The sequence below is a fragment of the Amphibalanus amphitrite genome, unplaced genomic scaffold, assembly GCF_019059575.1.
Source record: "Amphibalanus amphitrite isolate SeventyFive unplaced genomic scaffold, NRLGWU_Aamphi_draft 002244F_arrow, whole genome shotgun sequence".
In the NCBI taxonomy this organism is placed as follows: domain Eukaryota; kingdom Metazoa; phylum Arthropoda; class Thecostraca; order Balanomorpha; family Balanidae; genus Amphibalanus; species Amphibalanus amphitrite.
Genome location: NW_024883732.1, coordinates 1 through 51,995, shown reverse-complemented (window position 1 = coordinate 51,995; position 51,995 = coordinate 1). Strand labels below are relative to the sequence as shown.

General features: G+C 53.4%; 4 protein-coding genes across 9 annotated transcripts; 2 read left to right on the top strand and 2 right to left on the bottom strand.

Moving 5' to 3' along the window:
- The first annotated feature begins 4,085 nt into the window (after positions 1-4,085).
- On the top strand, positions 4,086-16,443 carry LOC122376688 (calphotin-like). The gene is made up of 6 exons (XM_043356597.1): positions 4,086-4,287; positions 7,345-7,418; positions 9,737-12,011; positions 13,047-13,153; positions 14,856-14,968; positions 15,451-16,443. The coding sequence occupies exons 1-6, from the start codon at positions 4,086-4,088 to the stop codon at positions 15,524-15,526; spliced, it is 2,847 nt and encodes a 948-aa protein (XP_043212532.1). The 3' UTR covers positions 15,527-16,443.
- A 389-nt stretch (positions 16,444-16,832) lies between these two features.
- LOC122376691 (HIG1 domain family member 1C-like) lies at positions 16,833-27,541 on the bottom strand. Of its 2 annotated transcripts, none has more exons than XM_043356606.1 (3): positions 27,397-27,541; positions 17,943-18,062; positions 16,833-17,396 (listed from the first exon to the last, which is right to left on the bottom strand). In XM_043356606.1, the coding sequence occupies exons 2-3, from the start codon at positions 18,043-18,045 to the stop codon at positions 17,188-17,190; spliced, it is 312 nt and encodes a 103-aa protein (XP_043212541.1). In that variant the 5' UTR covers positions 18,046-18,062; positions 27,397-27,541; the 3' UTR covers positions 16,833-17,187. The 2 variants fall into 2 exon arrangements, with proteins under 2 accessions (XP_043212541.1, XP_043212542.1); XM_043356607.1 differs by lacking the exon at positions 27,397-27,541 and adding an exon at positions 23,356-23,424.
- A 420-nt stretch (positions 27,542-27,961) lies between these two features.
- On the top strand, positions 27,962-39,013 carry LOC122376690 (cleavage stimulation factor subunit 2-like). 4 transcript variants are annotated; one of them, XM_043356603.1, is made up of 11 exons: positions 27,962-27,983; positions 29,423-29,504; positions 29,964-30,042; positions 30,373-30,542; positions 31,994-32,139; positions 33,757-33,864; positions 35,121-35,313; positions 36,680-36,811; positions 37,215-37,332; positions 37,746-38,031; positions 38,415-39,013. In XM_043356603.1, the coding sequence occupies exons 2-11, from the start codon at positions 29,456-29,458 to the stop codon at positions 38,529-38,531; spliced, it is 1,398 nt and encodes a 465-aa protein (XP_043212538.1). In that variant the 5' UTR covers positions 27,962-27,983; positions 29,423-29,455; the 3' UTR covers positions 38,532-39,013. The 4 variants fall into 4 exon arrangements, with proteins under 4 accessions (XP_043212538.1, XP_043212536.1, XP_043212537.1 ...); XM_043356601.1 differs by lacking the exon at positions 27,962-27,983 and adding an exon at positions 28,000-28,018; XM_043356602.1 differs by lacking the exon at positions 27,962-27,983 and adding an exon at positions 28,023-28,123.
- A 266-nt stretch (positions 39,014-39,279) lies between these two features.
- On the bottom strand, positions 39,280-51,542 carry LOC122376689 (retinitis pigmentosa 1-like 1 protein). Of its 2 annotated transcripts, XM_043356600.1 has the most exons (13): positions 51,425-51,524; positions 50,480-50,614; positions 50,081-50,190; positions 47,940-48,022; positions 47,275-47,426; positions 46,835-46,972; positions 45,644-46,456; positions 45,394-45,503; positions 45,057-45,136; positions 44,591-44,760; positions 44,185-44,328; positions 41,111-43,839; positions 39,286-40,906 (listed from the first exon to the last, which is right to left on the bottom strand). In XM_043356600.1, exons 1-13 carry the CDS (start codon positions 51,516-51,518, stop codon positions 39,896-39,898), a joined length of 5,769 nt encoding a protein of 1,922 aa, XP_043212535.1. In that variant the 5' UTR covers positions 51,519-51,524; the 3' UTR covers positions 39,286-39,895. The 2 variants fall into 2 exon arrangements, with proteins under 2 accessions (XP_043212534.1, XP_043212535.1); XM_043356599.1 differs by having other exon boundaries at positions 39,280-43,839; positions 51,425-51,542.
- Between the last annotated feature and the right edge of the window lie 453 nt (positions 51,543-51,995).

Below are 51,995 nucleotides of genomic sequence, written 5' to 3'. Positions count from 1 at the left end.
ACAAAGGCGACATGACGGCGAAGCAGACACCCAGACGGGGACACGAGCGGTGATGGTAGCGGCAGGGGCTAAGACGGGACCCTGCAGTACCTCGCTGGCATGTTGCACTGGGAGCGGGGGCGGACTCCCGTCTCAGAAACGGTCCTGCCTCTGTATGTCGCCCTGCCGTCTCTGTAGCTCGATGCCATACACCCAAAAAGCTGGTGATGCTGGCTGATACGACCCCTGCATTAGTAGCTCTGTTTGCACCGTCCCTCTAAGTCTGCCTACTCCGCCAAGAGTTGCAGCATACTGCTTTCGTCACTCCGGTGTTAATAAGGCTGATGCACTGTCCGCCCCCGTGCTTGCTGCTGACAGGTAGTAAATGCATGCGCGAGCTGATGTATCTACACATTGAGGACGAGCGTACATATATGGGTACTAACAAACTGATGCTATATGTAGTCAGGATTTTGAATGACCTTTTCCTCGATAATTAATTGGAAAGTCAATAAAAAGTAAATATTATATTGTTTGGTAAAGTTTCGAACAACAGTTCATTCTCAAGCCACATGAAACAATTGACAATATATCAAGATGTTCCTCGCTAGAGCACTGCATACTATTTCTTCAAACTGATGCTATTTTGTTTCGTTCGAGGATCAAAGAGACTTGACTGGATGGGAATTTTTCGGGTCATAAGGCCAGTGTAGAAACCAGTACTTACATGTATGCCTTGAGCTGGCCGATCGAGATCTACAGAGCAGGTAATTGGAGCATTCACTAATGTCCATTAGCCTGTCTCCCTTAGGAACCGCTCGTCCAGCCCTGGCTCCCGTGGGCAGGAAGCCAGGTATCCGTTCGCTCAGCCTTATCTCCCTTGGGCAAGTGCCCACTCACTCAACCCCATCTCCCGTGGGCACTGGGTATCTCATCCAGCCCCTTCTCGGTCAGTGCCGTTTACCGTGAGTGCCTGCTCTACCACCCCCGTCTCTCATGGGTATCCTCTCCCGTGGGTATCCTTTCCTGTGGGTATGCTCTCTCGTGTGTGCCTCTCCACCAGCTGGGTCCGGTGTGCTGGCCACTCTCCTCTGTACTGCGCGGTTGGTTAGCGCCGACCTCCCCCGTACCGGTCAGACTCCATTAGCGCCACGGGGTGCCCCTGGACAGCGCTCCATTAGCGGAGACGGCCGGTGACGGTGGATGACGCTGCCGTGACCTGCCCCGGGCTGAGTCCGTGGTTCTATAGAGCCTATGGTCGAGCTAGTAAGAGATGTACATCGAGGCAGTCAGAGGGCTGTCTTGCTGTAGGTCGATGTGGCAACGTAAGACCTGATTTTGGACTGCAACGTATAGATGTCAGTCCAACGCCATTGGCTTTGGATGTGACAATAGCTTTCACAAGACAAGACCTGGCTTTAAACTTGCACGTGACTTGATGAGTTGAGCCTGACTCGTGACTCGGTTGACTCGGTAGCGGCGTGACTCGGCTCGTAGCGGATGACTCAGGCGGTTTTATGCCTGGTTAATCGACCGCAGCGGTTTGCCTCTGTCCACCGCACTGCGGTTGGCCTGGGCACCTGTATGTCCTATTCACCTGTCCAGTGATTGACGGTCCCTGGTCGACCGACGCGCCGGGCAGTCTGACCGGCCGACCTTCTGAGTGACCGTATCGGTTCGTGGTATCCACCCTGTGACCGCGCGCCGACCCATCACCTGTAGATATTTATGGACTGATTCCAACAGCTCTACTGCCTCCGCCCCTGCTGCTGCTGCTACGGCCGATCGGAGCCCTCTGCACTGTCAGTGTTTGTCCGCGCCGAGCTGACCGCTCCGTCCGTTTGCAGTGTTTTGTCGAGCGCCACTCGGCTTTCACCGGCAGCCGCAGCCGGCGCCGTTTAAAAAGTTAATTGCGCCCGATACGATCGGCGGTCTCGGGGGCGGTCGGGCAGCGCTGCAGTTGCACCGAGCGACCGCCGCCGGGGTGGCGAGACATCGACACGCCGTAAATAGGCCCGTAATGGCGGACCGGTCAGCGCCACCCGGCCGATCGGCGTGTCATCGCTGCTGCGGCCGCGCGGCCACCGCGCCGGGCTGCAGGGACTTCACGGCGATCATAGCATGTCGATTGTCGATTCGGGGTTATCCCGCTCTGTGTGACGGTCTCTCTCTCTCTCTCTCTCTCTCTCTCTCTCTCTCTCTCTCTCTCTCTCTCTCTCTCTCTCTCTCTCTCTCTCTCTCTCTCTCTCTCTTCTCTTTTTCTTTCTGTCTCTCTCTCTCTCTCTCTCTCTCTCTCTCTCTCTCTCTCTCTCTCTCTCTCTCTCTCTCTCTCTTTCTCTTTTTCTTTCTCTCTCTCTCTCTCTCTCTCTCTCTCTCTCTCTCTCTCTCTCTCTCTCTCTCTCTCTTTCTCTTTTTCTTTCTCTCTCTCTCTCTCTCTCTCTCTCTCTCTCTCTCTCTCTCTCTCTCTCTCTCTCTCTCTCTCTTTCTCTTTTTCTTTCTCTCTCTCTCTCTCTCTCTCTCTCTCTCTCTCTCTCTCTCTCTCTCTCTCTCTCTCTCTCTCTCTCTCTCTCTCTCTCTCTCTACTTTTGTAAATGTGCAGTGTGCACTCTCACTCACGATCGCCTCTTATTTGCCTACTCGTTCTCGTCTATATCTAGCTCGCCGGCAGTCGGTGTCTGATTGATGGGTCTTTTCGCCGTTATCGGCTTATGATCTCAAACTTCTTTGATGCTGCTGTCTCTTCTTGTGTTACGCGCTCTCGGAAATTGATGCATTTACTCTTATCTCATCCTTCCTTCCTTTCTTGTTCTGGCGGTTCTCCCCTCCGTCGCTGGTTCATCTCTTCTTTCATCTGCACTGTCTCCTTATCTCGGTTCCTTCCGTCGCTCTCGTCTCCCCTTCCCCGCCCGTTCTCCCCTTCTCTTTCCCAACTTCCACCGGCCGTCGTCAGTCACGCCTTGAGGCCGGCTGACAGCGGTGGCCGCAGCACGCCCCTCAGATCGTCCTCTGTGATGCCCTGCCGCCCCCGCCCCCGCCGCCGCCCCCGCCCCCGCCCCCGCCGTCAGCCGCCGCCGCGCCACTCGCCCTTGATTAAACACGGCCGGATCAATTGAGGTCGAGCGGCCGCCCGGCCTTTTATCCCCTCGATCGCGCGTAATCTGGTCAATTTGTTGTCGCCGGCAGCGGCGGCGGTCGTGTCTATTTGTGTTTGTCGGCGCGCCGCAGCGGTTGATGAGGTCGACTGCGCGCCGTTAGTGCCGTAAAGCGTGCGGCAAAAACAGCGCGCCTGCGCCGAGGCCGTCGTGCCGAGGCCGCTCTTGGCAGCATGTTTGAGCGCACGGCCTCCATAGCAACTCGGAGGCGGCGGACGAGCTTATATCGGGATACACGGGCCTGCACTATATGACATCTAATGGGCTGACGAGACTAACTAGAGCTTACGCTGAGTATCGGTTTACCAACCGGGAAGACGGCGATGGAGTGGAGACGATGATACCGCTTTTACGCTGCCAGAACGGCGCGGATTCATCTTTCATACGTCAACCACTCCCTGTCTTCTCATATGGCGATTGGTCTGCCCTTTTGTGGTCGGACATTTGGTCTGTCAATGATCGGCCATATGTTTTCCGTCATCAGTCAACCATCAGGCCGTGTTTAGACCGCGTCCTTATGCCGTTCGTATCACCGCCCAGGCCATCTGAAGTCTGTCGAGTCATTCTTTCCGCTGAGCGCCGGCATCACACAGATGCTGCGGCCACCGACTTATGCCCGGGCACGCGTCTGTTGTGTGATTTCCCGAGGAGTCCCGTTTGATACCCGTAGTCTGTGAATGGGCACACCTCTCCCGCGACAGATGGGTGTTTGTGTTTCCTTTCTCCGCATTCAGGCTGGGTGGATGATTTGCTCGGCGCGCCGCCGCACACTCAGCCTCTCCCGCCGCGCCACTTGGATGATGCCACTTTCTCTATGCAGATTGTGACGTCTCATCTGTCGGCTAATGGCCTGGAGCGTGTCAGCGACAGTGGCCGGCGCGGCGGCGGCCGGTGCGCGCCGGCCCGTGTCTCCGGCCCTTCAGAGGCCCTCTGCAGGCCGTCACTCGTATGCAGATGGCGGCCGCGGCGCGCGGCGGAGCGGAGCGGGTCGGCGGCACGGTGCGGCCCGGCCTCACCGGCCGCACACCGACTCTGCTCGGAGTGCGGCGTCTCGAGACGCGGGCGCGGCGATCGATGCGCCCCAGGATCGTCTCGATTAGCGGCGCGGCCGGGATGAATCTGGCGCGGCCGCCGGCAGCGACACGTCGCCACTCGTGTACGGACGATCAATGGGCCGACGACGCGCCTGACACCTGGCGGACGTCCCCGGAAGCTCGGCCGTCCGGTCAGCCTGGGCTCGCGGCGCTGCAGCCCGGACCATTTGGTGAACTGTCAGATAGAGTTGAACATTTATCTTGGGGGCTTTCCGGTTTCTCAGCAGGATAATAGGATTTTACTGCTGAACTCTGTCTTCGATCAATATTGCTCAGTAAACTGAATAGCGACCCCGGAGAAGGCGATTCGCCAGCAATAACACGATTTATTGCACCACAATGAATCCGATTTTTCGATTCATTTCCTATCCGGCGCCGCTGATGGGCTGTTTCCGTTTTTGCGCGGCGGGGTGCCGTACGGCTCTGGGCGGTCAGGGACCGTACAATTAGTGGTCGGTCGGGGCGGGGCGGCTAATGAGCTGAACGGAGACAGAGGGTAATGAGCCGCGACTGACCGCGCTGGCTGCGGGAGGGCCGCGCGACCCGACCGCCGCCCTCACAGCGGCCCTCGCAGCCGCCCCGCCTCCCGGCCTCAGTCTGAGCGGCTCTGCCCGGCTGGGTGTGAGGTCCCGCGGACCTTTGCTGATGACTGATGTCTATTTGCGTCTGAGTAAATTAGAAAATCGTTCGTAACATGTGCAGAATCCCTGTCGGACAGCTGTTGGTTCCTGCTGACGCCGTGCAGGCTGCCTCAACCGAAACATGTCTCCTGTTCTGTGTCTCCGCGGTTGGACTGCCTCCCGCTGCCCCTCCCGAATCCTTGTGCCGAGTCGTGAGGAGCGCCCTGCACAATCGTCATTGTTACCACGGTGATGGAGTCGGGACCGACTGCGGCTGCCAGCTCAGAGCGTCGGAATATCGCTCCGGAACGACCCTATCTGACAGGCCGGCCCAGCTGACGCCAGGCAATTTCGCAGTGTCATTCGCCGTGACGGCCTGTGGGCCCCGAGTTCTGCATGATGGGTTCATCGCGCCGACAGTACGGCCGAAATAACAGCGTGTTGCTCGGCGCCGGGCTGCTGTTTTTATCGGCCGATTTCTGGAGCAAGTAGCCGTGACAAAGGGAGTGCGTCCGTTGTCAGTGTTTTTGTCGACGCGGTGCCGCAGAAGTTTGTGGCACCCCTGTTCTGCAGCTTCTCTGTGGTCGCCGGGGCGGTCTCTGTAATGCCTGACAGCTTTTCGAGGCGCGCACGCTTCTGTCGCTTTTTCCACACGGCTTACATGTCTTTGATGCAGTTTTTGTGGCGGCCAGTTCCCTCCAAAAACCAATTGACGCTGTCGGGTTGGGCCCACGCCCCTGCCTCCCCCGTCCCGGTGGACTATGTTTTTATAATAGCTCGGCGGCACAGGGCTCGGCCCGGTCGCGGCCCCCGCCGCCGCGCTGTCATCGCTATGCCGCTCGGCTCGCCCCCAGTTAAACCCGTCCCTTCCCGCTGCAAATCGGCGCCGCTCGCCGCTCGACCTATCTGTAAAAGGGCCTCTTAACTGGTCGGACGAGTGAGCTTTGTTCGTCGGAAGCGGTCGTCGACTGCGCCGGCCGCCGTCACCGTCGGCTCCCGGCGCGCCGTGCAGCTCTCTTTGTCTGCTCGACGGAGTGGCCTGCCTGCAAATGAATCACACGTCGCGCCTTGCCGTGCTGACTTATGGCTGCGACGAGACGGCGGCGCGGCGCGGCGCGGCGGTGCAGGTGCCGCGTGGACAGTCGGGCGCATCGCACCCTTCACCCGGCCCCGGTGCGTGTGCTACGCAGCTCCGCAAAGGTGTTGGCGTGCGGTCGGCTCCCGCTGGGCTCGGAACAAACCGCGGCGGAGCGCTCGGCTGAGTGCGGGGAGCCCGCAGCGGCCGCTCTCGGCCGGTGAGATATGTTTGTTTTGTCACGGCCGCCGATTTCAGCAGCTCGGCCCGTGCACGCTGCACCTGGGGGCGGGCGGGAGCGCTGTTTCGGCGAGCTGTTACAGCCCGTCGGTCGATGTTTTGACGGATGTTATGTCGCGAGCGGCGCGCGCGAGGTCGCGAGCACTGAGCGACCTTCATGCTACGTGCTCACCGTCACCGTCGTGCGATGTGTTGGGCGTCTGTCACCGCCCCTCGCTATTACCGTACCTACCCTCACCTCCTGTCGACACTGATTCACGTCGAGCTCTACCCCGACGCCCTGATTCACTGGACAGTGCTGGAACTCTGTCCCAACACCCTGACTCACCCGTCTGTGTGAGAATCTGTCCCCTGACCGACGATTTGCCACTTGTCCCCTTCTGGAGCGCATACCGCTCGGGCGACCTGAATCACTCAGACTCTCACCAGTAATGATCGCCGGCAATGCTGACTCAGATCAGATCACCCTCAGGTGGGGAGACACCTGCTGTGAGTCACCCGCTCTGAATGTCCCCCTCTGATCCTTGTCACCCCGACATGACGTGCTACAAGCTGCTCTCACAGCCGGCCAACTTCCAGCAGCCGTGCCGCCGGTGACAGTTCTAGCAGCTCGGGCTGGCGGTTTTACCGCCGCCTTCCATTGCAGTTATATGTAGTTATGGATAGCCACTGAGGCTCCCTGGAGTATATCCAGTGGGCCGGCCATGCTCTGTCGTATCGTATATGTAGTGTGACATAGCGCCTAGCGGCTTGTTTACCGGGATGGTGTTCTAGCCACCCCACCCAAGTACCTACTCGTGTGAGACTCCGTCGGCGGGTCGCCTGATTTCGTGACGCATCAGTGCCACGGCCCCGCCTGACTCAGCTAAAACCACCACCAGAAGATGCATGCCGTGTCTGATTCGTGCGTGCAAGAACTAAGTGGATGTGGGTATATATGATGTTGCTGTATTCGAGGCGGTCGGTGATACACGATCTTGATAGGCGGTTTGCACTCGGTGGCTTGCACTGAGTTAGTGAACAGGCTGTTGAATAAGCCGGTGTTAGTATGCTAGTCATGTCAGCACTATTGTATGTAGAATGTGCGTTGTGTTGGTGGCCGCGCCGAACTGCGAGTTATCACGTTCGTCGTCGAACCGTTCAGCTGAATGACTCTGACCTCGTGTGTACCTTTTTGTTGGCAGACGTACCACCGACCTTCCAGGAGCAGCGATGCAATCCTCACAACAACCCCTTCTTCAAGGAACAAATGATGCAGGTAACTGGAACTGCAGGACTTATCGGAGGAGGGTTGTATTGTGACAGAGGGACTAACATTGCAGTGGAACGGCCTTTATGGAGAAGCTGTCGCTGGGTTGCCTAAGTGATACGTTATGCATGCTATGTGTTATGCATAATGCTGCTTTCGGGATGCGTTGCTGGAAGGCTTTATAAAATATCTCCGTGACCTGAAATAAGTAGATGGGTACCGAGATGATAGAGTTAGAGACTACTGGTTTACTGGGTGTGAGGGCGGGAGCCGAGCGGCGAGGGATGCTGCTCATTGCTCAACTGATGGGGATGGCCAGATTGACAGGAGGCGGGGCGGGCTGTGGCCTGAGCCGCGCGGGTGTCGGTTCAGTTACCTGGTTCCGCCCCTTCCGACGGCTCTGACACCAGTAATGAGGCGAACAGCGCCTACGCTGCACCCGCTGGTGCAGGCGGGCTTCCCCGAAATGTGACCCAACACCTCGCGCAGAGCCCCATTGGCTAACGATCCCACTCCCAGTCACCTGCACCCTGTCCCAGGTGTCAGCCGTGCACTGCCGCACAGCTGCGGTCGGTTTTTGTGGTCAGGTGATATCCTCCTGTCAATCTGTTCCTGGTGATAAGTGTGCACAGGGTGGTCAGATTTGTACTGAAATTGGCTGAACAAGCTGGTTAGATATCTCATTATCTGTCCGACACGCAATCATGCGGCTTTATCCTGGAGTTACTCGACCATGTTCGCCCATCCGCCGTGATGAGCTTTTCTGCCGCAATTGGCCACAGCTCCCATCAGACGCAGTGCTGTGGACAGTGGTCCTTTTCTGACCACTCAGTCGCGACCGGTCAGCCCTCCTCCAGAGAGTGAGTGGCCACCGGTCAGCCCTCGCCAGAGAGAGTGAGTGGCCAGCCACTCGGCGCTTCGATCGATCACCGGTCGCCACAAAGAGTGGCCGCCAGACGGACAAAGCGGCCGCTCACTCGCTCGCTCTCGCCCGCCGGCTGACCGGCGCACTTGGACGCCGCGCCACGCCGCCGGCTGCGTCGTTTTTGCCGCGGTGCGGCGTGCACGCGGCGCACGAGACGCGGCGCACGGTGTGGTGCTCACAACGCTTGGCCGAGCGAGGAGCCAGCTGGGCTCGGAGTGAGCTCCGAGTGAGCTCAGTCAGATGGTGAGCTACACCTGTCGGAGCTAGATAAAAACGGTTCCCTCGAGAGACATAGAACGGCTGAGCTTCTCGCACCGCCCGAACTCCGAGCTCCGACTTCGAGGGAGCTAAGGCAGAGCGAGCTAAGGGCCCAGCGAAGCAGCTCTGCACCCTACGGAGCATGGCCCAGAACGGAGCTGTGTCGCACGAAGCAGCTTGAGACACAGTCCGCCGGACGCGAGGCGCATTGATCGTGTCTGTCGCACGCCATGGGAGCACGGGGTCGACAGATGGGCGGTTTGAGGACGGTCGCGGTGACAGGTGGGCCAGTTGGGACGCTGACTCAGCGCGCCCTCCTCCGCTGTCGCCGCCGCCCAACGCCCACGGCCCGTCACTTGCCGGCCGCCGGTCGAGCGCGGAAATAGACTGGGAATGTCTGACAGCAGGTCAGGTGTCCGTGGCAGGCGGGCCGCCGCGCCGCGGCCCGGGTCCGGGTCTGGGTATGGGCGTCCCCACGCCCGTCACTGCCCTCGGCGCGACTCTGACATCCAATTGGAAAGTGTCAAACCAGTCTCGATTGCAATTGGAAAGCGCTCGGAGATTGGATTGTGACGTGGCCGGAAGCCGGTTGTCGGAGCGCCGTCCGGCGCTCTGTGTCGATCGGTGATAGACGGCTCGGTCGACGCGTCGGTCTCCGCCGGGCTGAGGTACGATTTCAGCCCAAGAGAACCCGCCCGACGCACCGCGTTTCGCTCGGCGGCGCGTCGCGGCTGCCTGGCATGCCAGCCCGCCCCAATCGCCTGCCGCTCGCACCGTGCGCAGCAATTGTCTGCTCCGCGGATGTTTGCGGGTGCGGCTCGACTGTATGTTTGTTTTTCTGTCGCACCAAGTGGCCCCGTTCATCACGGCTGTCGGGTGGCGGCGGCCGCCGGCGCGCGGAATGACAGAGCCTCCGTCGGCGGCCGGGCCGGCGCGGCTGCAGCCGACCCGGCACCGGCCGGATGCGCGCCGCAGCGGCCAGCGACAGATCACGTGTTTGTTGTGGGGATCAATGATGTTTTGAAAGCGGCGAGCTGGCAGCCGGGTGACGGGCGGCGCGCCCCGGCCCGCCGACATGATACCCTGTTTGTGTCCGCGCTGTCGGTGATGTCATGTCGGCCTGACAGTGGTGATCTGTTTGCAGGCGATGGAGCAGATGAACATGCAGCAGCAGCAGTTGCAACAACACCAACACATGCTGCAACATCAACAGCACCAACACCAGGAGCATCTTCATCAGCACCAGCACCATCCAGCTCAGCAGCATCACCCGATGCAGGCGCAGCACCACCAACACCAACACCATCAGCAGATGCTACAGCATCAGCAACAGCAGGCCAACTTCTTCATGGAGCGGGCGCAGGCGCCGCTGCTGGCCTCGGCGCCCGTGCCGTGGCAGCGCGGCGCGGCGCCCTGTCGCGCCTCGTGGGAGGAGGCGCGGCGGCGGCGACAGGCGGCGCGCGGCCGGCGGCGGCTCAGCCTGCCCGGCCGCTCGTCGCCCTGTCCGAACGTGGACGTCCGTCAGCTGGAGCGCCTCTCCCCGCCCGTGTGCTCGTCGGCCGCGCCGCCGGCCTCCGTGCACCAGGCCGGAGGACTAGCCATGCCGAGCTTCCTGGACGATCCCAGCGGCTACCTGGCGCAGCAGACGCAGCTGCTGAACGATACGATGCAGGAGGGACTCAGTCCGGTGCCGCCGCCGCCCCAGCAGCCGACATCGACGGCTCACCCGCAGATGTCGATATCGACAGCAGTGTCGTCAGCGATGTCAGCGTCGGCGGCGGTGACGACCATCACCACGTCTGCCGCGACGCACGCAGTGACGGAAACATCCACCGTACCCCTGAGCGTGAGGACAGCGGAGCCGGCTGCGGCGGCTGAGCCTCCCGCGCCGCCTCCTGCGCGGCAGACATCACCATCACCTCCGCCGCCGTCGCCGCCGCCTACTGAGACACCTGCGGCGTCCCCGCCAGCGGCCTCGCCAGAACCGGCGCCGTCACTGGTCGCGTCACCGCCGCCTCTGATGGCTCCTGAGGTTCCGGTCAGCGAGGCGGCTGTAGAAGAGCCCTCTCCCGCGCCAGCTCCAGTGCCAACCCCGCCGCCGGCCGCGACCAGTACGCCAGTGTCCCTCCCGGCGGCGGTGACGCTGGCGGCTCCCGTGGAGGCGCAGGCGACCACAGTGGCGATGGAGACAGCGCCGTCAGCGCCGATCTCGGTGCCGTCAGCGCCGATCTCCGCGCCGACCCTGGCGCCGGCGGCCTCCACGGCTGTGCTGTCCGGCTCGGCCCCGTCCTCCATCCCGCTGCCGCTGCAGCTGCCCGTCTCGGTCTGCATCCCGGTCTCGTCGTTCTCGATGACACCGGTCTCGGTTTCTATGTCGGTGGCCCTGCCGCTGGTACAGGGAGCCGTCACTAGTGTGCAGCACCCGAGCGCGGCCCGCAGTGCGCCCGGCCGGGTGGCAGCGTCGCGCGCGGCCGCCCCGCCGCCGGTGCGGACCTCGGTCACCGCCACACCGACTACCGTCATGGCGACCCCGCGCGCACCGTCCGCGACGCGGCCGTCGCCGGCGTGCCAGCCGCGGCGCGCCACGCCGCCGACGCTGGCTCCTGCGCCGCCGCCGCAGCAGTACCAGGTGCTGGGCCAGCCGGAGCTGCCGCTGGTGCAGTCGCTGCCGGCCGGACAGATCATTCTGCCGTCCGGCCAGGTGATCCTCACGCAGCCCATCCAGCCGATGCTGCAGTACGTGAACGCGTTCCCGATGCAGAGTCCGGTGCTGCTGCCTGGCGGCGGCCTGCTGCAGACGGTGGAGGAGCCGCGGCCCGTGGCGCCGCCGCCGCCGCCGCCCACCTCCGGCCGCCGACGGCGGCGGAAGCCACAGGAGCGCTCCGCCACGGTGGCCAGCATGCTGCGCGGCGCCGCGCCGCCGGCCGCCGCCGCGCCCGGCGTCATGAACGGCCTCCCGACGTTTGTGGTGGGCGCGGCCGGGAAGCCGCTGGTGCTGAGCTCGGGTCAGCCGGGTGTGAACTTCCTGCAGCCCCTTCTGCTGCCCGGCGCCGGCGGTCAGGTGTTCATCCAGAACATGTCGATGGGCGCGCCGCTGCTCTCTGCCGGCTCTGTATTCCCGGTGAGCGCAGCGCCGCAGGTGGCCGGTGGCCAACTCCTGCAGGTGGTATCGGTTCTCGGTGACGCGGCGGCCCCGGCGGCCCCGGCGGCGGCGGCCGCTCCGCTGGTGGCTGCGCCGCCGGCCGTGGTCCAGACTCCGGCCGACTCGAGCACGCCGGACGGCGCCGGTGGCTGGCCGGGTCGCGTCTCACCGCCGCAGGAAGCCGGCCTGGTCAGCTCCACCGTGGAACCGGCCGACTCTGACACAGAGCCTGAGGAGACGGGCCGCGCGGCGCTGAAGAGGAAGCGGCCTCATCCAGGTGCGTACGGGAAGGGCCGTGTGGGGAGGGTGTTTGTGTGCGGCCGGTGGGAGTGACGGCGAGTTGTTGATCTAGGCGTTTGCTTAATGGTTCCATTGTGGCTCCTGACGTGCGTTGAGAGCCGGCTACGTTACGCTTGAGTGCCTTGTGAGGTATCATTGATGGCTTAGCCCAACAGAATGACGGTTGTTTCCAACTCATTGTGGTTTTGTCGAGCCGCTATGATCATGCAAATATGCTTATGTTAGCCCATCTTCCCTTTTGTCTTGAGCTGCTGTTTTTCCCGCATAATCTTGTCCCCGAAATTTGCTTCTCATCGTCTTCTCTCCCTTTGTTTTTCCTGCATAAATTGCGCTCGTCAGATAGCATCGGTGAGCGGCCGGAACGAGCGGCTGCTACTTTGTTCGACAGTGCATTAAGCCTGACAGAGCGGACGTAAATAACCGGCGAAGAGCGGCGCGTTTCGCTGTCTGGCTTCTGTTAGTCGGAGTGGGGCGCTCGCCACCGATACCGCTGCCGCCCCCGTACAAATAGCTCAGCCAATGACGCAAATGGACGCGAAACCCGCTCGGGAATCCCGCGGTCGGCCGGCCGGCCGCTGATCGATGCATCTCGTATTCTGTTATTGTGTTCTGTCAGAGTGTTTATATTGAGTGCTGCACTCGGCATGCTGATGAACGATAAGCGCGACCATGAAAGTTACATATGGCCAGTTCTAGGGAGTGTACCCGGATGTTTTCCGCATACGGAGCCATTCTATCAGACCTTAACGGCCATTTAATATGTCATGTAATCGCATAGCAATGGTCATGTCATTTTTACTGTCACTGCTGATCACGGAACACGACATGTGTAGGACATTGATCACATTTAACATTCAGTTCGTGACCGCAGGCGACATTCCCGTGTACCCGAGTGCACTCGTTTGACCCCTGATGATCAGACCTCACGGCACGGGCAGCCGTACCGCTCGCCCTGTTCTCCGTACCGTACGCCCCGGCCATGTGTGACGTTTGTTCCCCGTACCCTCCGCAGACGAGCCGGCACAGACGCCGGGGTTCGCTGTCGGAGACCTGGTGTGGGGCTCCAACCAGGGGCTAGACTCGTGGCCCGGCCAGGTCATCCAGCGCACTGATGTGCAGGTAAGACTTCCACACTACGTCGTTCGAACTCGAACGCTTCCACGCCCCGCTGTGACGCTGCGCCACTACATTGACGCCGCTACGGCCGCTGCGGTAGCGAGCGTTTCTATTACCGAGTTGAATAAAACCACATTGATACACCGAACGAATGCAGTTCCTCTGAAAGCCGCAGCGCGCCGCCGACCCGGGCGGTTGTGGCTGCGGTGGCCCTATTTCGTATTCAGCCTGTCCGCGGATGTTTCCGGCGTTTTGCATCGCGCTGTCACCCCCGCCGTCTCCTCTCCCTCCCTCCCTCCCCCCCTCTCTCTCTCTCTCTCTCTCTCTCTCTCTCTCCCTCCCCCTCTCTCTCTCTCTCTCTCTCTCTCCCCCGCCGTTGAGCGGTCTCTGTCTCTGTCTCTGTCTCTGTCTCTGTCTCTGTCTCTCTTCTCTCTCTCTCTCTCTCTCTCTCTCTCTCTCTCTCTCTCTCTCTCTCTCTCTCTCTCTCTCTCTCTCTCTCTCTCTCTCTCTCTCTCTCTCCCTCTCCCCCGCTCCGCCGTTGAGCGGTCTCTGACGTCTGTGACGGGCCGGTGGTCCCACCGAGGACGTCAGACATTCACCCAGCGCGGTAACCGGGCCCTGCACGGGTCGGCCGGAATGCGGAGACAGCTCGGCTGAGTTCGACATACGGCCACCCTTATCAGATGGTGTTGTTATTCGGGAAGCGGTACCGAGCGACCCAACGCAGCGTGATGCGCTCAGGAAGAAACAGGCTCCAAGGCAGTAATTCAATGATGATACCATCGGAGATGCTGTGCGTGCTCGGGTCGACAATCGTGAGCGGCTCATAGCGCGGCACGTTTAAGGGCCATTTTTCTCGCGTGCTCATAATTCTCTGCTGTGTTATGACAGCGGTTCCCTGGTGCGCTGGTTTTCCACGCAATCAGAGGCGGTGGTTGAGCTCGGCGTCCCTCGCGTGTCGATGTGGAGCGCTGTATCACGCCAGTGGGTGGGATGTGGGCGGTGGGGAGCGGACGGTGTAGGAGACACGGGGTGGGGTTTGGGATGACGGTGCGGAAAATTGTGCCATCGTGAGTTTGGGCGACCTCGCGACTGTTGTGGGGGAGTGGGAGGCTGAGTGTGGCGTGGTCGCTGACGTGTTCGCATCCTGTTTATAACCATGGGTGACGGTGTTTCCCTTTGTGTGTCTGCATGTCCTCTTCTGTCACTGAGTCCCGTTATGCTCGTTCGTTCTGATGTTTGTGTCTCGCTCCGTGCCCATGATGATCGTTCTTTATTCACACATTCCGGGACGTATCCGTATTACGTTGGTCCCTCAGTGTGCCCACGTCCCTTTATGTGACCCGTGCCCGTCGATCTGTCCGTGCTCCGTATGTGTTTCTATGTCCCTCATGTTACCGTGTCCCTACATGCCCGCAGCAGTGTCCCGTGTGCCCTTGTTATCCCGTGTCCCCCTCTGTGTCCGTGTCCGCCTTTATGTGACCATGTTCCCGACCGTGCCCACTGCAGTGTCCCGCCGGTCCTGTACCGGCTCGTGTCCCGTGTTCCATGCTTGACCGTGTCACTTGTGCGCCCACAGCCGCGTCCCATTATTACATATGCCCGGCCCTCAGTGTGACTGGTGTGTCCCTTTTGTGACCACAGCCCCGTCCCATTATTACATGTGCCCCTCATTATGACCGGTGTGTCCCCTCTGCGCCCACAGCCGTGTCCCGCCGGCCACGTGTGGGTTCGCTGGTTCGGCGACCACACCATGAGTCTGCAAACGGTGGCGTCGCTGCGCAAATTTCACACCCACAACACGGCCAAACACAAAAAGTGAGCGAATCCCTCTCTACCTGAGCCGTCTCTGTTGTTACATCGGAGCTTGATAATGTGTCGATGGCTGACAGCCGGTGGTACGCTTCCAGAGACGAATATAGACCGTTATAATGCTGGGATTAATAAGTTAATGTAATTCCCGGGAGTTCTCTAATCGTTATGTGCCGTCAGTTGGAGCTCTTTTGTCGACCAACTTCCCAGAGTTCATTATGGTGCACTTCATCAGCATTAATCAAACACATTTCTGTTAGATGAAGCTGGAAATAGCTTTGCTAAGCATCTGTTGCTCGGCCGACCATCCATTTTGTCTGTGATTGCCGGCTTTGATTATGTCGCTGAGTTCGGCGTATTTGCTCAGAGAGCTGGCGTCGCCGAGCCGGTAGCCGAGCTGTGAGAGAGCGGGCTAAATTGCCGCTGGTGGCCGTCCGGCCGCTGCCGGCCGCTGTATTGATCTGGACCGGGCGCTGCTTTGTCGGCAGGTCACACGCGCTGAACGGCAGCTTCGAGGAGGCGCTCCAGGAGGCGCTGACGGCCGTCAACCGACAGCGCAACTAGTAGTTGGCGATCCCGTCAACAGATGGCAGCTAATGCAGTGACCCAAGCCGTACAAACCCGAGTCGACCGGCCACGGGACTCTCTAGTCGAAACATGGGATCTGATTATGATCAGAGCGCCTGATGGCCGATGTTGTTTTCCATACTCTTTAAGAGTTTATTATTTGACACAGCGTCTTAGTGGCGCTCGAACACTGTATCGTATTCGGCCTGAATAGGTGCTCGGCGCTCGCGACCGCTCTTCTGCGCGCTATCGAACGTTATGTGAGGCGCCCGGTGGAGGGCGACACGTGACCTCTTCCTTTTAGTGCTTTCAGCTGTTTTATTTGGTAGCCGTTTGATGGTGATATGTTGGTGCTGGCGTGCAGCGGCGCCCGAGACAGCCGCCGGCCAGTCAGCCCGAGTACAACGGTGTAGCCTGTGTTAGCCGGCGCGTCGCCGGCCGGCCGGCCGGCCCCAGTCTTGTTGTCGCCTGGAGGTGTTTAATGTCGGGAGCCAGCTCTCCTGTCAGTTCCACTCAAAGTGGCCTTATCATGTTGTTAAAGGTCTATAAGTGTGAGAGGCGCGGCGCGCGTGGCCCCGCCCAGGGGGCGCTGTATGGTTGTGGGGCGTGTTGGCCGGGCTGCTCCCCTCCCCCTCCCTCCCAGTACCCGCTCGGTCCGCCAGTCTCGCCGGCGGACCTTCACCAGTGTTCGGAATAACATGCTAAATCGATCAGAGAGCCGGCCCCGAGCCGGCTGGCGTCGCTTCGCACTAATTCTGTGTTGAACGTCCAACAAATAGTATTATGTATGTGTAGTCATTGTTGGAATGCGTGCATGCGTGTGCGCGTGGCGTTGTGTAGTGGGAGGGTGACGATTCAAGTGTTACGGAGCCGATACTCGCTAGTAGCAGTAATATACCTATCGCCCATTCAAATCCGCAGAGTTTGTCGATGAGTGAGTGTGAGCACTCGACAGACGTGAGATGTCTGGTTTCGTCAGACCGCAGGAGCCTAACCCAACAAAACAAAACAAATCGACCGATGTCCAAGCGCGACACGAGTCGTAAGGTAGTCATGTTTTTAGTGTTGGAGACGATTGATAACATTGACGAGGAGTAGCCCCTGCAGAAAACTGCCCTAGGCGGCCGCCCTCCCACTTGCCCATCATTCAGCTTAAGTTGCATGGCATGAGGCAGGCTTGTTTTGATTGGGCTCGCGCCTCGCATGCTAGTGAAATGCGGCAGCGAATGTCGTCCCTTCATGTAGTCAGTGGCTAACTGCGATTCACCTTTTACAGGTTGATCCTTAGTATAAGTACTTGTGATAGGCTCGAGTAAGACATTTATTTGCCAAGCACAACATGCATCATCTGACGTTAACACATGACCATCATTTGCCTCACTCTTAACTGGCGCACTTTGTCTGGATCTCGCCCATCTCGTACGCCATCCCACAATAAAACTCTGACAAAAGTATTTCCAAATGTTTGCTGAGTCTAAGACAACCTATGAACTCGGTCACAGCGGCGTTGCCAGCTGCAATATACCTATTGTAATGGCGTACTTGGTACAGCATGTTCGAGAAAGACATTCAAAATGCCTTGCGGGGTGGGGTGCCTCGCCACCAACACACACAGTCGCCCTAACATTAAATAGTCACCGGCCTAGGAAAGCGTGTCGTCAGTTCCCCGTCTGCTGCCACTCGGCAAGTTTGGGCTTCAGGTGATCCTTGTACATCTGGTAGCACACGCCGGCCGTGAGACAGGACACGACGAACCCCTGCGCTGCCACACGCATGTGGATGAGGTAGACGGACATCTTCATGTCCTTGGGTCTCCGCCGAAGGTTGTACAGGTTGTAGCCCACAATACCAGTGAGGCCCACCAGCCCTGGGGAACGGAGACCAGATTGTACTCAGATGAGGTTCGCGAAAATTTCCGTAACATGTTAGGACCATCTGCCGGCCAAAAGTGGATGTAGGTATTTATGTGCAGTTGGCCTTGCTTTCTAAGGTAAGAACCATTGACTACGAAATGTTGGCAGAGTTTGTCAATGTTCACAGATCCTCGATATATGCAATAAAGAATGTAAATCATATGCCAATAAAAAGTATGATCAAATCCATGAAAAACGATCGCAAAACAATATAACGACTTGTGAATTTTGTTGATTTAGCTAAGCAGAAAGCTACTATGCATGGTCTACAAAAAAGAACTGTCGTGATCGCGAAACTATGAGAGTCAACTAATACTATAATAGCAATTTGGAAGACATCCATACCTTCTGAAATACCGTTCGCCGATCGATCCATACATCAAATAACGTTTGATGCCCTGTATCTCTATGACTAGGCACACTCACTCTCAAGGGCTAATCAGGCACGAGTTGGGGAGATCAACAGCGTACAATTACCCCAAAGGAAGGATCACGCTCACCTGCAACCATGAATGGCGATTCTTTGATCTTCCTAGCCAGCTTCGATTCTGAACTGGCTTCCGAGTCAAACGACTCGCTGGGAATGGCCCTTTCTGAACTCATGGTAACGGAGGTGAAGACTGAAAATGGAAGACATCTGGTGATTATTCGGCCAACAATAGGCGACAGGCAGACATGGAGCAGCTTAAAATCAGCAATAGGAATGTGACAAAATGGTGCCCACTGTCCACGGCCCACGCATTGACTTGTGAGTCATAGGTTGATGAGATCTTTTGAGTTTGACTATTGTCAATTGTCGACGAGTGTTTGATTCTCGTAAGTCTCAAGTCCTGCCGCGCGTGCCCATTCAAGAGTGCAACAGCAGCCGGTAACCAGTCAGTTTGACAGGTCAAGGCCACCTGGAGCAGGTGGTCTCGTTGGTAAGTGGCCAAACCATATCCAAAGCAGGGGCTGCCGGCTGGATGGCTAGCACCAGCAGAGCAAGTGACTTTTATAAAAAATATGGTTGTTTGCAATGGCCAGTAGGGGAGAGTGGGGCAAAGCGGCCACCCGGGGCAAAGCGGCCACCCATCGTTTTAGCCCTTCATGACTGGCGTCAGTTCCAATTTATGGTTTCCAATTATACTTCTCTTCACGGTCGTTCGAATGAGCCAGACCGGGGTTTCAGGCCCATCACCATTGTTCTGTGAAACACGGAAAAGCATTTCTTGCCAGGTTACCAACTACGTTTACAATTTTTAAATGTTATGTTATTCCATAACCGTTTGGAATTTTTATAAGCGTTCTTGTCCATGCATTGCATGGTTATCGTACATGTATTCTACCAATTTTAATGTTTTTTACCCCACTAATAGCTAAGCTGGAATATTTTTGTCTCGGACGGTATGCGCGGGGCAAAGTGGCCGGGGCAAAGTGGCCACCCCCCAATTGGCCATAAGTTGCTTCCATCTGGATAAAAAACATAATTTTTATTCAAATGTGTCGTCATGCAATTATCTTGGCCAGTTTTCAGTTGCATGAGTTACCAAATAATGCAATTCAATGTTTATTTTCATGAAAATCCTTTCTTTGTTTACCTACGGGTGGAAGATGATAAAGTAAACAGCCATCCTCGCTTAACCTTGTCACCATCAAATACCGTAGTCGTACACAAGACAACTATTTTGTTTCTCATATCGGGACTTGAGAAGACGCCGGTGGCCGCTTTGCCCCTGGGTATGGGGCAAAGTGGCCAATATGCATAGGTTTAAAGTTTTGTCAATATCTTTCATATGTGAACGCCTTTGGAAATAAAACGCAGTTGAAATAAAAGGCAACTTAATAGGGATCACATTGGTATAGAAAGAATCTTTCCAAGTTTAAAAATCAAGCGTTGGCATCGTGAGAAGCGTTAGGGTGGCCGCTTTGCCCCACTCTCCCCTACCACCAGCTGGTAGCTCAGTTGGTGTGGGGCATTGGATGCCTGGCGATGAGACAGAAAGTCGAGGTTTAAGTTGAAGTCACTCAGGCTGCAGGCACACCCTGGCTCCAGCCTTCACATACAGCACTCATGACTGAGAGGGATGGCCGAGGCCAGTCTGCAAAGTATGGCAATTTTGACGAGATCTCGTCGGTGCGGGCTTGTTCGGCTGGTGTGGATTTGATGCGGTGGACCAGAACAGATAGATGAGGAGAATCGAAGAAAAACATTGTTGGAGCTTCGACGTGCAATTCAGTGTGCTCTCGCGCATAGGCGTCGCCAGACATTTTCGGTTGAGGGGGGGGGGGCAAAATCAAGTTTTGTGTTAAATCTTGCCTTTCCTCAGCCGTTATACTCACTCGTTTTACATACGAGTATCATTCGACGCGCAATGGTGCGAGGAATCCGATGGTGACAAAGTTTTCCTTCTAGCTATAGCATGCATTTTTTTACAAAAAAAAAATCAAAATTTTGAAATTTTTTTGGACAAAAACGACCATTAGAATTACAGGGGCTGCGATTGCCGACGCACTGCAGAGGGCCCCTGTGCAGACTCTCGTCGCTCATGATTATTACCCAGAAAAAGGTGAAAAACGCTCCATTTGAATCGGATCAACTCGCTAAAACCTTCATTCACGCATGCATGCCGAGGTTTTACGTGAAATGCATAGGGCTTATCCCAGCCGCCGATTGTAGCTAAGAATTGGGCATTCGACGGAGTTTGAGAGAGAATGTCGGAAGTGTGAATCGGAAGTACATCATTCATCCTTGCTGCAGTGAGAGGAAGTGTTTTGTTCGCTCGAGGATGAACAAAAAGTTTCTGGTTTTTCGAGTGAAGCAATCGCTGCAAACGCGACCAAATATATTTAACGGAACCAAAAGTTACGCACGGCATAGCGGCAAGGGATCCCTTAGAGATAGGCTTGCGACTTCCAGGCCATTTCAGGCCACTCAGGGTCAGTGTGGACTCTCAGAAGCCTGCTTAGGATCCCGGAGATCGGCGTGGGTCACCCCAAATATTTATGTGTATGTGGTGCTTTAGGGATTTCCGAGCCTAAGGTGGGCCCGGAAAGCCCTTTAGGGCACACGAGCTTTCAGAAACCAGTGTGGGCGGCGGGCGCTAAGAGGCTGGGCCCAGGGTGAGCCTGGAGCCCTCGAATAACAGTGTGAACCGTCGGGGTCTGTGTCGAATCCTTAAGGACCCTACGTAGGTAGGGACATAAGAAACATGTGTTGCGGCCCTCAGAGGGACACGTGAGTTGTGACCCCTCAGATGCCGGGTTGGGGTTAGTAGACTCTGTCGCCTCAAAAGTTCGGCTGAACTATCAGAGGCCAGTTGAGGTGTTCAGAAATTTTCGAAGGCATCCTCAAAGATTCGTGTGGCCCTTCAGAGGTCTACGTATGTATAAGGTCCTCAAAGATCCCTGTATGGGCCCTCTAGAGAACATGGACACCAGTGGGACTCTCAGAGGCCGGTTTGGGCCCTCCGAAAGCTTCCTTAGAGCTCAGTGGAGCTCCTTAGGAGCCTGTGTGAAAAGCAGGCTATTGAGCCCTGCGGCACTTGAACAGTACTTGTGCCTGTCGCAGACATTTGACGAGAGTTGAAAAAGGCCCCGAAGATTTCGTGTCACGCTTTGAACGAAAATTATGTGTCAGCACTCCAAAACTTATGAAAATCAGCTACAAAATGTAATAAAGAACCAACTAGGAACATGGAATGAATCATAGCATTGACATTTCCGAGTCTGGAGTCGGAGTCTTGAAGATTTTGGCGACTGCGACTCTGACTTTGGTTTAAACTGCACGCTCCAACAGAGTCTGACCTCACAGGCATTCTCAGAAAGGTACCCCCATTTTTTCCCGACTCCAAAATCTCATCGGATCTGTATCGATCTCAGGGGGTGCCCGGTCCGAGGTTGGGGGGGGGGGGGGGGCAAGCTGCCCCGCTTGCCCCCCCCCCCGTGGCGACGCTAATGCTCTCGCGTTTAAATGTTTAATTGAGTGTGCGCAGAGCGGACTATGCCAGCGCTGGTCGTCCCATAATCACGCCCCCAAGTTCGCACTGTTACAACACGAAACGCACCGCTCAGCTCTGCGAGGCGGTAGAGTGAGAGAGATGAGCACGGTCAATGGAAAGGATTCGAGATGTGCACGGCCGATGGTAAGGGCTAAATCCGACCCCCACCAAACACGATTTGGCAGCACTGTAAGGACGCCTGCTGGGCGTGAAGTTTTCCCTTCACCATAGGGTTTACACACAAACTGGTCAAAGTTTGAGCCAGGATATACTAGTCTAAAAATGCAAAAAACGAACAAATTTTGGCTTCAATAGATTCAGCATTTCATCGTGTGCCTCAAACCGTCCATCATTTGGCCTCAAAGGAGGTAAAAATTGTTCAAAATCGAAGTTGAAAAGATGCTTTCTGAGCCCATAATCTGGTAGCAATCACGTGACCTGCTATAAGCAGCTTATCGATAATTTACAAACATAATTATTAATATGCTGCTTTAAACAACATTAATAATACATTTTGAGCTTTCAGTACTTTAAATAAGGTCAAAACATCGCAAAACACAAAAGTTAATACAATAGTCACGTGGGTGTCAGGAAATGTCACAGGTGCGTCAAATTTGTGACTGGGGCTTTACTTTCAAACATCGGATCTACCTGTTTCTTATAGGTATCTTGGCTAAATCACCGCTCCATCGCTTCAAGAAATCAAATGCGAACGACTTATCATGTATGTTAGACAAACGACTTATCATGTATGTTAGACGCAGCTCATAAGTTGCATTGAAATAATCTGAGAATCTGAGGTTGTTGCATTCTGCAGCATTCATAAACGAGCTGCACATGGCTGATGGCAGGTCTCCGCCTTGGGAACCACCACTTTGCCGCGGCTAAGTAGTCAAATCCGCTGCGAATGACTTGTCGAAAGATACAGCTGAAAGACGCCGAAAGTGCATGCATGAGATGATTCCACATTTAGCCATTTATAATCATCTTTATTTTTACAACTAGGTATATGTTGTCAAATGTCAAGCCATCTAGCTAAATGGTGGTGTCGAGTTGTCGACACCATTGGGGCAACCATAGTACATCAAACAATCATCACCTTGGAAGAATCATCAGGGGCACATACTGGATATAGTTCTTGTATTGGCATGACATGCTTTTTGTCTGAGTTGTGTGGTGGATATATCTCGTTTCGTTTCCATACTACTGAGAGGGCAGGGTTGCGATTCATATTGATATCATTAATTGAGGTCAGTGCAGATGTAAACTGGTCATTTTTTTGTTCAGTACATTTTTTTTTTTTGCACTCCCATTCGGCTTTGATGCAAATTTTCTGGCCCTTTCTGAAGCATTGGTGCCAATTTTTAACTTCGGCTGGTGCGCCTTGTCACCTACGGGCCATACTTTGCAGTATGGGGCCGAGGTTGAGGTTGGTGGGAGCAGCCACGACCAAATTTGTAGTAAGTTGACTGCTGAGTGAGTCAGGCCTTAACCTGTGAGCTGCTGGGGGGGGGGGGGGGGATTAAAGGCCCAACCTTTTAGTTGAAATAAAGAAAATGAATTACTGTCAATAAATTTAGCTTAGGTTGAGGTTAGACAGCCAAATCAAATAAATTAACATGGCAACTGCCGGTGTATCTAACCGCTGGGGTACCTATTTTGCCATCCGCTACTTGCTGGAGGGGGAGCATGGCATAGCTGATAACTAGAGAACTAGTAAGCGAAGCAAGGTGTGCAAGACAGCAAACGAAAGAAGGCGACAAGATGCCTCTAAAGAGTACTTGAAAGTTGAATTTTGAGGTCACAAGTCGGGTCATGGTCAGTTTAAACACCTGAAAATGGGCTTTCCGTTGAATAGACTTCCGAAACATGCATGCATTTCAGTGTTGCACAATTCAACACTGCAATCCTGATCCTGCACGACACGACCACTCACTTAAATCACAATATGCAGAAAAAATAGGAGCAAAGAAAAGGATTGACAAGTTACGGACATGCCTAAGAGCTGGACTTTTTGCACGCGTTCCCCGCCAGGGGGCGCCACTGAGGAAGCACCCTCTGACGTCACGATAAAACTGCGCGCACTGTGCGCACGGCTCTGTAAGCAAGTAATATAGTGGTGGTTTCATGATGGAAATTGGAATAAGTATTTTGACGTTGTAAAATTTCAAGCCGTTTTTGTGAAATTAATTAGTAAATGCATTTCAAAAGTATTTATTTAAAGTGTGGAAGGAGAATAATTAGAAGAACATGCATATTTTTGTTCCAATAGCTTATTATGTGAGACATGATCGGTACTAACGGGTACTTCTAAGAAATAGTGAAGAAGTACCAAACAGCCTGCTCGGCTACGATCGTCAGCTGTCCTTTGGAGCTGGACTTCAACGCTGTAAAAAAAATGTGTGCTGAATTAATTTTTAGTTTCACCAAAATATAAGCAATTTATCATTTCCTTTTCACTTTTGTAATTATTGTTGAGTGAAGAGACATGTTGCTAGTTCTGACAATATAAATTATTAGATAAAAAAACGAAATGCGACGGTAAGTATCTGCTACTAAATTATCACTTTAACTAAATACATGGAGAATCTTGCTACCATTGCTTATAAAACGTGCTTATCAATACACAAATGTTTTATTTCAGACAAGAAGGATTTATTTGCCTGAAGTCTTGCGTCATGTGCTACTGCTTTGATTCCAAAGACGCTCTCCGGGTCGGGGTAATTTAGTTCTTCATCGATCGATAAGAGATTTTGATTCCATTGATATCCAAATTGATAAGCTCGGCACCATGGAGTAAGGGCGTCCCCACAGGGGTGACGCAGGAAATATGAATGGCGTTTACACCGACAGTAGTTTCCCACAGCCGGCAATGGGAATCTCCTGTCGGTGTAAACGCTACTATAGTCCCATCCAACTCAAACACTGGGGAATATCCCCGCACTTTTGAGGACGGAAATCTATGGACCTGCTCGAAAAATAGTGGATAAAATACGGCGAGCTTTCAGTTTTATGGTTGGGTCTCCCTTCCGAGGCACATATTTACGAGGGATATTGGGTCATATTCCCCCGGCGTCCTGATGATCGGCGCCCAGCTCAACGTCGAAGGCGCCCTGATACGCGGCACTGCTATCTGTGAAGGTGCCCAGGCTGCTGCCGCTCGAATTTTGGTCGCCTACTTAACAAAACCTCCGTTGGTGCCATCTCAGTTTCCTCGAGGTCAGGTTACCTTCACACGCCGTTGGCTACCTTGGCTGGCCGGCGACTCGTTCCCCTCGTGGCGACGCTCTTGACATCCAGTCAAAAGTTAGTGGCTGGCGCCCCCAGTGGGGGCCGGGGAAGGGGCAGTGGGCCTCCACGTTGCTCTCTTCCCGAGCCTATGGTGACTTGGTTCAACTCTCCTCAATAGAATCTGGATTCTGCACGCTGTATGAACATGGGTGTATTGTATTGTATTGTATTGAACAATCATGAGCGATCCACATTCTGAAAGTGCGTGGCGATTACTGCTCAGACACCACTACGGACAATACGGACAGTGGGTGTGACAATCAGTGGTGCCATTCATATAGAGGGTGTCGTATATGAGCGGAGAGGCAACAGTACAGCTGAGCGGAGACAACATTAAAACAACAGTACAACTGGCGTTGCATGGAGCTGCAGGCAACCGGACAGCGGAAGCTTGCGAAAAATAAACAATTCGTCACTTCAACGTATAAACAATAGTAAAAGCAACATAAACACATATTCTCATGGTCGAACCCATGCACTAGCGGCTCACGGCGGGCACAGGCGCGCAGTGCGGTAGCGGTACCGGATCACACGTCATGGGCGTTGTCTCAGCATAGGTTGTTATGAGCGGAGAGGCAACAGCACAGCTGAGCGGAGAGACAACATTAAAACAACAGTACAGCTGGCGTTGCATGGAGCTGCAGGCAACCGGACAGCGGAGGCTTGCGAAAAATAAACAACTCGTCACTTCAACGTATAAACAATAGTAAAAGCAACATAAACACATATTCTCATGGTCGAACCCATGCACTAGCGGCTCACGGCGGGCACAGGCACGCAGTGCGGTAGCGGTACCGGATCACACGTCATGGGCGTTGTCTCAGCATAGGTTGTTCGCAATCTAGTTGAAGCCTAAGAAGACGGCCAGTGGGGTCTCACTGCTGCTGAGGCGACCTCGGAGACGATGCGTCGCCCCTCCTGTCGGCGACCTGCGGTGAGCAGGACTCCAGATAGCTGTCTGGCACGTTGCCGACACTGCCAGACGCTGTCAGCAGGCCTCACTGCTGCAAGTGATGTGCAGATGGACGCCAGGTGACTTCGTCTGCAGGCGATTCCGGAGACCGCGGCCTCACCAGGCAGCGCCACCTGCATCGCCATGTCGGTGTTTCTAGAAATGGAAAAATAACAGTATCGGTGAAGGACAAGCAATACAATGTATTCTGTTTTCCTCTCTTCCAGGTATACGTAATCTACAATTATCATTGTTCCTATTTCATTCAACTGAACCTGAAAATTCCATATTGGAACATTGTTTGACTAAATTTGTGTAGTTGGGAACAGGGGCGACGCCACGGTGCGACGACTGGAGGGGACATTGACCATTTTGGAGGGGACGAGGACCATTTCAAGTCGATTCTTTCCATGCAACGCCATAGGCGTAATATTAAAATTTTAAAAAGTGGATGGGACGAGATCCCCTCCGTCCCCCCCTGTGGTGACGCCCTTGGTTGGGAAGCAGATTCTGATTGTTTGAAATACATGTTTGGCTGAACAGTGCGGAAAATATTTCTTTGATCACCATAGCTGCAACAAAAATACTGAGACAGAAAACATTTGCGCTTACCTGGCTCCTTAGTCAGTCCCGCACAACGGAAGTGGTACCATTTATCGCAGCCGTCGCATCCGACCATCGGTGCTGCACTGATGCTGCTGCACTCCCCACATTCCCAGCACCTTAGGAGCGTCTTGGCTGTGAAAAGACTACATGAGTCATGGCGCATACATGAATAGTAAGATGTTTTATATGTTTAACATCGCATAGCAAAGACACAACAGCTGGGAGTCAAGCGTAAGGACTTTTGACAATGGTGTTTGAACTCAGTGGGGTGAGGTTTGGTTGGTCAAGAGTGGTCATTTTTAGCAATACTGTTTTCGACTACAGCTTTGCTAGCTATGACTACGGTGATGATGTCATGGTAATCAAATTTGACCACCATTATACCAATTTTGCACCCTGGTGGAGAAAACACAAGTTTCAGGTTACGGGAAGTAAGATAGGAAAGTTATTCCGGCAGTTCTTAAAAGAAGACAAAGAATCTTGATTCTGGCTGTTGTAAATGGGGGTCCAAAGTTGAACAGAGCCAGCATTTGGCGCTGAAATTCAAAGTTTGAACACAAAGAAAAAAGGTGCTTGATATCACTATAAAAGTTTATATCAGGGGGAAATGGATGCATTCACGTAAAAGCGCACAAAAGTACTCTAGCAAAGTGGATTACTTAGGTACTGAAAATATCTTGCCAAACAGCTGTTCGGAATATCAAATCTGACATACAGAATTTTCAATGGCCATTAAAATAATATCATATCACCATTTTCCCAGTGAGTGTTGTCATTTTAACTTTTAAGCAAGAAAAGCTTTGCTAAAAATGACGCTTGACGAAGCCTCATCCTACTGGGCTGTCTGACATGTCTCCCTGTAAACAACATGTGGCCCTTATATGGTATATATGATGAATATGTTAATAATACAGAGAAAACATATAATTTTTTTTATGATTCTCCTCGGACGTTGTCTGAAGTTACACATTTGTCTTTTCTGCGCAGCATTTGTGTTTGCCATTTACCGCACCAATGTTCGCCAGCGGTGGTGACTTTTCCTTACCTGCTCACGAAACGTCACACACGACATGACGTCACCCGAAGACGTCATCAAAAAGTCCAGCTCTTAGGCGTGTCCCAAGTTACCTTGACAGTTTCCTCCAATTCAGTTACTGACGATTTATTTTCAGTTCAATTGCGAAACCCCTCCTCTCGTATCGGACGCCGGTGAAAACAGGGCGCCGAAGGGCATATTAGTCACGTGACATTTGGAACTGCTCCTGCTCCAAGGGCCTTCTATATGCCAAACGTCACGTGTAAATTTCACGAACCTTGATCAAATCGCCCCAGGCGCCCTGTTTTCACCGTCGTTCCTCGTATCTTCTTGCGTATCTTCCCGGCTTATGCAATCGCGATCCGGAAAGCATGCAGCCAAAATTGAGGAAATACTTTATTTTGTCGTACTATCGCTACTTTACTTTACAATGTTTTTGATACTTTTCCTAGTTTGGCCTTTGAAATAATTTCATTTAATTTAAAATTTCCTTTTGAACTAAAATCAAAGTAATTCTTTTTAATATTTGTAATACTTTGGTGAAAATCTTTATCAAATATATGCATTTTCTTTCACTGTCTTTATAATTCCCGGATATGGAAGTAAACAAAGGGCTTTACAAATCTAGCGCCACCAAGTCAGTTCTGGCGCCTAGCATCTTTCGCTCCTCGGCGTGTGTGTGCGTCTTTTCATTTTATATTTTTTTTTCTGCAAGTTAGTTCAAGTTTATGAGCTGTTGATTCGTTTTTATTTTTATGCGCTGATTATTGTTTGAAGGACACTGGATCCTTTATTTCAAATAACACTTCATTCAGTTCAGTGTGTTTGTGCAGAAGTCACTTCTAGGAAGTTGAATAATAAATTCACTATTAATCCACATTTCAATTTGGTCATAATTGGTGTAATTTCACTTCCCTTTCATGACACCAAAACATTTTTAATTTTGTTTGTGACAAATGAATTAAGTCTCATAAGTGCTAACTGCTGAAAATATTTAATCTGTCCGCTGTCGTCTGGTTTGCACTTTGCGTCCTAACTTCAAAGCAATACCATGTATAGGATCTAAGATATTTGCCTGAATAAAAGCTAAATCCATGCCTAGGAGTATATAAAATCCATACCATATATTTTGCTTGCTTGTTGGCCTGCAACATCAGAGGTCACCAGTTAACCTGAGACCTTAAAATCTGATTCCAGTTGTAGCTTCTCTAAATGGTGCACACTTTTTTTTCTACAATGCTCTAGGCTGGCTCAAGATCATCATTGAGGGGAATGAGATGGGGAGAGGCCCTGTGCATGTTCCTTTGGCCTGGGTCAGGGTGGAGGTAGAAAATTGATAGGGTTGATAGACACTTGTATGCAATTTCCAGATTGCTGAAGCAGTTTTCATAATTTAAGCATGCTATTGATCAACTGATAGGTATTGATATAGGTTGTAGGGCAGCTCCCTGAGTTGTTTGGTTGTGTGAACTATCTAAATTCACTTCAAGGTTCAAGATAGGAATTTTCCAGCAAGGTATCACCCTAGGTTTCAGTGTTATATACCTATATGTTAAATAGGTGTTAGAGTAATCTTTTAGGGATTCTTCTTTTCAGCTCTGATCCCAGGTAATAAAATCATGACAGAGAACCAGATCTTATAGCAGATGCTGATGCTTTACCTGATGCTGGTCTAGTCAGATCTTATGATAGCCACAGGCCTCAATGTCATATACCTACTGGGATGCATAGTTGTCATATTTCTCCAATGCATATGTTGGAACAATGTTAAATTCCATGCAGGTGCCAAGCTATATTGATATATTTGTAAAGGAGGAGAGCATTCTTGGACTGACCTGTGGCCAGAAGAGGTTTCATTTGGACTTCATTCATTTGGTTTCATTGGATTTCATCATTTGGATGAAACCTGTGGCCAGGTTTCATCCAACTATTTTGCTAGTTGGATGAAACCTGGGCTTGAAATTTATGGGAATGTGTAAACAATGCCCAAAAGGCAATAGGGTAAGGTACCTATATTAATTGTGGTGAGCCTCCCACAATGACCCTTTTGCTGGGTACAAACTCATTATGGTACTAATTCATGAGCTTCACCGTATATTGACAATATGTGTTTTTCAGTTTTCAGACCATAAGTAAATAAAAGCAGTCAAGATGGCTGTGGATAATTCATTGGTGGAGAAGTCTATGAGATCTGTCTTTGGTAAGTAGGTACTAATGTCAAGCCATGAACTCTCATGTGAATGTGTGGCTAGGTAACTCCCTCATTTTTTGTGGGGGGGGGGGGTAATCCCCCAAAATTGTGGACATTCCAATTTCCAATGTTTTGTATAAAAAAATGTAGGTAGGTACTCCATTCCAAAACTGTGGAATTATGTATATCCCTCAATATATCATGACACACTGGAAAATTTATTAAAACAATGTTCAATGCTGCCATGTCACAAGCTTATGTGTCAGATTGTTAATGAATCAATCACTGATTTGGTTATTATGTTTGAAATTATTTAAATCTTTGCATGCTGTATGGAGTACTTTGATGGTAGATCTTGCAGGAAATAGCTTGCTTTTTTAGTTCTGAAAACCTTTTTAAGACCCCTTCATGACTGGTATGCCTGTTACTTGTTTTCCTCATTGTTGATGGCTGATTCTCTGCTGACAGTGGGGAATATCCCATATGAGGTGACAGAAAAGAAGCTGAAGGAAATCTTCAGCCAGGTCGGACCAGTCCTCTCGTTTCGGTAAGTTGTCAAATCCCCGGTCACTCGTGGCTACCTACTAGATGCGAGAAGCTCGTCTTACTTGTTACTCATAACGCCTACCTATTTTGTACTTTTGCACTTTGTTCAATAACCACCATAGAAGTGAGCATTGACACCTAATTTCTTTTATCTGCATCTGCCGATTAGTACAGTAGAATATAATGCATACCACTGTTACGTTTACTAGTCGTATGCAAGATGTAAGTCACGGGCTCATCCCCGCGCCCTGAAATAGCTTTCGGCCTACTTCTACAGACATTGAACACCGTTGCCCACGCTACACCTCCCTCACCTTTCTCGCCATTCCAGCATGATGAACGACAGGGCCACGGGAAAGCCGAAGGGCTACGGTTTCTGTGAATACCGTGACCCGGAGACCGCTCTGAGTGCCATGCGGAACCTGAACGGGGTGGAGCTGTCGGGCCGTCAGCTGCGCGTGGACAACGCCTGCACGGAGAAGAGCAGGATGGAGATGCAGAGTGAGTGACTCAGATAGAGTGCGGACTGCGGAGTGAGTGGCGTTGACGAAGGCGTGGCGTGCGCTAAGTGGACGTTGCTGTACTGATGATGGGGGAGGTCCACAGGGCGGGGTGGGTGGCGGTAAAGAAGGCTTGCCGATTGCCGTGTTATGTGCGGAGATTGCTATGCGATCGACCTTGGGGGGGGGGGGGGTGCACAGGGTTTGCAGGTGATGTGATCCATGCTGTGACTGTCACGCTGACGGTCGGAGAGAGAGTGGTATACAACTAGGTTAAGGGTCATGAAGTGGATATTTAATTGATTGGGGTGCGGATCTAAATGGATAATGGGTAGGGATCGAAGTGATATGTGGACGATTGGTAGATGTGTGCGCATGTGTGCGGCGTTTGCCAGCTTCTAATGTGTAGGGGGGGGGGGGGGTCGGTTGGACCCCCCTTGCCGTTTGGCCCCTGATCGAGCTAGAGCTTCGCGGAAAAAACGAGCGTGTTGCTCGTGACGAGAGGAAGCCGATGATTCCCAATTTTAAGGTCCTAGGTCATTGGTTGACCTTCCAGGTCAGGTCAATGACCCAAAGTCGGGAAAATCGGGACCTGTTAGAAAGTCGTAAAGTGTGGCTGCTTAGGGGTTTTTCGGGGTGCTGATCACGAATATCGTGTTAGTTTTGATCACAGATGATGTCTTGAAGCATTTAGACCAGGTCGGGTCAGGTCAGGTCAGGTCAACCAGTAGGCGTCGTGACGGGTATTCGTAGTACGTGTCAACCGCCTCTGACAGCTTCGTAACATGTTACGAAGTCACCAAAACTACTTCGTAAATGTTCAAATGGTTGCTAAATTCGAATTCAGCTCCAAAAACTAGCCTAGAAACATGTAAAACTCGAAAAAGTGAACCGAGGTCACCCGAGGTCACCAAAGGTCAATGACCTGACCTGACCTTCAGGTGACCTTGACACACACGGGAGTAACATCAAATCACATGTTTGAACGTTTGAAACCACGAAAAGCTTGCAAACACGCGGCTAGTGCGAGCCGACATACGCGAAATCGCGATTCCGGCCAAACATGGTCTCGGAAAAGAGGTCACAGGTCAAAGGTCATTTGGGTCAGGGTCATGAAATTTTCAGGGTAGGTGTAAAATTGATCAATGCGAGGGTACTGAAAGTTTCGTCGCGATCGGCCGCTTTTTACGCGAGTTATTCGCGAAAAACCATGGGGGGGTCCATCCGACCCCCCCCCCCCCCCTACACATGCGAGGGTTAAAGCAGCTGATATTATTTAATGGTTGGGTAAGGTATGCGTTGAGGAAGGTGGTGGATGGAAGCATTCAAAGGGAGTGTGACGCAGTGAAGAATGAGGCTGGTGCTATTGTTCAATATCTCGTAAACCCTGCTGCCACTATCCCGTCTAATGTGCGTTTTCTCACGCGCTGACCTGTCTGCTTCTTCCATCAGCTCTGATGCAGGGTCCTGCCAGCGAGAGTCCGTACGGGGAGGAGGTGGACCCCCCGCAGGCCCCTGAGGCCATCAGTAAGGCAGTCGCCTCCCTGCCGCCCGAGCAGATGTTCGAGCTCATGAAACAGATGAAACTCTGCATTCAGGTGAGCTGGACCTGGGTCTTTCTTCGGTGTGTGATGACTGATAAGGTCCTGTAGACACTTCGATAATCTATTGTTATTATGATAATGCTAATAAATAATGCTATTATTTATTCTGATAATGTAGATAATCTGTTCGGTCGATACTTCGATGGGCTCGCTCGACTGCTAGTTACCTCTCGGCTCTCGCTGATCTCGCCTCTCGGCTCTCTCGTTAGGGGAGAGTGGGGAAAGATGCCCAGGGTTTGACTATGTCATATATTATTCGAAAATGACGATCGGAAAGCCAAAACTTGGTGTTTCAACGGAAGCCAACATCATTTTTCTCCAAAAATATCACACTTTCGTGCCTGAAATATGACAGCTTTTTTTTTGCTATTAAGCATTTTCCTGAAGAAGTGAAAGGGGGCATCTTACCCCACAGGGTGGGAAAGACGCCCCCTGGCGTTGGGTAAGATGCCCCCTGCACTATAAGTGACATAAATAGGCACGTGAATCGCCTGAACGAATCAGTAGTCCCTTCGAGCCTGCAGTAGACACCAAACATCATTGTAAGGGCCCTCAAAAGTAGTCGTAAGGGGCTTAAGAGGTCATCGTTAGGGCCATCATAGTCCAGCGTGGCCAAACAAGCCTCCGTGGTGGCGTTCGGAGACCACTGTGGGGCCCTTATAGGTCTTCATGATGCTTGAGGGCCCTCGAGCCCATCGTGGGGACCTCAGATGCCAGCGCGGCCCGTGGAGCCAACGTGGGAGCCCTCAAAGGATGTCGTGAGGGGCCCTGGAACCAATAATGGGGCCCACAGAGGCCGTCGTCAGGGCTCTCAGAGTCAGATGCCGCCCAAAAAGTCGCTGTGTGGGCCGAGAGACCGGCATGGGGAGCACCCGACCGTACCGGACTCTCAATAGTCCCAGATCGGCTTTTGTCTCTCATCACAAGTATGTAATAAATGATTTGACGGGCTGCTTGAAGGACAGCCTACGGATTTAGGGGGGCGTCTTTCCCCATCAGGACAGGGGGCATCTTACCCCAAGGTACCGAAATAACATTAAATCAGCACAATTTGTTAGCCATAAAACTACACCCTGAAACAAACTGTTTGGGACACAGTACACGTATGTTAATGCATCACGACTATAGCAAGGGATGCAAAAATTATCTACCTTCTTTGATATTTACAATGTTTTGACGCCAAAATATTTTTTGAAAGCAGCAAATAAAAAACATGCAATCACCAGCCAGCCGTTGCCCAACTGAGCTTCGCAAATTTTTGTGCAGTTAACAAGGCAGGCTTCCGCTTTACGCTAAGAACATTAATTTCCAGGTTCGATTCTTTGTTTCCCCGCTAGAGGGGGTGGGGCGTCTTTCCCACCCTGGGCATCTTACCCCACTCTCCCCTACTGTTTTTAATGTTACGAAATTGCTACTCTTGGTTCTTCGGAAACGAATTTCATGTTTTATTTATGTGTAGGTACTATGTTTTCATTGGTTTTATTTTCATGCTTTGTGTTTGCGCTATAAGACGTGCTGTTCGTGTTGGCTATCTCCGATGATGACCCGGCCATCGCCTGCTTTGGTGAGAGTGCACTACATCATTTGACTGTCTCTCTGTATCAATTGCAGAACAACCCGACGGAGGCTCGCACGATGCTGCTGCAGAACCCTCAGCTGGCCTACGCGCTGCTGCAGGCCCAGGTGGTGATGCGTATCGTGGACCCGCAGACGGCCGCCGTGAGTTGGACGCCGCCGCCGACGCACACCCGTACAATGTCGTTATTACGGAGCGAGCGAAGCGAGCGGAGTCTCATACTGAATTAAGGGAAAATCCTGAGTATGAGCGGCCGGCCGGCCGGCCGGCCGGCCGGCCGGCCGTGGGGACGCTCTTCAAAAGCTAATATCTTAGGAACGGGACATCCGATTGACAAGCGGTCTTCTTTACTGAATGTCACTTGGACGTAAAAGTTCTGTGGTGTGATGGCCACCATGCGTTCTTGCCAACCACCGCACGTGGCGCGTGGTAAAGTTGGACATTTTTTAAGAACCCCCAAAATTGCAACCTCAATAACGGCACAACGGTTGGGCCGATTGAATTGAAACTCGGTACACAGTTAGGTCTCCATCAGATAATTCATCTGCATGTGTTAAGGTTGGGGTGCTACAGCACGTGCGCACGTGCAGGGGGCGCTCCCAGATCTCGAGAACGGCTGGGCCGATTGCGCTTAAATTTGGTACACGGTTGGGGACCAGTTAGTAGGGTGCCGTGCAAAAGTCAGTTTGGACCCCGCTTGCACGTGCGCACGTGCAGTGTGCCGCTTCCAGATCTCGAGAACGGCTAGGCCGATTGCGCTGAAATTTGGCACATCGCTAAAGACCGGTTAGTAGGGTGCAGTGCACAAGTTAGTTGGAGGTACCCCCTCGCAATTTCGCACGTGCAAGGCCCATCCTCTCGCTCGCTCCGTTGGTCGCCCAAAAGGCGTTTTACTGGTGTTTTCGGTATTCGTTGTACAGTTCCTGTCGTGATTTATAATGCGCTTCACTGTGGCTCCCGTATAGTTGTAACTTGTAACCCATAACTCTAACAATGCCCATCACTCAGCCGCCGTTTCACACGAGTGTTTTTGTTTGCCATACACCCGTCAATTCCTCAGTCCCTACGCGGTCTACCCGCCGTTCTGCCGTTACCGCCGTACTCGTGCATTTGCCGCTCCTACGCCGTACTTTCGCCGTTTGCTCCATTCGTTCGTCCTGAGCAAATTTGTTATGTAATGTTCCATGTGGTCCATACAGTCACTACAAGCGGTCATGTAGCCAACCTACGCAAAGCATGGTGTTTTATCTGTCTAGTTTCGTCTCTATAATGATCGTGTGCTTAAGCTGATTCAATCGTTCCACTTGTTTATGTAACGGAATGGTTTGCAGGCCTCATTACGGATTCATGAACGGTATATGTAGCAATTCTAAAGAGCTCGCCTGCCCTTTCCTTTCAGTCGATGCTGCACAAGTCGCAGCCGGAGCCGCCGGTGCTGAAGCCGGCTGACACACCGGCCGGCACCGCCGCCCCGGCCGTCTCGGCTGCCCCCGCGCCCGCTGTGCCGGCCGCCCCCGTCCCGGCTCCCGTGGTGTCGGTGGCCGCCCCGCAGCCGGCTGTCAAGGAGGGGCCGTTCGGGCCCATCGGAGGAGGTCAGTGCCGCTGTGGGGTGTGGTGGAGAGTATTGGTGAACCCGGCACATTCGTTGTGGTTCTTGTCGGGTTGTGAGTTGGGGCTTGGACCATGATGGAGACTACTTTTTTCAATGCGGTAGTGGTGTTAGGTAGCTCAACTAGGGGCGTGTAAAACTGCAAACATGTCAGGAATGTTTTTGTTAGAAGCACAATTTAAAAATCGTTATGGCTACCGAAAAAGTGGAATCGCTGTCTCCACTTGACGAAGAGATGGGACTCTACTAACGACTGATCCGAGCGCCAGCTTCACGTCGAGCTACACAGCGGAGCTCCTCGCTCTACGAGAGACACTCAAATACATCGAGTCCATCCTCAGCGATCAAGACCCTGCACTCAATATCCAGCTGTGCACCGACTCCCTATCATCCCTCATGCGTCTGAGGGAGGGCCCGGCCAACCAGACTGAACGGGTCGCTGACCAAGTCTGGCTATCCCTCCGGCGACTAGGACGACGCCACCGCGTGGACCTTCAGTGGGTTCCCGGTCACGCGGGAGTCGCCGGCAACGAGATCGCCGATGCCGTGGCCAGGGAGGCCGCTGAGCTGCCGCAGGACGGGATACCCATCACCTTCGCGGCGGCCAAGAGCCTGCTGAAGCGCCACGTAAGCAGAGAGTGGGTGGAGAGCACGCGCCACTCCCGACCGGCGCCCGCGACCCGCCCGCACCTAAGCCACGACTACCACGATGTCGTCGGCCCGGGCAGGGTCAGGCTGGCAGACAGGCTCGGCCTGTCTAGGAGAGAGGGCACCGCTCTGGCGCGCCTCCGGACCGGCCACTCTCCTGCCCTGCAAGCGTACCGTCACTTCATCGGGGTGGAGGAGGACGATGGGTGCCCGACCTGCGACGGCGGAGTCAGGGAGGACGCGGAACACTTCCTGACGTCGTGCCCCGCGACGGCCCGCGTCCGTCACGACGTTTTCGGGAGAGAGGACCCGACGCTGCGGGAGGTCTTTGCTGACCCATGCCGGGTTATCGAGTTCCTGCGGCGCCTGGGCCGACTATAGAGCGCCCACGGCGCTAGACACTCTGGCGGGGTGCTGGTTTCTCCGGCCCTACCCGGCGTCTGAGTCCGCCGGAACCCGCCCGGGGGCCTGCTGCCCTCCCTGCGCGGACGTCGCAAGTGTCGCCCCCGAGGGGGGCTGGGGCCCTCCCGGGCCCCCCATGTGGGCCCACCGGGCCCGACGGCCGGAACGACAACAACAACAACAACTGAATTCTGGCCGTCTCTAAATCAGTTTTAGGAGCTTCCGCATGATTTAGGCCCTGCTGACAAGTATCCCCGCGTGACCACACTCATGACTCTCACCCTTCATCCCCCTTTCAGGTCAGGACGTGGACTTCCGTCAGGGTCCGACGGCGCTGGCCGGCGCGCCGGCAGGAGACATGGACATGCGCAGCCTGGACCCCCGCGCGGGCGGACGACTGGCCGACCAGGACCTCCGCATGCCGCCCAGAGGTAAGGAGTAGTTAGTTGATTGGTGGATTTTACATCAACTTGATCAATGATAGTTCTCTGGTCATTTGGTCACTGACAGTTGAGGCTAGAAGAGGAGGGACAGGGGCGTTATTTTCTTTTGATATAGGGCACAAGTCAATCCAGAGTAATACGAGTACGTGTTGGCTTATTTAGGCATGAATGTTTGAAGCGTTGAAGGCTGCTGTGTTTAACGAAAGCTCTCAATTTCATGTGCGTCGCAATGTCGAGTACCTAACATAAGAGCTGGTGGTAGCATGCATTGAGATCTTGTGGAAATGTAGCTTCGAACTTTGCCCGTACTTACTCACCATTGTCACAACTCACAACTGCCCCGGGTTTCGCATCACTATCGTTTCTCACTGTCCTGCGGACTCCGTCCCAGGGCCTGATATGGGCCGCGGGGGCCCTCCGCCGGGTGGCCTTCGTGGCGACATGGACCTCCGCTCTGGCGACAGGGACATGCGCGGCCCGCCGCCGCCGCCGCAGGACTTTGACGCCAGGTGAGCGGGACGGTTTACGGAACTTGTAATGCAAAGGCTCAATCCGGTATGTAAGAGGGAAGGATAGGCTTTTGGAATTTGGATGATGCGTGTGTATATGTAGGTGTCTGCGGGGGAGGGGAACTGTCTTGTGGACTGTTTATTAGATTTACTTGTCTCTTTTTAACAGCAGATCTTGATGATTTTGGGGTATTTGCGGTTGTTTTACCGGCAGGCTGTAAAGGTGACCCTATAGATTCTGGCTGAGTGAGTAAATTATGTTCGTGGTTTCCGGTCTTCAATAATTTCCGTATCTATTGGTGTTGGCCTACTTATCTCATTGTTCCGTACTTTAGTCAAAGTAATCGACTGTCTTCCGTCACTTAGCCTTTACGCTGCCCTTCCGTATGCTGACCGGAGCTGACCTCTGACAGGGCGTTTGGACGTGACCCGCGCGCGGCCGGCGCGCCGTTCGGCCGCGGGTTCCCGGAGGCGCCGGCGCCGAGCCGCGACCCGCGCGACCCCCGCGACCCGAGGGAGGCGCGTGACCCGCGGGACCCGCGCGCCGCCGCCGGTCCCATACCCGGTCCCATGGCCGGTCCTCTGGCCGGTGGCGACCGCGACATGAGGGGTCCGCCGCCGGCCGCGCCCAGCCGGCCCGGGCCGGACCTGGGAGCCATCAACCTGCCCGCTAATCTGGCGGGAGGAGATCAGGAGAAGGTAGGTGTGAGGGTTGGAAGGAAGGGGGAAGGGTAAGAATGTGGCATGGATGAGGACCTAGGATACCATTTTTGACGTTAGACATATTCGGAGAATGTCTGGAGAAATAGCTGATTCGTATCGGAGCTCTCATACACCAAAGGCTGCTGATTGCAATGCTTAGTGTGTTGCATAGATAGCATGAATCATATCATCTGTCTTTAAATCACTTAAGGTGCCATGGATCAACTCAGCTCTCCATAGATTAATACACATTACGAAATACCCTTACTTTCGTGGTGTAACTCGTCTAAACTATCGACATTCCGCCAATTGATGTGAACAGAGCGAGACTGACCTATGCGGCGTCTCACTGAACCACTACTTCTTTTCTTTTCCGGCAGGCGGCGCTGATCATGCAGGTGCTGCAGCTCTCGGACGAACAGATTGCCATGCTGCCCCCGGAGCAGCGGCAGAGCATCATGGTACTGAAGGAGCAGATCTCCAAGTCGGCCCGCTAAGCTGGCTGGCTGACCTCCGGCGGGCGCTGTCAGTTTTCCACCGGAGTCGGTTGGTGAGTGGCGGCAGAAGTGTTGCTGGGTGGATGTGCGGCGCATTCCCACTATGGACTCGAGTGTATCGCGAGGCAGATCATAGTGGAACCAGGAACACTGTGTCTCAATATCTACTGGTTCTGAGGATGACACAGCGAACATTCAAGAGGCGCGCGGTCAAGTATTGAATAGAACACGGCGATTCATTGTCCGATAAGCTATGACGGGCCACCCCCGTCCAGCCTGTGAGCTGTTTGAATGTGAGAGTTGGCCCATTCCTCAGTGGTTCAGCCTTCCGCGCTGACCTATGTACCAGCTCTGTCCCTTGTGGGTTACGGACAGGTAACATCGGTTCAGGAGTTGACTGTCACAGGACAGGGATGGCTGACTTTCTCCTCATAGCTGTTCACTCGTACTCGCCTGCGCGTTGTAAATACAATGTCACACTTGCATAATCTGTTTGTTGGCGTTTTCAATGGTCAGCTGCAATATGTATTAAATCAGAAACTGGTAGAAACGTTAACTTAGCTCGCATTTTGACAAAATATTTTATTGCGTGTGTAGTTGCAGTTTTCTCACTGTAGTCTGATTGATGTTAGGATGATGGTTGTCGATAAAAATGTAAACATAATCTACTCTTCCACGCAACAATTTTGACCTCCCACACCAAGCGCCGCGGTAACCGATGCTATCACGCTTTTTTTCAAAAACACACTGACCTTCGTTTCTGTATTCAAACAAGTATTGGAATCATTGACGCGATTTGTGCGCATTGCCGCCTCAAGTAGCTATTGCGGGCGGTATGAGCACCTTGCATATGCGCACAAGCGTGCATGGAACGGAGCTCGACATTACTTCACACACGCACAATCACACAATCTGTCCCCGCATGATCGACTTTATGAGCGAGGCACACCTCTCGGCAGTTCGACACTGCTACAGCGATTCCTGTAGATAATAACTCGGACGGAATGCATTACACTCGTGGACGGAGGCCGCCCACCGTAATATGCGCAGCGTCGCGCGAGTAGGGCGTGGCAGCTCAAAGGCAGCACTGAACGTTACACTTGCGCGACCATTCCGCGCTCGTCACGGCGATTTATGAGAACGGCTAACCTAGCTACGACTAAACATTTGCTCAGCTAAACGCAACTGGTCCCGCTGTCTGAGTGAGGCGCCGTCCTCTGGCGGCACTTGAGTTTGTTCGCCCACGATCAGATCGGCTAGCACTCCGCACTCACCCGCTGGCACTCATCTGTTGGCACTCCTGCACTCGCACAATCACTCGGCATCTGTATCACAAATAGTCTGCGGCCGGCCGCCGGCGGTGCCTACCTCCGCCGGCGCAGGTCGTTGCTCTGCTCGACGGCTTCTCTCAGCGCCTCGTCCAGCAGCGCCTGCCCCGATTTGGACGCTCCCTTCGGCTTTACGGCCGGCTCAGCCGCCTCTGACGGGGGCGTGGGCGACGCTGAACTTTCAGAAGATGACTCGGACGACGCAGCGGCTTCGGTAGGCTCTGAAGTCTCCTCAGTCGGTGCTGGTGCTGCCTCGGTGACAGTCTCGGCAGCAGCTTTAGTTTCAGGGATTTCAGACTGCGTGACTTCCGTTTTAACCTCAGCAGCCTTTTCGACAGATTCGGCAGCAGCTTCAGCTACAGCCTCTACAGAAGTTTCAGCAGCAGCAGCAGCTTCCTTTTCTGGCTCGATGGACTCGGCAACAACTTCCCTCTCAGGCTTAGTAGAAGATTCCTTTCTAGTCTCAGCAGCCTTGGTTTCAGGCTCTGCAGCAGCTTCCTTCTCGGGCTCAGCAGTGTCTCTCACAGCCTGGTTCCGGCTCTGGCGTTCCCTCTGGTTACGGTTTTTCCGGTTCCGGTTGCGCTTACGTTTCCTCGTCGTGCGAGGAGTGGTCGTGGCAGCTTCCTTCTCAGGCTCAGCAACCTCAGTCGTAGACTCAGCAGCTGGTTCCTTCTCGGGCTCAGCAACCTCAGTCGCAGGCTCAGCAGCTGGTTCCTTCTCAGGCTCAGCAACCTCAGTCACAGGCTCAGCAGCTGGTTTCTTCTCAGGCTCAGCAACCTCGGTTATAGGTTCGACAGCAGCTTCCTTCTCAGGCTCAGCAACCTCGGTTACAGGCTCGGAAGAAGCTTCCTTCTCAGGCTCAGCAGTGTCTGCTACAGGCTCGGCAGCAGCTTCCTTCTCGGGCTCAGCAGCCTCGGTCACAGGTTCGGCAGCAGCTTCCTGCTCAGGCTCAGCAACCTCAGTTACAGACTCGGCAGCAGCTTCCTTCTCAGGCTCAGCGACCTCGGTTGCAGGCTCGGCAGCAGCTTCCTTCTCAGGCTCAGCAACCTCAGTTACAGGCTCCGCAGCAGCTTCCTTCTCGGGCTCAGCGGCAGTTTCCTTCTCGGGCTCAGCAGCCTCGGTTACAGGTTCGGCAGCAGCTTCCTTCTCAGGCTCAGCAACCTCAGTTACAGACTCGGCAGCAGCTTCCTTCTCAGGCTCAGCGACCTCGGTTGCAGGCTCGGCAGCAGCTTCCTTCTCAGGCTCAGCAACCTCAGTTACAGGCTCAGCAGCTGCTTCCTTCTCAGGCTCAGCAACCTCGGTTACAGGCTCGGCAGCAGCTTCCTTCTCAGGCTCAGAAACCTCGGTTACGGGCTCGGCAGCAGCTTCCTTCTCAGGCTCAGCTGTGTCTGCTACAGGCTCTGCAGTAACTTCTTTCTCAGGCTCAGCAACCTCAGTTACAGGCTCAGCAGCTGCTTCTTTCTCAGGCTCAGCGACCTCGGTTACAGGCTCAGCAGCAGCTTCATTCTCGGGCTCAGCAGCCTCGGTTACAGGCTCGACAGCAGCTTCCTTCCGAGGCTCAGCAGCGATTTCCTTCTCGGGCTCAGCCGCTGGCTCGGCAGAAATTTCCCTCTCAGGCTCAGCCGTTGGATCGGCAGAAATTTCCGTCTCAGGCTCAGCCGCTGGATCGGCAGCAACTTCCTTCTTGGGTTCAGCAGCCTCGGTTACAGGCTCGGCAGCAACTTCCTTCACAGGCTCAGCAGTAGCTTCCTTCTCAGGCTCGGCCGCTGGCTCTGCAGCAGCCTCTTTCTTGGGCTCGGTCGATGGCTCGGCAGGAACTCCCTCCGGCTCAGGCTCAGCGGCCGGTTCGGCAGGAACGTTCTTCTCGGGCTCAGCAGCCTCGGTTGCAGGCTCGGCAGCAACTTCTTTCACAGGCTCAGCAGTAGCTTCCTTCTCAGGCTTGGCCGCTGGCTCTGCAGCAACGTCCTTCTCGGGTTCAGCAGCAGGCTCGGCATGAACTCCCTCCGGCTCAGGGTCAGCGGCAGGTTCAGCAGGAACATTCTTCTCGGGCTCAGCAGCCTCGGTTGCAGGCTCGGCAGCAACTTCCTTCTCGGGCTCAGCCGCTGGCTCGGCAGGAACTCCCTCCGGCTCAGGCTCAGCGGTATTCTCGGCAGGAACTTCCTTCTTGGGCTCAACAGCCTCAGTAACAGGCTCGGCAGCAACTTCCTTCACAGGCTGTGCAGCAACTTCCTTCTCGGGCTCAGCCGCTGGCTCGGCAGGAACTCCCTGCGGCTCAGGTTCAGCGGCATTCTCGGCAGGAACTTCCATCTCTGGCTCAGCTGCTGGCTCGGCGGAAACTTCCTTCTCAGGTTCAGTAGCCTCGGTTGCAGGCTCGGCAGCTACTTCCTTCTCAGGCTCAGACGCTGGTTCGGTGGCAACTTCCTTCTCTGGCTCCGCGTCCTCGGTAGCAGGTTCACCATTACCGGTGGCAGACTGATCAACGCCGATCTCTGCCTGAGCAGGCTCAGTAGCAGAAGCCTCTGTGGCAGGTTCAGCACCTGTTTCCGTGGCTGACTCTGAAGAAGTCTCGGCACCGACTTCAACAGTCTCAGAAGCAGTCTGAGCCGCCACGTCGACATCAGTCTCAAGCTCAGATGCAACCCTGGCTTCCGGCTTGGGCACAACATCCACCGAAACCTCGTTTGCAGCCTCATCCTTTACTCCAGCAGCGGCCTCTGCACCCACCTCGACCGACACCTCATTGATGGCCTCGTCCTTCAGCGTCGTCTCTTCGGCGCCTTCCTTCGGCACTGTCGCCTTGGCACGCTCGGCCGTCTCCGGCGCCTGTCCGGCCGTCTCGCTGAGGACCTTGGCGCGCCGCCGGTCGTCGAGGCTGTTGTTGACGACAGGCAGCAGCTCTGCCTCGGCAGTCCGCTCGCCACCCCGGTGCATCTCGTCCTCGGCCAAGCTGGGCGGGTTCACGGGCTCCTCGGGCACCTCATTCGCTTCGGCGTCCGCAACCGTCGGCAGCTGCGGCTCACTGGACATGGTGGGCTCGGCGCCCTCAACAACGTTCTCTTCGGCAGCTAACTCGTTTTCATTGGCGGCTGGTTTGGATGAGGTCTCAGGCTCCGTGGACGGTGAGCCCTCTATGGTCGGCTCAGGCTCGGGTTCAGCGGTCGGTTCGGTGGCAGGTGCCGGTTCTTCTGAGGGTTTGGAATCGGCAGCCGTTTCTGGCTCCGGTTCCGCTGTGGTCTCCGGCTCCGGCTCCGCAGTGGTTGCCTCAGCATTGCTGCTCTCCCACTCGGGGACGATGCCCATCGCGTGCATCATGTCCAGCTTCTCGTCTAGGCTCAGCTGATCGGCAGCCGATGCCACATCCGGCTCCAGAGACGGCTCAGGCTCAGCCGTCGGCTCGGGCTCAGCTGTCGGTTCAGGCTCAGCAGTTGGCTCAGGCTCAGCTGTTGGCTCAGACTCAGCCGTTGACTCAGACTCAGAGGTAGACGTCTCGTCGATGACTTGAGAACCACTCTTGACCTCCTCAGCCGTCGCGTCCAAATCGAGGGCGTTGCTGGCGTCCGGTGCAATTGTGGTCTCCAGCTCCGGTTCGGGTGTGCCCTCTGGTTCCGGCTCTGGCGTGCCCTCTGGTTCCGGTTCCGGGGTGGTTTCCGGCTCCGGCTGCGCCGTCGTAGCCTCGTCGTGCGAGTGGTGCTCATGATCGTGCAACCAGTTGTCATGTTCACCGTGAGTCTCCGAACCACCAGTCTCGGTTGTAGGCTCCGGTTCAGGCTCTGCCGTTGTTGTCTCCGGTTCAGGCTCTGCCGTAAGTTCGGGCTCCGGCTCGGCTGTAGTCTCTGGTTCCGCCTCGGTTGTAGCCGCAGGTTCCGGTTCCGGCGTGGTTTCCGGGGCCATCTCGGTGGTAGTCGTCAGGATCACGGGCTTCAGAGTTTCGTTGGCCAGCACCCAGGCGTGTCCGTTCCACCGAGAGATGAGAGGAGGCACTGAAAATAACGCAGACCGTCAGTGTCTGGTTAATTGTTGAAACTTACATGCGGCAAACTGAACTCCGGCACAGTGGTTCTTAGATGACATTACGCAATGAGTCTGGTCTAGAAATGGTCATAAAACATAGTTTTTCTGATGAAATAAACTCGTTGCCTGTCATTCAAGTTAACGACAAAGTGCGACAATCGCACAAAGAAATGCAGTGATTCATCTAATTCGCTGATTCACTGATTAGTTCATTCGGTCCAGATTGTCAGGTCAACCACGCTCTCGATACCACCCTGGCAGGCTACACACTTGACAAAGTCCTCAGCGACAGCTCTCAGGCCCGGCAGCCTCACCTGATTCGATGCGCCTGCAGGTGAGCTGATCACCGGCGAGCTCCATGGCCTCGGGGCAGGCACAGCGGAACTGGTCATCGGCCGCCGAGTAGTGGCACTTGTGGGAGCAGCCCGACTCGCCGGTCGCACACAGGTCTCTCAGAGCTGCGCGACGAGAAATAGTGCGGATCAGTGCGAGCCTAGGCACAGAAAGTCACATCAGGTAGCAAATATTACAAATTGGCCCCAAATATACCCAGTCATTCCTGCTATAGGTCCTCAATCACAGTTTTCTCAAAAGGAATACATTCTAAGCATTTTATACAGTAGCATAAGCCCGGCTTTCCCAACATCGTCTACGTTGTCTCCAACATTGTCTACATCGTGTCCAACATCGTCTACATCGTCTCCAACATCGTCTACTCACGTTCCACGCCGATCTGCGAGACGGGGAAGCGTGCTCCGTGGAACTGGAGGCCCTCGGTGCTGGTGAAGTAGTCGGTCAGCCGGTCCTGCAGACGGCGGGCCGTCTCCTCCGGAGCCGCCGAGCCCGTGTCGCCCGTGGTGATGTGGAAGAAGATGACCACGCTGCCCGGCCTGCGGGGAGACGGGGGGGGGGGGGGGAGTCAGTCAGGTTGGAACCGAGAGAAGTGGAATAGCTTATGGTAGATACAGTCTTAACTCATAAGGCCGAGTTACATGTTTAAAACGTCTCAACCTTCACTGATAATGAAAAAGCAATTAAATTTGTTGAGCTTCTTCCGAATAAGTCAAGAGTAATAATGCGACCTATACCGCTGTTTTTCCACATTGTCTGAGGTTTTCCGATACCTATAAGTCGCAAAATATAATGAAAACTTTAAGGTGAAATCGAATTCGCATGATAAACTTACTCGAACTTGCGGATCTTGATGCCGATCTGACCCAGGTCGTCTCCCTCGGGCCAGTTGAAGCTGGAGAAGGCCTCAGCCATCTGTGAAACAGGACACGTCAAACTTACGTGTGTCGTCGGCTAGCCTGCTATAAGTCCAAACAGGAGCACGACATTTCAGGCTGGTAGATGTAAGAAGCAGCTTCATCCTCGATAGTGGAAATTTAACTAGAGATACGTTTATACATCTCATTCTCAGATTGACGAAACTTATGAATGCTTTCACTTCAGGGTAGGTATTTGCAAGCTTATGTGATAGTTATTAGGAATTTGTGAACATTTTCCATTCGGCCACTCACCTCCTTCTTGACCCTGACGGTCATCCTGAGGAAGTCAGCGGACGTGTTGTCCTTCAGGCCCTCGGGGAACTCCTCCTCCAGTGTCATGGTCGCGTTGAATATGGACCGAACTGGAACACAAACAAAGGCGTTACAAACAGGAACGACCTGCGTCAATAACTAGATGTATCAGCACTTCGAAAACGCAAAAAGTTAATTCATAGATAGATTCAGAGGGCGAAGCTAAGAAGTCGCGCAGACCCTTCTTTACCTGCCGGTGCTGGACTTTCATCCAGTTTAGGGACACGGCCGGTGTCGAACGTCGTCTTCAGCTCCAGTTCAGGCTCGACGGTGGTCGGCTCCGGCTCGGGCTCCGCTGTAGTTTCCGGCTCCGGCTCCACTGTAGTTTCCGGCTCCGGTTCAGCAGTGGCCTCTGGCTCCGGCTCCGGCTCGGGTTCAGCTGTAACTTCCGGCTCGGGTTCGGCTGTAACTTCCGGCTCCACTGTTGTTTCTGGCTCAGGCTCCGCTGTTGCTTCAAGCTCAGGCTCTGCAGTTGTCTCCAGCTCAGGCTCAGGCTCTGCACTTGTCTCCGGCTCAGGCTCCGGCTCCGCCGTTGTCTCTGGCTCCGGCTCCGGTTCCGCAGTCGTCTCCGGCTCTGGCTCCGCGGTCGTCTCGGGCTCATCAAACAGTCCTCCGAGCACCGAAAGATGGTCCTCCACCATGACGTCAGGTGTTACAGTGGTCTCCGGCTCCGGTTCCGACTCCGGCTCCGGCTCGGCTGTCGTCTCCGGCTCCGGCTCCGGCTCCGCTCCCGCCGCCGCCTCCTCGCCTCCAAACATCCACGGGTCGGTCTCCGTGGTCTCCGGCTCGGGCTCCGGGGTCGTCTCACCGTCCTCGTGGACCCACTCGTGGTCCGGGAACAGGTCCGTCGCGGTGGTCTCCGGCTCCGGCTCCGGGGTGGTCTCACCATCCTCGTGCATCCACTCGTGGTCCACAGTGTAGGGGATGTCGGGGTGCAGGGCGGCACCCAGGTGCGGGTCCTCGATCCGGTGGATTTCCGGGACAGTTTCTGTGACGACCGGCTCTGGGGAAGGAACACGGCAAGCTGGTTAGCAGGGGCGTGTCAGAATGGACATTGGAATGTGTGTTATATCTGTTCATTTTTTTTGCAACGAGCCTTACAAGATACGACTTGATTTACAATTTAATCTTTTTCACGGCTCCCTGAAGGACGAAAAAACACACTTTATCATAATTATGATCTATAATGCGACATAAAAATTGTTTGACCTTGGGGATATTGAGGAAAAATTGTAACTTAGTTAGATGATAACTACATACTTGTCATTATCAAACGCATATCTTATCAATTTTCACATTATGTAAAGCACGTCCCTCTGCCACAAACCGTCCTTTACGCCCAGCCTTCCATTTCCTTGAAGTACGACCTCATCGGACCTACCTGGGAACACGCAGGTGCGTCCATCCTTGTCAACCTCCATACCAGACGGACAGAGGCAGACGAACGACATACTCGAGTAGGAGAACTGACAGTCATGGGAGCAGCCCGACTGGTGCGTGGCGCACAGGTCCTCCATCGCTGCAACGCGAAAAATGTCGGTCAAAGTTCAGACATCCGCGCGTGGACTAGCCGTTTCTTATAGGTATCTTAGATAAGCCCATTTGGCGACATGAAACGAGCGAACGAATCAACTAGTTTTGTGAATTTTTCCACACTTCTAAGTGATGGAACAAATGCAAGTCAATCAACATAGTTGATATAGTGATAGGTACATTTGGTATTGGTAATGTGTATTACGTCTGACATGTTCGACATTTCCCCTCCCCCGCCCCTCGCCCATCCTTCCGTATCCTCTCTCCATTGATTTCCGCTGCACTCACGAGTAATATCCACTTTGGAAGCGGTGATTGTGGCCGTTGGCGAGGTGGTGACCTGTCTCAGACGCTCCTGCAGGCGCTGGCCGGCCTCCTGAGGAGTCAGCGACTCAGCGTGGTGGGAGAGCAGGGTGAACTCAGCCACCACGCTGCCTCGCCTGTGGAACGGAAGGGGAAGAGTCGTGCAGGTTAGAAGTCATGCAGGAAGTGCTATATCTGCCGGACAGGTGCGAGCGCCATACACCGCGGGGTGACAGCTAATTTTTCGGTCCGTGGTTCCATTGAATCAAGTTGCGAAGAAAATGAGTTTCGTGACGGGTTGCCAGGAAAAAATACAGACAGCGAGGTGCGCTGAAGTGTCAATGAACGGCTAACGGCTAACGTATTATGCATTAAACTTCCCATGTCTTCGGGAATACCCGAAGCCGCTTATGCCGCCTGGTGGGAAGCTTTGAGACACTTTGTCCGAAGGTGTCTTACGTAAGAAAAGAACAGCCATGCTATCGATACTTGAATTATATTGCTACGTGCTGGGCTATGGATAATTGTCGCTCCCACAACGTATGCCATTCCTATGTCACAAAGTAGCAAAACTAGGAATCGCGGTTGATGGGACGGTAGCTGGAAATCCAGGACGTAAACCCCTATATACAATGTATATAAATACTCACGTGAATCTGGTGACGGTGGCGATGACTGATCCCATGTCGTCACTTCCCTCGGGCCAGTTGTACGGTGAGAACGCCTCGTTCAGCTGCAAAAGGTAGATAAACAGGTGTAACGCAGCATGTCAATAACAGTGATTTATAACGTTTACCTATCATTAGACTTTTAACGTTATAATGTTTACATATAGTTACTATAATAGTAATTTTTAAACATTTTAAAGGCACGTTTTGTTCATTGCATAAGGAAATGGGTGAAAATATTCCATAATTACTAATTATTCATTACCAACAGCGTCGCGCAATACGACAAGCGAGCCGAGGAAAGCGACTTCATATTTTGCCGTTAGATGTCACTAGCAGTGAACGCCTGAATATATGCTGTGCCGCAAGGTCGGAAGGCAAACTGTAACGCTGTGCTCCGCTCTGGAGGATTGATGGAAGATGGAAAAACAGAACAAAATATCTAAACTTATTCCAGACCCTTATTTCTACCTTTAAACAGGACATTTCTTTGTATTTCAATGTTTACCATAGCTGACGCCACGAGGAATAACTGGACGCAACATCGGAGAAAAGAGCAGCCGAAGCTGATATATTCCGATAACGGGTTAAAAGAAAATCATTCACATCACTCGAGGTTTTGAGGACAGAGAACATCTTTATTCTCTGGGGCTCAGCCTATCTGTCGTCTTGGCGAATGCCTATATGGAACATTTGGAGCAGTCCATCCTGACATCCGCCACTCTGAAGCCCACACTCTGGAGACGCTATGTTGACGACACTTTCATCCTGTGGCCCCACGGCGATGAAGCTCTGCAAGAGTTCCACCAGCGGTTAAACGATTTCTGCCCAAGTATCCAGTTTACACTGGAGCGGGAGGTGGACCAGAAACTGCCGTTTTTGGACGTTCTTGTCCAGAGGTCAGAAGGTCGGCTGGGCACCTCAGTCTACCGGAAGGCGACCGCATCAAACGTGTACCTGAAGTACAACTCGAGCCACCCCGCGGCCATGAAAGCTGGTCTAATAAGATGCATGGAAGCCAGAGCAAGACGGGTCTGCAGCGACATGTCAAGTGTGAAGGAGGAGAAGAGCAAGATACGGGATGTGTTCGTAGCCAATGGCTATCCGGAGCCGTTTATCAAGAGGGCTATGAGACGCCGTGACGCCAGCCAGACCGTACAGGGGGAAGCCGCCGCCAGAGACCAAGAAGCCTATGCGGCAGTGCCCTACGTCCCAGGTCTCAGCGAAAGGATAGCCAAGGTTCTCAGGCCACACAGAATCAAGGTAGCTCACAAATCCAAGCGATTGAGGGGTCACCTGGTTAACGTCAAAGATCCCGTGGAGCAGAGCAAGAAGAAAGGGGCCGTATATGAGATAAAGTGCTCGTGCGGCTCCAGCTATATCGGAGAGTCAGGGCGACCAAAACAGGACAGATTGAAGGAGCACACCGCCGATATCAAGCACGGACGCTGCGATACGTCAGCGACGGCCAGACACTTTTGTACCTGTGGCGGTGACTTGAACCCGTTCGAGGCGAGAACCCTTGCCATCGAACCCCACTGGAAAAAACGTAAAATCAGGGAGGCCATCGAGATCCGACAGCTGCGCCCGTCAATGAATCTCGACAGCGGTGGCGTCCAGCTGAGCCCAATATGGGACATTGTGCTAAAAAAATAGTGGTTGGCACGCTGAACGAACACGCGAGGGGGGGGGGGGGTCACCTTGTGTAAGTGTGACTTACCTGTAACTGAAGTGACGCTCTTTTTATTAAATTAGCGCTGATTGTCTAAATATGTAATTAAAATTCCGTGATAGACAGTGATATTGTATAAGTTCATAGGAAGGCGGTATCGTATAGGTTATTTTATCTGCACTGGAGGACCCAGCTCCACCGATTGCATGGGAATTGTGTTATTTTGTTGTGCTTAACAAAGCTCGCACTGTGCATCACTCGCATTGAAAAAGGTACCACTACGAGTATCGAAATATTTGCTATCAATTTTTCAATATATATCACTCAAGAAACTCCGAAAATATTATTTCATATTAATTATAACTTGAGGAAAAGGTAACATGACTCTTAAGTCAAACATCTTTATTGTATGTAAATGCTACTTAAAACCCTTGGAAACGGTTCTGCTTACCAAATTTTCCACCTTGCTCTTCATACGACTGAACTCCCGCGATGAGTTGTCGTATAGCATCGGATGGAACTCTTCATTTAGTCGCAACGAACCAGTGAACACGTCGTCAACTGAAACAAGAAAAGTCGCTGTTAAAATACCTTATTGAATATTTCCTATGATTATGTATTTCGTCTCAGCAAGGTATTTTGAGAATAATATAAGCAGAAATTAGGTGTCAAATATTTCATTACGCCAATGGTTTACACTTAAAAACTTATTTTTACACATCGAAATAATCTCATCTTGGAAATACGAGCACCGCGTATGAAGACCCTCCATGCATATTGTCACATCTGCCGAGTGCTGTACACCCGAATCAAAGGTTGACTCGACCATTGACCTGAATGCGGTACCTACCGATGGGCGGCGGTGGCAGCGGCGGCAGCGTCGTCGTCGGTCGCGTCGAAGGTCGTTTGAGGCCGGACTGGGCGTCAGTTGCCGACAGAGTGCCATTTTCCGCCACTGCATCGTCGGCTCCGTAGAATGCACCGGCTGTGAGCGAAAGGTTGGATCAGACGTCAGACTGAGTCCCATTAGTAGGTTTATGAAGTTAAACCGATCATAAACCGATTAACCTATCATCCCAATGCATAACCCTACCTATGCATTTTATTTTTCATCATGAACGTCCCTTGAAACAATTAAAACAAATAAGTTCACTTAATTGCAAGGGTATCATCTCGTGATATCTCCGTGTCTCGTGTGTGCCGTCAGCATTCTGCCCCCTCTCTTCCCCCTCCAGATGTGGCGGTGGCCGTGCCAGGTACGCCCCCCCCTCTCCGTGACCACGTGGTCAGCAGTGGGAGGGGGGGGGGGGGTCGACCTTGACGGCCACAGTGGCTGGTCGGCTACTGAGCTTCGAAACGGGGGACGGTCTTCGTGCATCGGGAAGGGGATGGAAGCTGTAGCAGCAGATTCTGGGACTGTTTTCCTAAACCGGTTATACTAAGGCGTATTATGAGGGGAGTGGCGTATATAGGGATAAGTGAGCTAGGCATTAACATATTCGGTAAGAACAGAGGCAGGGATGTTTCAGAGGATATGAGTTGTGTTGTTTTTTATTAAGAAAGTATCAGCGTTTGTTGTAAATATTCTGATATTCCGTATTATCAAGCCTCGTGTACCTATTTATTTCAGGTTGATCCCAAACTGCCCATTTAACTGTTATGGTTGTCGGCTGAATGCATTTGTCCTTACTTTACTGTCACAGCCAACGCCAACTTTGATAAATCATCCATACACACCCTTGCCTTACTCCCCAAATGCATTCACGATAATGAGCTGAAAGTTTGCCGCACTTACTGGAGAGCAGAATGATGAGCACGATGACGGCGAAGATAACTGCTAGGATGATACCCCAGCAGAGGTAGCGCTGCTTTGACGACCCCTCCACCATTCGACCTCCTGGTAATATTTCTCCCCCTGAAAAAAACAATGCGCAATAGTGGATATTATCAACGACGCTTAAAAGAGCTAACTTCCCACGAATTCCCTCCATTCACATACCGGAACGACTCATTTTTGCGCCGTTAATTCATTCGGTAATCTACAATTCGAGTATTTCTTCTTGGATCAATATCACCTCAAGTCTGCAAAGCAAATGGCACTGTCATCCTGTCTGCAAATGGCGTCTTACTTCAGACTAGCAGCTTATCACAGGGAAGTTTCTGAAAGCCCAGTATCCAAGCTTTCCCGATAAATCATGAGTTTAATTGCATTGTTTATCCCGTATGGTCATATTGGTAGAACGTCACGGTGGATACAAGCCCGTCAAACCGTGATTTAGTGCTTATGGCGTGGTCGTGCGGCTGCTGGCCACGGATCGGATCATCGATAGCTGGTTTGATGGTCATGATTTGCAGACACAAGATCA

Bases quoted from the DNA above. Each gene is read 5' to 3' on its own strand.
- LOC122376688 (XM_043356597.1), top strand. From the start codon at position 4,086: ATGGCGGCCGCGGCGCGCGGCGGAGCGGAGCGGGTCGGCGGCACGGTG. The intron at 12,012-13,046 runs GTGCGTACGGGA...TACCCTCCGCAG, and splicing joins GAGGAAGCGGCCTCATCCAG to ACGAGCCGGCACAGACGCCG. The intron at 13,154-14,855 runs GTAAGACTTCCA...CTGCGCCCACAG, and splicing joins TCCAGCGCACTGATGTGCAG to CCGTGTCCCGCCGGCCACGT.
- LOC122376691 (XM_043356606.1), bottom strand. From the start codon at position 18,045: ATGAGTTCAGAAAGGGCCATTCCCAGCGAGTCGTTTGACTCGGAAGCC. The intron at 17,397-17,942 runs GTGAGCGTGATC...TCCGTTCCCCAG, and splicing joins ATCGCCATTCATGGTTGCAG to GGCTGGTGGGCCTCACTGGT.
- LOC122376690 (XM_043356603.1), top strand. From the start codon at position 29,456: ATGGCTGTGGATAATTCATTGGTGGAGAAGTCTATGAGATCTGTCTTT. The intron at 30,543-31,993 runs GTGAGTGACTCA...TTCTTCCATCAG, and splicing joins GAGCAGGATGGAGATGCAGA to CTCTGATGCAGGGTCCTGCC. The intron at 37,333-37,745 runs GTGAGCGGGACG...GACCTCTGACAG, and splicing joins CCGCAGGACTTTGACGCCAG to GGCGTTTGGACGTGACCCGC.
- LOC122376689 (XM_043356599.1), bottom strand. From the start codon at position 51,518: ATGGTGGAGGGGTCGTCAAAGCAGCGCTACCTCTGCTGGGGTATCATC. The intron at 50,191-50,479 runs GTAGGTACCGCA...TTCTTGTTTCAG, and splicing joins GCTGCCACCGCCGCCCATCG to TTGACGACGTGTTCACTGGT. The intron at 44,761-45,056 runs GTAAGTTTATCA...GTCTCCCCGCAG, and splicing joins ATCAAGATCCGCAAGTTCGA to GCCGGGCAGCGTGGTCATCT.